Source organism: Humulus lupulus, chromosome X, assembly GCF_963169125.1.
Source record: "Humulus lupulus chromosome X, drHumLupu1.1, whole genome shotgun sequence".
Taxonomy (NCBI): domain Eukaryota; kingdom Viridiplantae; phylum Streptophyta; class Magnoliopsida; order Rosales; family Cannabaceae; genus Humulus; species Humulus lupulus.
The window spans coordinates 186,470,800-186,542,888 of NC_084802.1; the positions used below are offsets into that span (position 1 = coordinate 186,470,800).

The 72,089-nt window shown below is 40.0% G+C and overlaps 2 protein-coding genes across 2 annotated transcripts; both read right to left on the reverse strand.

Annotated features, from left to right (window-relative positions):
* Window positions 1–2,287: 2,287 nt before the first annotated feature.
* On the reverse strand, window positions 2,288–12,178 carry LOC133803221 (putative L-ascorbate peroxidase 6). The gene is made up of 10 exons (XM_062241194.1): window positions 11,907–12,178; window positions 11,544–11,649; window positions 11,312–11,442; window positions 10,972–11,042; window positions 10,762–10,804; window positions 10,595–10,691; window positions 9,722–9,805; window positions 8,570–8,688; window positions 2,811–2,877; window positions 2,288–2,636 (listed from the first exon to the last, which is right to left on the reverse strand). The coding sequence occupies exons 1-10, from the start codon at window positions 12,079–12,081 to the stop codon at window positions 2,534–2,536; spliced, it is 996 nt and encodes a 331-aa protein (XP_062097178.1). The 5' UTR covers window positions 12,082–12,178; the 3' UTR covers window positions 2,288–2,533.
* Window positions 12,179–19,617: 7,439 nt separating this feature from the next.
* On the reverse strand, window positions 19,618–21,317 carry LOC133806509 (uncharacterized). Its single transcript, XM_062244600.1, has 6 exons — window positions 21,276–21,317; window positions 20,932–21,069; window positions 20,475–20,576; window positions 20,122–20,388; window positions 19,992–20,039; window positions 19,618–19,896 (listed from the first exon to the last, which is right to left on the reverse strand). The coding sequence occupies exons 1-6, from the start codon at window positions 21,315–21,317 to the stop codon at window positions 19,618–19,620; spliced, it is 876 nt and encodes a 291-aa protein (XP_062100584.1).
* Window positions 21,318–72,089: the final 50,772 nt, after the last annotated feature.

Consider the following 72,089-nt stretch of genomic DNA (forward strand, 5'->3'; position numbering starts at 1 on the left):
GTTGCTAAGGATATGACGTAACTCAGAAGGCGGACGTGTCGAGGTTATTCAAGGACCTGAAATCATGTTTACGAGGTTTTACCAGCTCAGTTATACTGGTTACCTCAAGATGTGACATGGACAATAGAGGTGTTATGATCACAAAGAGTATGCTTATGTTGAATGAATATGATGTATAACTAGGTTTCATTTTGATTATGAGATATGAGTTTGATGATGCTATAAATTGTTTTGTTATGTTATACATGTCTTTCTTATCTTTTCTTTGATTTTGTTGTACTTCCTTACTGGACTTTTAGCTCACCCCTTACTTTCCCCCTTTAAGGTAATAAATAGGGTTTCCCTCTAACATGCGCGGTGAGGTGGGGAGTTCCGACATCTGAGTGTGTATAGTGTAGGAGTTTCCTATGAATGAATAAACAATCAAAATAAGCGCCGAGTTTTAAAAAACTATGTTATGAACTTTAATTTTTAAATTTACTTGGGGGACTTGATTTTTTATTTTTATTTTCTTTAAACATTGCATATGAACACTTATTTTTATTTTAAACTATTAGGCCTAACGTGCATGTTTTATCAAGACCCCACTGAATTTTATCTGTTAAGTGATATTTTCTAATTATCTATGAGATAAAAGACGTTTTAGAGAGTGGTGTCATGAGGCTCTTACACGAGTTTTTTGACCTAAAGTTGTTCCCAAGATCATGTCTATTAGTATCTTACGTGAACAAGAGCAGCAAGTGCTAGCATGGAAAGAGGCTAAGGATGGGCAGTTTTCCCTCAACTCTGCCTATTGGGTCCTCAACAAGGGCAGATTTGACGAGGTGAATAAACTTTGGCAGAATTTATGGACATACCATATACATGATAGACTGAAACTATTCTTGTGGAAGATGGCTAAAGATATCTACCCTTCAGAGCAAGACTTCAACAGGTGTTTGGCAATGAAAGCGGTACTTGTGCAATATGTGGAGAGGATGGGGACTCTTTGGTCCATAACTTCACTCGATGTTGGTTGGCGAAGGCTCTATAGTTCTCATCGAAATGGAACATTAGAATCGAGATGTTTCATTTGACAAGAAGCTTCCAATTTGTGGATTTGATGTTTAATCCTTTTTTTATTGATGAGATGGATATGGATGGAAGGCATGAGTTATGTGTTTATGCTGTTGTGATATGCTATAAGTTATGGTATTTCAGTGTTGAAGCTTTCCACGGTGTAGTGGTCAGTTGTCAGGAGGCTAAAAAGCATGTGAATGCAACTTTCTTAGACTTTAGTGGGCAGTTAATGGTGTAGGATCATAATAAGGACCATGTGGGGCACCTCCCTGGCTTCTTTCGCGACCTGGTAGAGTTAGACTGGTCATGGTAATTACATACAAAGAGGGAACTGCTACTGTGGCAGTGATGGTAAGGACAGCGAATAGAGCATCTACATTCTTGTATGCGACAATGCAGCGCTACTGACGATATGGGAGATGGCAGCCAACTTTAGATTATCAGAGTTCGACATCTACTCTAACTTTCAAGTCCTGGTTAGGGCAATTCAGAAGAGGATTTCACTAGACTGAAGGCTAACTTACCAGTTTGTTAGCTTACAAAATTTGTTATCTTCATCTACACAAGTTAGTTGGATTCCTAGGACTTGTAATGTTTCGGCTCATACCTTAGCAGGGTGGGCTTTTTCTAACTGTTGTAATGGCTTGCTTTCTTTTTGGGAGGTTGACCTCCATTTGATCAACAGGATTATCTTACATTCTTAAGAAATTCCTTTATCTCCTTTTTTTGCTAATTTAAAGTCTCAACAAACTCATACACGAAAGAAGCTGCTTATGACTAAGAGAGAGAGTGTCAAGCTCATTTTGGCTTTCAAATACTCCTACTTTTATACATTTCCATTTATCTTTCTAATATTCTATTATGTTTATTGTGTGATACATTTCACATAGTGCCAACCCAACTGTCGTTACCATTGTTTATTTTATTTTGGTTGAACTTCTTCTAGAAACGTTTCTTTTTATTTGTTCTTTTGAGATAGACCTCTCAATTATTTGATATATTTCTGTTTCTGCACTAGAGAGGAACCTGATGATATCATATCATGTAGTGCTTCACTTCCTAGTTCCTAAAGATTGAACTCTCCAAACCCAAACATTTATTACACTTGAACCCACCCATCCACCCCATCTCATCCTGTCAAATCACGGGCCGGCCCAAAGTGAAAAGGCCTACACTGAGCCTGGCCCATCATAAGATAAACTCCATTGAGTGAGCAAGAACAAAACAATTAACATAACATCCATTACAATTAGATTCACTACTATGTTATTTTTTTCATGAGAACTCGTTTTATACACTTCAAGACAACTCAGGCTGATGTTTTTGCTACAATACCTCCATATACTTCATCAAGCTCAATCAATATGACAATATGCGTCTTGTGCTGTTGTTTCATTCTTTGTGATATCCTTGTTTTGAGAAACATGCAAGCTTTCCCTTCAAAGACTAAGTAATTTTCTTCCACAAAATGATATCACAAGCTCCTCCACTTGGCACCTGAATTCACTAGTTTGATATAAGCCTTTTCAAAATCTTCAAAGAACAAGTTCTGATTCTCTGCATACTTCGCTATCCAGCTGCCAACAAAGCAATTTAAGGGGTTAAACAAAGAAGCAACTTCACCTAATTACATAAACGTGTGTTTCAAAAGAAAGTTCAACGTTTGATTTGAACATAATTTGGTTTTCTAGCTCAATTTCAAAGCAAAAAACACCTATGCTAGCTAAAGCAGGTTTTGATATAGAGACAACCTTAAGCATTCCTCATCCTCAGCAAGAGCTCGGTCTGATGGAAGCCCAATCATGCCTGACATACCACCTGCATGTGAATAATAGTAGTGTTAGAGCAGGTGAATCGAATGTGCTATTTGGTCTAACCTAAAAGTTTGTGGTGCAACATTTGTTGTGGAGTTTAATTATGAGGATTTTTGAAGGTCTGTTGTAGTACCAAATTTTTGACATAATGAATTACTTTCCTTTGCTTGTGGTTTTTCTTTTATTTTTTCTGTCAAGATTTTTCACGTAAGTCTGTATTTGTTATTGATAAACCCTCAGTCAAGTTTGTTTATACTAGGAAGCCACGTGACACCTAGCATAGCATGTATTATGTATTTTAACTCTTTATTGTTTTATTTCTCTAGCTTTGTTTCCTGTAAGGGCTGTTTAGTTTAATTCTATTTTTAGTCCTAGGTGGCATTAGCACTTAACCAATCGACTTGTATATACAGAGGGTGTCTTTCATTTTGTAAAGTAGGTAGAGAGAGAGATTGAAACTTGAGTTACTGAGAAGAGAACAGCCCTCTCGAATTGGTTGTAATAGGAGAGACTAGCCTCTTGAATGCTAGCTATTTCTGTGTACCATTTTCATCATTCAATAAAGAATTTCTGGAGGTTATTCATCACTGCTTGGCCTAACTATTGATAGATTGATTCTCTGCTAAGAAAAGTCTATCAAATTGGTGCGGTGAGCTGTGGACATGGGACCCAAGAAGATTGTGGAGAAGAGCGACTCCACTGCTATATCCGAGGAAGACTTGGAGACTTTGAAGACCGAGTTCTCTTAATTTAAGAACTCCATGGAGGAGATGGCAGGGAAAATTCAACAATCTCAATGTTATTTCCAAGAAAATCTGCAGCAACAATTCAAAGCTTTTTTGGACATCCAAGAAAGGTCAAGAACTCATCATCAAGCCACTGGGGGAGACGGCAATGGCGGCTCCGGAAGCCACAAAAAGGGGAAAACGAAGGAAGTGGTCAGCCCAATGGAACCCCAGCAAAGCGGCGAATACCCAGGATTCCAACGCGGGTCGACGGGCACTTCACCCACGGCTGGATTTCGAGGAACGCGACACTAGAGGGGACTTCCTATGATCGCGGGCAGCACGAGACCAGATTCAGGCATAAAAGTTGCCTAAAAAAATTGAAGATGCCGACTTTTGAAGGAGATGCACTACTGTTGTACCAATACGAAAGTAACAAGAGGGAAATTCTAACCTGGGAACAATTAAAACGAATGCTACTGCGTCATTTCCAAGACACCCAAGAAGGCTCCCTTCATGATCAATTTCTGACCATCAAGCAGAAGGTTACTAGCACCTTTGAAGAGTATTGATCCTGCAGTTCAGTTAAGCACTTTCTTGAACGGCTTAATCCCATCTTTGAGGGTTGAGTTGTGAATCATGCGACCACGGAACGTTGATGAAGCCATGGACATCGTTCAAAACAATGAAGACAAGAATAGGGTGGCACGACGACGATATAATCACTCAAATAAGACTAGCTTCATCGACACATCCGTGAGGAATGACAGATCATCCTCGAGTACAAACCCAACACAATTGACCACGACTATTAGGAGACTCACTGATTTAGAAGTCCAGCAAAAGAGGCAAAAGGGACTGTGTTTTAAGTGTGACGACAAGTGGTCCCCAGGCCATCGCTGTAAGAAAAAGGAGCTGCTAGTAATCATGGTTCCCAAAGAGATTGACGACGACCTTTCCAACTAAGAGTCCGACGATGACAACCCGGAAGATGCAGAATTAGACTCTACCGAAGTACATGACAAAGTGACTGTCTCATTCCAATCCGTGGCTGGACTCTCGACGAATTCGACCATGAAAATCAAAGGGAACCTTGGTTCTAAAGATGTGGTAATCCTCATTGATTCCGGGGCAACCCATTATTTTATTTCTAAGGTTCTAGTGTCTCATTTACAGTTACCCATGACCAAAACAAAGGCATATGGACTTACTTTGGGCAACGGAGACTCGCTGAAATGTGACAGAATTTGTAAAAATCTGAGTATCCACTTCCAAGGTGTGGAAGTACTTGATGATTTTTTACCCCTACCACTTGAGAGTGCTTACATAATTTTGGGGTTACAATGGCTTGCCATATTGGGCCCGATGAAGATAGATTGAAGGCTACAAACCATGGAATTTCAACTTGGCAAACGCACGATCACTATTAAGGGGATTCATCGATGGAATGATCGATGGTGTCTCTAAAAACCATGATTAAGACTCTCCAAATCGAGTACCAAGGCCTCATTTTAGAGTTCAATTACATCAGTCCAGAACCCAACCATGTGGAACCGCAAATACCAGGATTTTTGTCCAAAATAATTGCTAAATTTTCTAATGTGTTCAATATGCCTGTGGGTCTTCCCCCAAACCGTTCCCATGAGCACACTATTACATTACAGCCCGGAACGACCTCGATAAGTGTGAGACCCTATCGCTACGCACACTTCCAAAAGGAAGAAATTGAAAAGCTAATTTCGGAGATGCTGACTGTGGGAATAATCCAACCCAACACCAGCCCTTTCTCAAGTCCAGATCTACTTGTCGAAAAGAAAGATGGCTCATGGCGATTTTGTGTGGATTATCGAGCTCTTAATAGAGTTACTATTCCAGATAAGTTTCCAATACCCGTCATTGATGAATTGCTGGATGAATTAAATGGTGCTCTAATTTTTTCTAAATTGGATCTTAAATCAGGGTATCATCAAATAAGGGTGCGGCAAGAAGATGTGCACAAGACGGTGTTTCGCACTCATGATGGCCATTATGAATTTCGTGTCATGCCTTTCTGCTTGACCAATGCACTAGCCACTTTTCAATCCTTGATGAACGACATATTTAGGCCTTACCTCCGACAGTTTGTGCTAGTATTTTTTTGATATCCTAGTCTATAACAAGTTTCAGGAGCTCCACCAGCAACACTTGGCTCAAGTTTTCGAGCTCCTCCAAAAACATAAGCTCTATGCCAACCAGAAAAAGTGTGCATTCGAGCAGTTGCAAATTGAATACCTCGGCCACATCATTTCTCAAAAGGGAGTGGCGGCTGATCCTAAAAAAGTGTCAGCAATGCTTGAATGGCCCATTCCCAAAACAATCACGGGACTATGCAGATTTCTCAGCATCACCGGATACTATTGAAAGTTCGTAGCTAACTATGCTCGCATAGCACAACCCCTCACGGACCAGCTTAAGAAGGATCAATTCCATTGGAGAGCAGCCACTGAACAAGCATTTCGTAAACTACAGGAAGCAATGACCACAGTACTTGTTTTGGCTCTACCTAATTTTTCCCAGCCGTTTATCATCGACACGGATGCCTCAAGACACGGATTAGGGGCTGTTCTGTTACAAAACCAGCACCCAATTGCCAATTTCAGTCAAGTTTTGGGAGTTCAAGCAAGAAATAAATCAATATATGAAAAGGAGTTAATGGCGATTGTCTATGCAGTAGCCAAATGGCGACCCTATTTGTTGGGCAGAAAATTTGTGGTGCAGATTGACTAACAGAGTTTGAGACGCTTACTTAAACAGCCGTTAATTGGCTCGGAATATCAAAAGTGGGTTTCCAAGTTAATTGAGATGGATTTTGAAATAGAGTACAAGCCTGCAACCAACAACAAAGTGGCTGATGCTTTATCACGGCAAGTCGAAACACTCACTTTGGACTCTTTAGTCACCATTGAGTGGCAACTATGGCCGGAATTGGCACAAGAAATAGCTGCTGAACCCATGTTGAGACAAATTCAAGAAGACTTGACAAGTAGCAGCAAGGTGCATCACAACTTCCAGATCCACAACAACCTCCTCCACTACAAAAACCGACTGGTAATTCCAAAGAATTCACCCTTAATACCACGGATCTTGATAGAATTTCACACTACACCATTTAGTGGTCACTCGAGGGTACTCAAAACATGTAAAAAGGTGGCAGCCGAATTGTTTTAGGAAGGATTAAGAGCTGATGTCGACAAATTCGTACAACAGTGCAGTGTTTGCCAACAAAATAAACTCCTTGCAACCTCCCCAGCCGGTCTTCTATAGCCCCTAGCTCTTCCAGCACAAGTGTGGGACGAAGTGACAATAGATTTCATAGAAGGACTTCCAAAATTGGAGGGCTAGGACACTATCTTTGTGGTCATTGATCACCTATCCAAGTATGCTCATTTTATTAGGCTGAAGCATTCTTTTACTACCCCTACCATAGCTGAAGCTTTCACCAAAGAAGTAGTGAGACATCATGGCATTCCACAATCCATCATTTCTGGTTGAGATTGAATTTTCCTCAGCTTATTTTGGAGCCATCTTTTTAAACTCCAAGGAACTATCCTCAAGAAAAGTACAGCATACCACCCACAAACCGATGGACAGTCCGAGGTCTTTAATCGTTGCCTTGAGACCTACTTGAGGTATTTTTCCTACCAGCATTTGAAACAATTGTCAAAATGGCTTGCTTGGGCAGAGTACTCCTACAACACCTCCTATCATACTTCTCTAAAGAGTACCCCTTTCCGTGCTATTTATGAGAGGGACCCACCGCCACTTTTACCATACCACAAAGGCACGACCATAGTATCTGTTGTTGATGAACTCCTCGCCACATGAGATGACATCTTGGATGACTTACAAATGCACCTCCTCCAAGCCCAACACCGCATGAAGCTACAAGTTGACCTCAAGAGACGGTCCAACGAATTTGCTATTGGAGATCATGTATATCTCAAACTCAGACCATACCGGTAGAAATCCCTTGCAAAACGCTCCAATGAGAAGTTGTCCACCCGATACTACGGACCTTTTCCCATTATACAACTAATCGGTTCAGTAGCTTATAAGCTCCAGCTTCCAGACCATGCTCGCATACATCCGGTATTCCACATTTCACAGCTCCGACGAGCCATTGGCACCTCCCCAGCTGCACCAACCATTCCGCCACAACTCACACCAGATTTAGAGCTTCAAGTCGAACCCGAGGCAGTGTTGGACTTACGTTTTTCCACTGCTGCTGCAACCACTCCATTCGAGGTCCTCATCAAGTGGAAACATTTGCCAGATTTTGAAGCAACACGGGAACCCTTCCCCACTATCCAAAACCAATTCCCTCAATTTCACCTTGAGGCCAAGGTGAAGGTTTTTGGGGGCATTGATAAACCCCTAGTCAAGTTTGTTTATACTAGGAAGCCACGTGACACCTAGCATAGCATGTATTATGTATTTTAACTCTTTATTGTTTTATTTCTCTAGTTATGTTTCCTGTAAGGGCTATTTAGTTTAATTCTATTTTTAGTCCTAGGTGACATTAGCACTTAACCAATCGACTTGTATATATAGAGGGTGTCTTTCATTTTGTAAAGTAGGTAGAGAGAGAGATTGAAACTTGAGTTACTGAGGAGAGAACAACCCTTTCGAATTGGTTGTAATAGGAGAGACTAGCCTCTCGAATGCTAGCTATTTCTGTGTACCATTTTCATCATTCAATAAAGAATTTCTGGAGGTTATTCATCACTGCTTGGCCTAACTATAGATTGATTCTCTGCTAAGAAAAGTGTATCAGTTATTGCCCAATTATCATCTACTTTTCGAACAAGTGGCTTAAGATATAGAAAATGAGGACAGATATTGAGCCTAGCTGAAATCCTGTGGCATCATACGACATACAACAATGGTCTTGTTTTGAGCTAATATTATTGGACATTGGATAATTTCATTGACCTGACTTCCATGGCTTCTTGAGAAGAATTTTGAAATATGAATTGTCAAAGACGTCTGGATTTCCAAAACCCTTACTTCCAAGAGTATGGGCTCCAGTCAGAGCAACTAGTTCTTGCGTTCTGAAACCAAAAGCAAAAGCACAATGTATCAAAGATGTTGGGTAAGCTTAATGTTGGTTAAAGATTATAATAATGTTAATACCTTACTTTTCAATTACAGCAGTACCCAAATGAAGTTAATTAATAAAACAACGAACATAAAAAACTTCAGAGAAAGTACAAATGTTTATGGAGTTACATGAAAAGCACACACGTTACTCCAAGTTTTTAATGTAAAAAAAAAAAATGAAACTGGGCATCGAAGACTGCATGTGCAAGATCCTGACTCAGAGGACAAGCAATTAACGTTGCAGCATGTGGGCTATGAAGGAATACACTGTACAATTCACCTAACATAAACCAACCACATTTATGGCAGGTTTTGGTGCAGGTGTGCGTATACATGGCATTACCATTTTAGCTTTTACAAAATAAAATCAACTTTAACAAAATGAACAATATTATGTACTGTCTATGTTTCACTACCTTTTCCATTTTTCATCAACCACCCACCCAGAGCATGAAATAGCTTAAGATACCACTAAATGCAATAGCAATTAAAACGGTCATCAACAAATCCTAGGTGCATTGATGATATACAGGATAACAATGCAAAGTCTATTTAGAGAGTATATCAATGAATGATCTCTCAGAAGTTTCGCAAAGATGCAAAACCTCTTGAACAAGAATATTATTTATAGAGATAAAAGCTCAGATTACAAGCTGTTCAAACTAACTAACTGAAGCTTAACTAACATAACAGTAGTTAACATAATTAACTGTCTTGAACAGAAAACAAAAATCAACTACTTGAAGAAAACTGTCTGAACCACTTGTTTTATAAAACAATTTTAAAGGGTATCAAGGATTTAAAACCTTGAGTGTTTTGGGGTATGAATTTAAAATAAGAGAGAAGAAAAGTTGACACACTAGATTATTAATTGATCAAGAAAACTAATCCCAAGATCACAAAAATTGAGATAACAGTAAATTAACAACTTTACCCAATGAACATACAAATGGGGGAAATGGTATTTGCTATTTGTAAACTCACGATAATCCTTTTCTTAGAAAGCTTTCCTTCAGAGCAGAAGCGCCCAGAGTTTCAAGAGGAAGCTTCCCATCTGGATCTGCCCCCCTAAATAGCACGAGATTCTCATCATATCAGCTGTGTTCTTCTGTAATAGCAATTTTGATTTTGGTAGTCTTTGATTGATGATGCTCATCCAATTAGTGTCATAAAGAAAATAAAACTTATATTCCATAGTAACTTCTTTTTTATGTCAAATAGTTTACTGAGTTTTGGCTTTTTTTTGGGACAAATAAGTTCCCCCAAATTATTGTCCTGGTAGAGTCTTGCCCTGAACATTTTTGTGTGGCAAAATTTCTCCCGAACTATGGCAACCATTGGAATCATGCCCCTTCTGTTGCATTTCGTACATTTTTTAAACAGATTGCCAATGTGACTACATGCCATAAGCATAGTTGTAGTACGAGAGTCTATTTAATTAACTGAATCTAGCCAAAATTGAATTTATTGGCACTAAATATACAAACATTAGCTCTAAGAATGCAGATACATATTCTTAGAATGTCATAGACCACTGTCTATTCATGTATTTTCCACCTGGACTCTCAAATCATGTCACATTAGTGTCACACCAGTGCTACATTAGCAAACTGTCTAAAAAAAAGAACAAAATGCAACAGAAAGGACACATTTTCAATAGTTGCTATTGTTTGGAGATATTTGCCACGCAAAAAGTTCGAGGAACAAGACTCTACAAGGGCAATAGTTCAGGAAGGAAAAATCCCTATTTGTACTTGTTTTTTTTTTTTTCCATTGATACATTTAAAAAGTCAGATTGAACTAATAATAACTTTAAAGAAAAATCTGATTTACATGGTAGAAAAGCAAACTTCTTACTTCGAATCCAGCCGGCCTAACGCAACAGGGATTGTTGGGCCTCCACAAAGTGAAACAGCTTCAGCTCCAGCTACAGCAATCAAGTCTGCCCAAGATACTGGAAAATAATGTATCAGTGTAATACTCTTATCCATTCATTGCTTCTGAAACCTTTGAAAGATAAAAACCTGGTTGTGTAGCTTCCACTCCACTCTTTGCTTTCTCTAGAGTCTGAAAAGAAATGTACAGGTGCAGGAGTTAGTTAGTTTAAGGCAGGATTTTGGTTCGGACACTAAGACCATAACATTACAAATACACCTATATTATCTTGGTATACAACATTCATTGAAGATATGACTAAAAACCTGACCAGAGACAGATAAAGAGAAGGAACTTGCCTTCAAAGGGCCTTTAAGACCTGCATTTTCAGCTCTTTCGAGTTCATAAATAATAGAGCCATTCATACCACCTGCACAAACAAATAAAAAGCTTATGCAATTTAAGCAAAGAAAAACTAACTCTTTCTAATCAGGGTGCGCAGGTTTGGAACCCTATACCGAGGGGCGTTTCCATGCAAATGACAACAGCCCCTTCCTGCTGCAAGGGCTTTGCACGAAACCAAACCGCCCGATCAAGTACCAGTTTCTTCACCATCATAGATCAATATTTTAAACTAAATGTGATAAATTTTCATATTATCAAACAAATCTCTGACACCCATTACTTCAAAATAGATACCTGAATTATCATTGACCTCAAAGGTTCCAGCATCATGAAAAACCAGGCGAAGTACACCAGCCGCCCTGCTCTTGGGGACTACTTTCCTAATCTCATCCTTTAAAAGCTTATTATATTCAGTGTTGCCTGACCTTCATAAATAACATGCAGAGGAAAGAAATTCAGTTGATGCAATTCAAGTAGCTAGAAGCTTGAGACCTTTTAATTTTTTCTTTTGTCTTTAAAATCTTACTCTGCTGCTTGTACAGAGACACTATCCAAGGATTCATACAGACGAAGAAGAAATGGCAGTGTGGCAGTAAACACTAGTCCCCTTCTGTTCCAATTATGACCCCAAACTGCAGCAACAAGAAAACTTTCAATCCTAAAAATAAGTAACTAAAATTTATATTATCATTCTAAAGAAGCTCAAAGATAACACCACTAGACATTAGTTAGACTAGGCTGCCTAAAACAGAAGAACACTGAGAAAATGTCCAAAGACTTTTTTTTCATCTGAACTATTTTCTAAGCAACCAAACAGAAAAACAGGAGGCTCAAACATGAAGAACTAGTGGGAAACCATAAATAAAAAAATTAAGCTTAGAAGTTTTACCTGAACCGTGGTCTGTTGTGGGGCTGGAATAACAGGCTCTGGGAGAAGTGGGACCAAAATAGAAGGTGGAAGAGGGTGAGCGGAGGCATGTGGCGGGATATTTGAATCTGCGGCGGAGGGAGGCAGAGGAGGCCGGAGGAGCCACAACGACGCCGAGGGAAGTAATTGAAGCCATAGCCAGCGGTCTTTTGATACTTTTGAGATTGCGAATTACTTTGTAACTTTTTCCTTGTTCAGACGATGGAGGGACATTTTTCCACACGTGGACAGGACAAGGATAATTTTTAACCCTAGTATTAAATGGATGAGCGGGATAGCTCATTTAAATTTTTATATATTTATATATTTTTATAATATTTTATATGTATTTTATATTTTTTTTTTATGTGTTATTATAATATAATAGTAATTTTTTTTAATTTTATTTAGAATAATATTTAATATTTTAAATAATAAATATTGTGTAATATTACATATAATTTATGATTTTTATTTTAAAATTTTAATTTTAATTTATTTTTTAAATAAATGAGTTTTTCGTGGGGATTCCCCGCCCTAATAAGAGATTCCCTATCCCGCTCCCGATGGGGAATAAGCGGGGGTGGGGCAGGGATGGGAATTAAAAATATAAATTGACACAGGGATGGGGATGGGGGGAGCACTCTCCGCCAATTCCTCGTTCCGTGTGCATCACTAATTCAGACGTTTTTGCTATGACTATTTCTGATGGGCAAGCTAACGGTCCATATAAACGGCGTTATTCCGTATGCCCCAACCCAATCTCGATGAATATTTTGAGTAAAAACAACAATATAGGTAAAAAATTATCCACTAGTGATCTCATCGTTATCCATAATACTTCCTCGCTTTTAGTTTATAGAATTAAAAAAATTGAGAAGTTCTGAGTTAAAAAAATAAAGTCTTTTTTTTTTTTAAATTTGAAAGGTCTTTAGGATTCCAAGTTTTTTTCAAAAATATTTTTTCTAAGGGTAAATAAGAAATTTTCCCCTGAACAATGGCCTATATATAGTCTTGCCCCCTAAAATTTTTTTCATGGCGAAAATCCCCCTAAACTATAGCAACCATTGTAAATGTGCCTCTTATATTGCATTTCGTTCATTTTTTAAACAATTTGCTCATATAGCACTGATATTGCACTAATATGACAGGATTCGACAGTTCTAACAGATAAATATATACATACATAGTGATATAATGACAATTTTTGAAAATATGTATGTGCATTTTCAGAACTAATTTTTGTATGTTTAGCGTCAATAAACTCGATTTTCGACTAACTTCAGTTAGTTAAATCGACCATTATACTTTAACTATGCATGTGACATGTGGCTACATAGCAAATTGCTTCAAAAATGAATAGAATGTAACAAAAGGGGCATATTTGCAATAATTTTCATAATTCAGGGGGTATTTTTACCACAAAAAATAGTTTAGGGGGCAAAACTCTACAAAAATTATAGTTCATGGGAAAAAATTGCTATTTTTCCTTAAAACTAAATATTATATAATAGTTATCCAAACATTATTTGAGTCATAAATACTTAACCTCGATTTTATATACTTGTATATCAATTTTATACACTTCTATCACTACTAGCTCTGTTAATGATTGATTGGGATGACTACTAGGAGTGAGCATCGGTCGGTTTGGGCGGTTTTTTCACAACAAAAAATCCAGAATTCGGTTTTCGGTCCGGATTGGTGCAATCCAAAAACCGACCGAACCAAACCAGTTTAAAAAAAAAACCGACCGTTTTGGACCGCGGTTTGGTCGGTTAAACCGACCAAACCGAATTGATTATTGTTTTTTTTTTTTTTTGAAAGTTTTAGTTAAAAAATTAAAAATTTTGTATTGTTGGAATTCATTTTTGTACATTTTTAAAATATAAATATATAGAACATAATTACATTTACAAATTTTAAAGTTTGAAACATAATTAAAAGTACAAATTTTAAAAATTTTAATAATTAATAATTATATAATATTATATTATTATTTTATTATGTTCGGTCGGTTTCGGTTTTATTGGTCGGTTCACCCAAAATTTCAAAACCGACCGAACAGTGGCGGTTTGCACCGTCGGCGGTTTTTTCGGTTTTCGGTTTAAACGGTTTTGGTTTTTTCGGTGTTCGGTAGGTCGGTGTACACGGTTTTTTTGGTTTTTCGGATTTTATGCTCAACCCTAATGACTACACATGTCGACCTATATCTAGTCTGCGCCATAATTTTTAAAAATCATTAAATAATTTCAAAATAAAAAAAAATAATTAATATTTATTTTAATTAACAAAATATAATAAAAAATTGATTTAAAATTAGAAAAAAAAATATATTAAATGTTAATTTTAATTAATTAAAAACAAAAGAAAAACCAAAATTAAACCTAATTTTGTTTTTCAATCGTTCATCTTCTTCTTTCTTTGAGCTTTGGGGCCGAACACTAAAGAAGAGAGGGGATCACTGGGTATCGCTCAGTTCTTCGTCTTCTTCGTCCTCTTTGGGCTTTGGGGCTGAACACCAGAGAACATAATGACTTTGATCTTCACCGAAACTCATATCAGTCAAGGAAAGGGGCTTCGCGATGGAGGCTTCACGACGGAGGAGGTGTGGCGTCAAAGGGTTGGGCTGTGGTGATTCGCCATTGCTTGTGTTCGTCACTGCCTGTGGCTAGGTTGATCTTGCTACTCCTCACGACAGCCATCCACATTAAAGGTCCAAGTCATTAGTTGTGATACCATTTTTGTTTGGTTTTGTGTAAATCTTGGTTGTAATCATATTTTTTTTTTTTTTTATGTTTAGATGTAGTTTGTATTTGGGATTATGGATTATTGGATATGATTTGTTCTTAAATTTTAACTTGAATTTGGAGTTGATTCTTTTAGCTTGAATGCATGAATTTGGTTTTCAATACATTTATTATGATTGGGGTTTTTAGAAAAAGACAGAGAAGTATCGGTTCCTTTCATGCTTTTATTTTTTGTTTTAGTCTAATTTTTGTAATTAGTTAAGATATTTAGATAAAATTTATTTTAAAACTATAATCAAACCATTGTTTTTAAATTTATTTATTTAATTATTTACTTAATTTTTTCTATTTTAAAAAATATTTAAATTATTTTTAAAATAAAACAAATATCCTAAAAGATGTCATCATAATCACCTCAATCGGCCCTCAACGGTGATAGAAGTGTGTAAATGTAACGTTTGATATTTTTGCTATCGAAAAAAAATTAGTATATAAGTGTATAAAATAAAAAATATTAAGGATTTATGTCGCAAAGATCCAAAAAAAATAAATCAAAACTTTTATTTATTTTATACTTTTAGCTATAAGCAAAATCATAAATTTTGTAAAACGGGTCTTACCATAATTTCTATGGAAAAAATATATTTTATATTAGAACAATGATATACCAATAATATAATATTTAAGATATGTCCTACTAAGTTATCATATAGGTGTGTATAATCTCTTTATATAAATACTCCTTATATTGAATGTTTGGGTGTGTTGTTGTGAAGGTACACAGTACACAAACTTCTAGGAGAAGACTTGTGTCATAAAATAAGATCAAAATAAAATCTCTAAAAAATAAAAAAAATACATGTAAAATCTTTGATTGACTAACTTAAATTAGACAAAATATTTTAGAACTCATGAATAAATTATTTTTAATATCTTGATTAATGTTTGAATTAATTCTTGAATATTTTGAAAAATTCTAATTGCGATTGATATCTTAATTTGGTTGTCCATGATTTTAATACCTTGATTTGTGTTGGTATATTATTCTTTTCATAAAAATATATTTATCATGTTTTATATGGTAAATAATGATTTGTTGAAATAATATTATATTTGACTTATTTTGACTGTGTATTTTCAGGGAATATGTATTTCTTATTGAGAAAAATTCAGATTGAACCTTGTTGTACCCAAAAAATACGAGTTCGATTATATAGCTCGGGGTACAGCTAGCGCGAGATAGATTAAGGAAGCAAGGCTTCAGAGATGTTTCCTTAACTCCGGAGTTAACAGTTCGAGGCAATGTCACTGAGTTCGGAACAACCTAGGATCTTTCAGATCGTCAGAGATGTGAATGACGGAGATCGAGGTACCCAATATCCAGATCGCTTGCATCAAGTCTAGGCATTATCCAAGTCTAACTATCATGTTCCAGTCATATCCAGCTCGAGATTTGCATCTAGCTTGGATGGGAGAATCCCTATAGACTTGGATACCTGTTATGCACAATATCAGACAGGTGAGCCCTTTTTCTTATTTGTTTTTCCTTAAAGTTTTTGGTGTTCTTGAAATTTGGGGGTTTGGTGTTCAAATTCAAAATTTGATAAGTTTGGGTTGTGTGTTAAATAAGAACATGTTTGAATTGAATTTATGACTTGTTTACAGGTAGGAGTCTCATTAGAAATCATGATTTTGGGATTGAATTTTCAGATTTTATGGGCAAAGTTAGAGTTTAGAACTCTAAGGTGGCAAGTTTGAATTTTGGTGTGTATTTGATGTTTTGATGATGCATTAGTGTTGTATATGGATTGTTTTAACTATATGGAGGTTCAATTTTGTATAAACTAGTTAGGAATTCTGTTTTAGGTCAAATTGGTTGGGTCTTGAGGTCTAAAATCGCTGGGGAAAATCACAGATTTATGGGTTTATTGCGGTGGAGCTGCGACACCTCTGGGTGAGCGCCGCGACTTGGATGCGTTCCCTCGAGGGCAAGGTTAGCTCTTTGACTTATGTGGTGTCGCGGTGCTAATACCTTTTCAAGGTACAACTCTTAAGGGTTTCGGGAATTAGGCTCGGGGGCTCAAAAGACGATTCCATTACGCAGTGGGGTGGAATTGGAGATCCCAAGAACTAGGGCTTAGTCTTGGAGCCCTTTATCAGATATAGTTCCTAATAAGTGTACCATTTATTGTAACGACACACGTCACTATGGCTGTGCTTTCTGGAATGACGACTGGCCCTACAAACCAACAAGAGTCTTTCCAGCGTGCTTTGTCCTCACTCGCACGCTTCCTGGGAAAACTTCCCAGGAGGTCACCCATCTTGAGATTACTCCAGGTTAAGCATGCATAACTTTGGAGTTCTCAAGTGATGGGCTAGCGAAAAGAATATGCATCTTGTTGATATAGGTAGTACCCATCAATCCATTTAAGCCCTCTTCAACTGTGTAGTCTCATACCTACACAGTCTTAGAATCATCACAATTTGACCTTCCCCAGGCGATGTGGGATTGCACAGCTTTACCCGATCTTTCCCCCCACGGATCACGGGATATTGACTATCATAATCACCCACCCTTAGGGGTCCGACGTCCCCGTCGGCCACACTTTCGGCTGGGTCAAGGCTCTGATACCATTTGTAACGCCCCACATCACTATGGCTGCTTCCTGGAATGACGACTGGCCCTACAAACCAACACGAGTCTTTCCAGCGTGTTTTGTCCTCACTCGCATGCTTCCTGGGAAAACTTCCCAGGAGGTCACCCATCTTGAGATTACTCCAAGTCAAGCACGCTTAACTTTGGAGTTCTCAAGTGATGGGCTAGCGAAAAGAAGATGCATCTTTTTTATATATGTAATACCCATCAATCCATTTAAGCCTTCTTCAACTGTGTAGTCCCATACCTACACAGTCTTAGAATCATCACACTTTGACCTTCCCCAAGCAATGTAGGATTGCACAGCTTTACCCGGTCTTTCACCCCACGGATCACGGGATACTGACTGTCACATTTATGTTCTGGCTAGAGTTTCTGCAAGGCTCATAGAAAGGATCGCACTCGGGGTTGTTTTGTTTTCTACACAAGACTCGAGGTAAGAAAACTGGCATATGCACCACGAATAATGTAATGGCCTCGACTGTTGAATGCAGTTATAACCATGTGCTGATTCTGATTAGAATGATATATTCCTGTTACTGTGATTGCATTTGTGGTATCTGCGTTATATATTTGCTTGTGTGTGATCGACAAGAGGGCCGTAATCGGCGATAATTATGCAAAATGTAGGTCGTTATGGCAGGGCCATTACGGGGGTTCAATATGCACCTATTTGACATAGGTCGTATAACTTGTTTGAAAGTTAATTCGAATTTATTTATAATCTGTGAATCATATATTTGATTTTGATGCTTAATTGAATACTTGTTTTGCCTAGTTGAGTTTACTTGTTGGGTCTTGGCTCACAGGTGCTTTGTGGTGCAGGTAAAGGCAAAGAAAAATTGGACCAACCATGATTTGGAGGGCTCTAAGGCGGTGTGTACATACTCAGCCTGCTCGACTTCCACGATCAAGATATATTTCGAGGGACTTAGGGTTTTAGTCCAATTTTTCCGCTTAGGTTGGCCATTTTTGTACCTTGGTTATAATTGTATATTATTTTAAACTTTTTGGGATCCCTTGTATGTGTTTTAAACTTTTTAATCACTACAAGAAAAACTGCATTCCATAGCGTTTTTAAAACGCTGTCTTTAACAAATGATAGCGTTATTACAAACGCTATATTATCCCATGTTATTAAAAGTCTGGACCTTTTCATAGCGTTTTTAAATTGTGATGTAAAAATGCTATTGAAAGATATATAATAGCGTTTTAAAAATATAATTAGATGTCAGTCATAGCGTTTTATGTATGTAGTCATTGATTATGTTAAATTGAAAATACTTACTTTTAATAGTGTTTTTCAAACGTTATGCAGAAATGATATTGAAAGGTATACAATAGCGTTTTTAAAATGTAATTAGTTATCAACCATAGTGTTTTTTGTTTGTAGTATTATTTACTTTTAATAGCGTTTTGAAAACGCTATGTGAATATATGCAATAGCGTTTTTAAAATGCAATTAATTATAAGTCGTAGCGTTTTATGTTTGTAGTCGTACTTACTGTGAATAGCGTTTTTAAATTGTTATGTAAAGATATACAATAGCGTTTTAAGAATGTAATTAGTTATCAGTCGTAGCATTTTATGTTTGTAATTATCCTTACTTTTAATAGCATTTTTCAAACGTTATGTAAAGATATGTAATAGCATTTTGAAAATGTAATTAGTAATCAGACATAGCGTTTTTTGTTTGTAATCATCCTACTTTTAATAGCGTTTCTTTATTGTTATCATTAATCATTTTCCTAACATTTATTAATTGCCATATGAACAATTTCATGGCATAACAAAAACTTTTATATTTTTTTATCTTTCAACATATGAATAATTGCAACAAATGATAAACATATAACACGTTAAAAATTATACCTTAACATAAATTCAAATATTCTTAATATGTTCGCTACATAAAGCTAAAATATCAATATCCCAAAAGTACGAGTATATTGCAAGACAAAATACATAAGCAAAAGTTTTAAAACAAACTGATTCATAATTTGTTGATCATGGGCGTCCCTCCAAAATATTACACTTCATTCATTAGTTGTGCACCTGTAAGAGTGAAAAATATATAAAATTAAGAAAACAAATGTAGCCAAAATAGTTGAAAACACATGTTCATTCATTAGTTAATTTTATGCAAAGATACGTACCAAAGATATCTACCAAGAAACAATTGAATTTCATCCATTATGTTCATTTCCTATATATTTTGATGATATAATTAGTTACTACAGCTGATTTTTTGTACTATTTATAAATCATTTTTAAGTTGCATGAAATTTTACCTCATTGTAACTTTATTAGAAGGCCAAGCAACAGTGCAACCAACCGCTTCTTCAATTGTACTCATATGTGATGTTGGTCTCCATAAATATGCAGTAGGTTTCTTAGCAACATCAACCCAAACTCTCATTGCATTAGGCCCAAGACGAAGATGATGCACCTCACATAAAGGATCACTAGAAGACCATCGACCTTCTGCAACAATTTCTCCACTTCCATTCCAATCAAGTAAATTGCAAGCATTGTTTTCAGGAGTGAACTTCAGATTATTAACACTCTGTTACATGATAAAACATATATTTATTTATAGATAATATTGATACTTAAAAAATTAAAAGTGAAATGATAGGTAGTAATTAAAATTGTAGTTACCATAGGAGAAGGCATGTGTGACTCCGCTTCACTTGGTTGAGTAAACCCCTACAAGTTTGAGAATAATTTAGTCATTTATAATTTTCAATGAATAGAGTAAAATAAACAGAAGTCAATTAATTTAATTTACCTGAATGTTTACACTTTTTGCAATAGTATTAATAAGATTCATCATCTCAGACATTTTATTCTTCATCTCACATTGACTTGATTCCAATTGTGAAATATGGTCATCTCTTGCTCTTAGAATAGCTAACTTTGTATTAGTTACTCCCCTCCCATTAGCTAATGATCTACCATTCTTGTCAGGACCAAATATGATAGTGAGAGCATCTTGTACAGTATTCTGTGTTGTGCATGAATCTGGTTTTTCATTTGCAAGAACTTGTAGCTTCTCCTATAAATCATTTCAAGTTGACTGTTAAATAAGTCTATGTGCATACAAATACATATGTTTCTACAAACAAAGGGTAAATTACTTACAATAACTTCAGCAGCTTGTGCATTCACAGGTTCACCATTCTTCTTTGTGTGTGTCTTTAAGAAAGCTTGAACTCTTGTTACATGTTTTGAGCTTTCCCTACTCTGTATCCAAGTACATTTTTCAGAAAGAGAACATATATTTTCTTATGTTTAGCTACCAAAAATATTTATTAAATTTTTACCATGTCATCCATTGTTCGAGCATATCCTCTCCTGCTGCATGTATGTGGGAGTTGTTTCTTCCTCATCTCTTTAAACTTATTGCTAATCGCCTAAAATAAATAAGAAATGAACCAGCGATTGAACATACAGAATACCAAACACTCCAGCAGTAAAACAAAAAAACTAAACCAGTATTCTAGCAATAAAACAGTAAACACAGTACACATAATAGTTTTTCAACAATAAAACAGTAACTATGGCAGCAAAGAAAAGAGTATGTAATAAACACTCCAACAGTAAACACTCCAGCAGCAAAAGAAACATACAGAACCAGTATTCTAGCAATGAAATAGTAAACACAGTACAACTCCTCCTGAACAGGGATGGGATGGTTGGTGGACTGTGAATGGTGATAATAGTGTCTCTTGAATAGCTTTGTCAAATAAATTTAGAAACACATTTTCAAGAAGAGAATTGGAAAAAAATAAATCATTTAAAGTACAAAAGTTTCATGAAAACAGGGCAGCAACTGCTCACATAATTTGAATACAATTAAGCCAATTGTAAATTTGGAATCTGAAATTTGTTTGTGGTTGCAAGAGTTCAAATTTAGAGCATAAAGATATTCTAAAAACTAACCATAATTGTAGTCTCAATGCAGCTCTTGTGAATAGTGATCATTTGATCTGTTGGCCTCTTAACCAAACACTAATATTATCGAGTTTCATCAATTGAATGTGGTAGATACGTTACATTATATGTAAACAAGAAACCCTGTGTATATTCTATATTTTCTCTGTACATAAATGATTTATATGTTAAATGAAACTGTTAACAGGCCTCATATGGTATCTCTTTTTCTGTTTTTGTTAAATTAAGTTTAAATGTGTGAAATGAGTGATTCTGTAAGAGAAGATGTAAATGGATCGAATCTCTCAAGGAATTTAAGAAGTAATCCCAATCCAACGTCCCTATGACTTATATACAATAAGATGGAGTGGAGTAGCATAAAAAAAAAAAAAAAAAAAGACCAACAGTGGTAAGTCAATTTCTAACTGCAAAATTTATGCCCTCAAGTAATGCATAACCTGACTTGACTGACCTCATTATATTTATTATACCAACAAAATCCTTGAGGGTTGACAAACTAGAAAAAAAAAGAGAATATTTAAATGGTAACACTTCTATGGTAAGATTTTTTTTTGCCCCTTAATAAAATTGACTCTGTGTTAATTTATAGGCTAGTGATGCCTATAACCTCTGTGTCATTTCTTCTCTGTAGCCAGACATGTCTTCTTATTGTTTATTCTATTTATGCACTCAAAATTTTCTATATATATTAAATAGAATATATATATATTTAGTTCAAGTTTTAAATACAAGGGAAAGCATAACTTAATGTGTACTATAAACAACCTTAGCAGCAAGTGCAAAAGAATAATGAACTTCTTTTGCTAAATACAACTTTAATGAAAATTAAACCTGCTACTGTTTATAGTGAACACCATGATTATAGATACCAAAAGCATTAAAACTATAATTCATCAATATCAGAGATGTAACAGCTAAGTAAGCAATGAGTGTTTTTTTTTTCTCAATCTTTCTCCTGATAATAAACCAAACTGAAATAAGTATGGTACCCAATTTATTTGTAATAAGCAGAATCTATATAATACACATATCGAAATTTTGGTTACCTGAAATTGTTTACTGGTTTTTTCACGCACAAATACTCTCCATTCAGTTTCTGATTTGATATTATCAGGCTTTAATTTTAGTCGTTCTTGTTCATTTGGTAGCTCGTTCAGCTTAGTAACTAGCCTGGACTTGGAAGATCTCCACAGGTCTCCCATTACTTTCATACACCAGTCTCGTTCCCAATCTTTGTCCACCTTATACCTTGTCTGCATTCACATTAAATATTAATTTATGAGTATTCACCTAAAAATTTTATCTTTTAACACATGAATAAATATAAGTTTAGAACCTGGATTGTTGACCACAAAATATCTTTCATTGATTTTGGAACCTTTCGCCAATCAGCTATTGTGTATGGTACAAGTTCCCTTACAAGAGGACCTATAAATGATGAAAGACTAACCGAGCCTTCCCCTACAGGCCCTCTTGCATTAAACCTTACAGTAATACGACCATCAGGTTGGAGAGCAATACCTTTCAGCTTTGTTGGGCCTCTTTTTCTTTTGTTTTGAGTGACATGCTCTGTAGAGTTAACTAGAAATTCTTCCTGATTATTATTGAGAGGCACATCTTCTTCATGAGCAATAGATTGGCGATGGGAGGACCTTGTATTAGCAGCAGGAGAACCTTTGGTTGATGGCCTAATCAACCTAGACTTGGGTGACTCGTTCATCATAGTTTTTGAATTCTTTTGTGGAGTGTTAAAATCATCTTCAAAATCATTGTCAACAAAATGGCGCAGAGATCTTCTTGTTTTGTTCAGGTTGTGGAGTGGAGATGTTGCTTGGGTTCTACCTAACGCCGTTGCTCGTTGTGGGGACATGTTTTCATCTTCGTTGTCATCCTCATTTGTTGGATTTATACCAAACGCTGCTTCATAAGATCTTTTAGATGCAGGTGGTGAATCCATTACAACTTTAGTAGAGGATGCAAAACGAAGCTTCGATTTCTTCTTCTCTGCCAACTTTCCAAACTTAGCTGCTAATTGCCTCCTCTTTTCTGCCACAATTGCTTTCAAAGCACCAGGTTGCAAGTGAACTTGAGTTGAAGGTGATCCAACCTCCTTTTCATTGACTAAACCTCCATCCTTTTCATTGACTACACTTCCATCCTGCTTCTTTTTTCTAGTCTCCATATTGTACCTGTATAAGATTAAGAGATTAAGAGATTTAGTTAAAAGTAATTTGAAATATGCACTAAATTTGCATCATACAAAAACATGTATTTTAAATATGACAATCACAATGCTCAAGTTAAGGAAACAATTTTTAAAGCAGTTCAAGAAACTTAATAAGTACAATAATAAAAAAAAATCATAAAAAAGTAATGACTATACATTTTATGATTAATAAGAAAATGTTGTACTTTTTAACTTTGAGCAATCGAATTCTCATCATGTTGGTCATCATATATTTCTGATTCGTAGTGTCCTCTTGGTGGAGCCTTTAACACAATATACCAATTTGAATTTTCATTCTCCCTTGCGTAAAATATCTGTTTAGCTTGTGAAGCAAGTATGAATGGTTCTCTAATAAACTCATTTTGTCCTTGGTGTAGGTTTACAAGAGTATACCAATCAACCTTCTTTACACCCTTGCCAACATGTGCCCAATTGCACCTAAATAAAGGGATATGAAAACTGTAATAGTCCAAGAGTATAATCTGATTAATTAACCCATAATATCCTACAACATCAGCCAATTGTGCATCATCTTTAGCACTAGATCTACACATTGTTGTTGCTTCCATATAAACACCACTATTTTGTGTCGTTCTCTCTGCATCCTTAGTATGAAATCGCTGCCCATTAATAACATATCCCTTATAGGATATGACTGCTTTACGAGGACCATGTGCCAATCTTGATAACATAGCATCAAATTCTGCAGTAGAAAACTATAGAAGGAAACATTTTTATCACATAATTTAATCGTAATTTCAGATTAATACAAATTTGATGCTATGTTAAAAATTATTGGCCCATACCTTTTCTTCTAACCACAAGGGAAAAAGCTCAGTATGTTGTTTCCAAAGTAGAGTGTGATTGGTTCTTAAAGTATTGTTATTCTTTTTTAGTTCTTGTAGATGCATCCTATATTTAAAAAAAAAATTAATCACCATCAATAATTAAGCGACAGTGAAATTAGAAGATAATAAGTTTATCCACTCACTCTAAATATTGCTCTGTGACAGCTAAATTGAATAATACATAGCGATGTGCACTAGCTAGATCCTTATCATTTAGTGTAACAGTTACACCACGATGAAGTGGACGACCTTCAAGTATCACATCACTATCATTATATTCGTTACGTCCAATGAAGGAACCTTCGTCATTAGATTGTTTCAAAAATGATGCACAAAAGCGCATTGACTCATCTGCAATGTAACGTTCAGCAATAGATGCTTCGGGATGTGTAGGTTGCATCACATACCCTTTAAGTAACTTCATATATCTACAAATAAAGAATGAACCTTCCTCATTAGTTAAGGGAAATTCATGTTATACTATTGAAAGGTTACTAAAAATATTTACCTTTCAAAGTGATACATCCATCGAAATTGAACAGGACCACATAATAACACTTCTCGTCCAAGGTGAACAACTAAATGTACCATAGAGTCGAAGAATGAAGGAGGAAAATATCTTTCAAACATACAAATTGTTTCAACTACTTCTGCTTCCAATTCTATGATTTCTTTTACGTCAACCACATGTTGGCATATTCCATTAAAAAATTTGCTAAGTCTTATAATTGCCTCTCTTGGACCATCCTCCATCAATCCTCGAATGGCCACTACCAGCAATTGTTGCATTAAGACATGGAAATCATGAGACTTAAGCCCCATCAACTTACGTTCCTCAACTACTACACAGTTACTAATGTTTGAGCTATAACCATCAGGTAACTTTAAATCAAATAACCTTTGGCAAAACATTGTCTTCTCTGATCTAGAAAGTGTGTAAGATGCTGCTGGAAGTCGTATAATCCCATCTTTCTCCACCGGATGCAAGGCCTTCTTGATACCCAAATCCTTTAAATCCAATCGAGCATTAAGATGATCTTTGGATTTTCCATTCAAGCCCAACAATGTGCTAATAATACTATCACACACATTTTTTTCTATATGCATAACATCCAAATTATGATGAACTAACAAAACCTACAAAGATTAAAGACACATCATCAACAAATTGAAGTTACATTTTATAAGCTTAAACTTTCAATTTTAAATAACTTCAAAATATATTAAACTAACCTCCCAATATGGTAGATTGAAAAATATAGATTTCTTCTTCCACATTCCTTCCACCTTATTATCCCGACTCCTTTTTTTGGGATTCATATTTTTTCCAAAATCGTTGGTAATTTGATTTAGTTCTTCAACAATTTCACTACCACTCAAAACTGTAGGGGGGCCCCTTTCTTCTGTAGCTCCATTGAACCATGCTTTCTTAGACCGATATGGATGATCAAACGGGAGACATCTCCTAGTATTTTGGTATGAAAATTTTTTACTATGTTTCAGCCTAGTTGCACATGTATCATTACCACAAATCGGGCAAGCTGTCTTGCCTTTGGTTGTACACCCAGCAAGATTTCCATATGCAGGAAAATCGTTTATTGTCCACAACAACATTGCCTTCAAATTGAAGAAGCTTTTGTCGAATGCATCATAAGTATGCACTCCATTATTCCACAACTTGTTTAAGTCTTCAATAAAAGGCTCCAAATAAATATCAATATCGTTTCCAGGTTGTTTACGACCTGGAATCAATAATGACAAAAATGTATTTTCGTCCCTCATGCACAACCAAGGTGGTAAATTATAGATAACAAGCATCACTGGCCAACAACTATAAGTGGAGCTTAGACTTTTATAGGGGTTAATTCCATCAGCAGCTAGTCCGAGCCTAAGGTTGTGTGGTTCAAGATTAAACTCTGGCCATCTTTCATTAATGGAATCCTAAGCAGGTGTATCCACTGGATGTCGCATCTTCCCATCAATACTTTTATGAGTGAAATGCCACCTTAAGTTTTCAGCCATTTCTTTTGATCTAAACAATCTTTTCAATCGGGGTATTATCGGAAAATACCTCAAAACTTTGGCAGCCTCACCAACTTTAACATTCTTTGTGTGTTTATCAACTTTCCATCTAGAAACACTACACTTTGGACAAACATCCATTTTAGCCTTCTCCTTTCTAAATAAGCAACAATCATTAATACAAGCATCAATCTTTTCATATTTCAAATCGAAATTTCTCAAAAATTTCCTAACTGAGTACATGGAATCAGGAAGTACATTGTTTTTGGGAAACATATCACAAAGGAGTTCTAAAAGCTTTGTAAAACTTTTGTCTGTCCAACCATTCAGATTCTTCAACCTATATAAAGCTACAATTGATGAAAGTTTTGTGTATTTCTCACTCCCTTCATATAAAGGAGTTTCCGCATCCTCCAACTTCTTTTGAAGATCTTCGTTAACAAATTCATCGTCTTCACCACCTCCACATCATCCATGGCAGCAGTCGTGTATAAATCAAATGCATCCATATCATTCGAAACTTCGTCAACTTGAGTATCAATGGGTTGCTCTCCATGGTGAACCCAAATACGATAAGTTGGATCCATTCCGGTTATAACTAAGTGCTCAAAAACATCATCAACACAATGATGATTTAAGTTTCGACACTTCTTACAAGGACAGATAATTTTATTTGGAAAACCATAATTTCTTTCTACCATTTTCACAAAGTCCCATGCCGCATCCGTGTACTCTTTTGTAGCTCTACATATTTTTTAAAAAAAAAGAGATTAACCTTAATATATTTTCTTAGGCCTTCAATATTACTTGAAATTTAAAGTTATTTTTGAAATAATACCTGTTTAGTTTCACCCAATTTTTGTTCAACATTTTCTTCACTTAGCTGCTATCTAAGCTAGCTATATAAGTCCTAGTCTTCTTCATAATAAAAAAAAAAAAAAAAAATCAGATCAAGAGAAAAAAGGACAAAGATATTTAGTTGTTTATAAATTTATTTGCCTTATAGGATTCATACTTTATCAATTGTTCAATAAAGAATATGAGATCAAGTTCGAAACTGGAGTAGAGACAAAGATCACAGTGATCTTTGTTCTTCAACCAATATAATTCTTGTGTTGGTTTCATTATTTCTTTTCTTCTTCTCTATTTAGTTTTCTGGGCTATATTCATTTTGGTTCACTTCTGTTTTTACTAAATTACATTCTGCACTCTACACATTTATTTAAATGTGCCATTGAATATGTTGTTCTAGTTTTGAGAAAGAGTTTCCTTTTAACTACTGACTTCGTTATTTGATCATGAGTATAACATTTAGAACAAGAGATAATACCAATACAAACAATAAATTTAGTTCAAGTTTGATTTAAACAGAATAACAAACAAATAAGATCATTCAATCTCTATAAGCATATAAGCCCATTAAGGATTAAACCTGATGCTCTACAGAAATGTCTTCTCTCTCTCTCTTTAACCTAAGGTAGAAATGTCTTCTCTCTTTATCCGAAGGAAAAGTACCTACAACAATGCACAATATGTTTCAATAGGATTAAAAAAAATATGAGGAACAAGTTTGAGAGAATACAATAATGAGCAAAGGAGAGAGTTATTGTGCAAACATTAAAACAATTAATAGACAAACGAAACCAAATATCTTTAATGGAAATGAAAATTAGTTTCACTTTCTTATATTTAATATAACTTGTAAATACTATAGATAAGAAAATGAAATTCAACACAAATCAACCAAAGACAACAAGTAGCTAACATTCTTTCAATACATATAAATACACAGATATAATAAACCCAACAACTATTTTTTTTAGGAAGACTAGTAGATGTTAGAATTGTAGAACACTCAACAAAAATGCATAAACATTAATATCCTAATATTTAAGCTACAATTAGAACAAGTTTTATCTTTCTTTCTTTCTCTACAAAAAGAAGAAATTAATTAAAATATCTAAAGAATATTCTATTGATTGTTTTTGCATATACAACAGTGACCAAAAAAAATTGTAATAGTATTGGGAGGGAGGGAATGAGCTTGTGAATATTCTTGTTCTTGATGTTGATGTAGTTTGAGTGACATGAAAACATGCATGCACAGACACATTTTGTACATTGATATCAAGGGAAACTATCCATAAACATAACACTTACTTTTTGGCAAGTCCACCCGTTGTTTATGTTCGTGGAGTGAATCCTGAATAACTGAAATTGACGAAACAAATAAGCATCGAGCCTGTGCATCAATATTCAGGATTAGTCCAGCAGAATAAATGATCATTTAAGCTTGTTAAGGCATAAAGGACAGTTACGAACTAGTATGAACAAAAAACGCCAAGTACAGAAACACTATACCAACTTCAACACCAGCAAAAACACTCTCCAAAAATTCAGAACCCGTGTAAATTGCTTTTATTGTACTCTTGTGGTCCTGAAATGATTGAAACAGAACTCATATAAACTGCGTTTATCATTAGGCAAAACTGATAAGATCTTCCTGCTTCAAACAATTGCTAACCCAGTAATTCAGAGAAAAAAACAGCAATAAAATCCAGACCAATCAACCCAGAATTCAATTCCAGCCAGAAAACAGTAAAGAGAGAGAGAGAGACAATTTAGTGCCCATCAAGTGTTCTTGTATCAAAGTTGGTAGATAACTTTAAGATGGAAGTACAACTTTAAGTTTTCTGAATCCAATCATAGTTTTGATTTGTTTTCTTTAATTAGTACCATATAATTCACTCCAAGTAGAATGAAATAGCTCACTTTACCTTTATATTTGGATATTAAATAGAACTCATCATAGAGTATATGACAAAAATAGAGCAAACTCATATAAGAAAGTAGATAATATGCCAATATTGTTTTAGTTAGTTTACATACAAAGTATTGGCTTATAAATGTATAAATCAAAATCAAAAGAACAAAAAACAAGTAAAATATTTTTCAACAGCCCAGAAATTGTCTATTTGATAAAAAATAATTGAGAACAAATAAATAATCCCATCATTTCATCACGAGAGAAACCTCTAAGAAACCAACTCCACCAAAAATTGACTTAATTTCATTTCACCTACGAGAATCTCAGCTCAGTACATTATTAAAATTTCTTGAAAACCCAAATGCTGATATACATAAATTAGATTAATCAAAACATAGATATGGAAATTAAAGAGTAACATTAGATACCTGATAGAGATGAAATGCGGAGAACCAATGAAGATAATTTAGGGGGTGAAGTTTTCTTTCTTTCTTTCCTTTCCTTTTTTCCTGAGAATTCAGGGGAAAAAAAAAAGAGTATGAAGAGCAAGCACTGTATTTGGGTTGAAGATCAACAAGTAAAAGAGGCCAATTTTTCTTCTTTTTTTGAGCAAAGCCAACTCAAAAGATGCTTGGGGGACAAATCATTAGGGCACAATTGGAAAAAACTTGAAAAGGAAGTTGAAATTTTCAGGGAGAGAATTGAAGACATGGAAATGAAGAGAGAGCAAAGTAATGAGATTTTGTCTAAATGCTTGGAGTCTCTTTCATCAGCAAATGTGAGCTTGGAAAGGATCATAAAAAATGTGGCTGTAGAAAAAACTGATGATGATGATGATGTCAAGTTCATTAAAGGCATAGAAAAGAGTGATTCAATGCGTTTGGAATTGGAATTGACTGAAGAGCTATTGGTAGTTACAAGACTTGCTTCTGAGGCTGAAGAGAAGGTGAATGAGTACAAATAATTGAGGAAGAAGGAGAAGAGGGAGTTGGAGAATAGTGTGGTGAGTTTGACAGAGGAGAATAGAGATACCAACAATTTGCTGAGAGCAGCCTTGTTGGAGAAGGAAGCTGTGGAGAAGAGGTTGAAGGTGAATAGCGAGCAGAAGAGAGTTGCCCTTTTGCAGATTGCGGAGCGAGGTTTGCAGAGAGTTGGTTTTGGGTTTATGATGGGAAGTGGGAACACTGAGCAATCACTAGAGAGTTTTTCAGGAACCAAGTCAGATAGCAGTGAGTGTGAAGAGGATGCAATATTTCGTAACTGTTTTTATTCGTATCTATTATATTTTGCTGATTTTTGGTTTGTATTCTACAATTGACTTAATTGGGTAGTTAATAAAATTTATATAGATCTGGCTCCCCATTCCCCATGGTCTGTCTCACCAAATCATACCCGAGAGAATTTTGGTTCAGAATTTATTTTATTGGGTCTAAAATCTGGACTTGATTTCGAAATTCTGACAGGATGATTTACTTATTTGTATGTAAACTCATACTCTGACGTAGAAAATAGGTGAATTTTTACTTTTTAAATTTTAGGTGGATTGGAGATCTAGACATATATGTAATTAAGATAGTGGGGTTGTTGAAAATATATAGAAGTTTCCAGGATTTTGATGAGGTATAAGGGTGTGGCTCTTCTAGTAATTGGGAATTTTAGCTGTGGGTTCATTTCAAATTTTATAGAAATTACTTGACCTGTGCGTTGTGGTGCCTAGTTGAGCTTGTTAGTGATATAAGGTTGTAAATTTTCTATCCTCTCCACGAATAAAAGCCTGGTATGTCTGTACTAAGATTACCTTACTTTAGTTGATTAAGAATGGCCAACACCAATTTCATTATTAGCCTGAAACTGGAACTAGATGATTGACCTTTGAGAATCGGACAAATGTTAAAACTATCTAATTACTGTCATTTTGAAATTTTCTTATTAGGCATCAACTGTGGAGAGGATAATGAAGAATTTACGGCTTGAGATAACTAAGTCGAGGCGATCTTTGGAAGAATCCAGGTATACCCTTTACCATTCAATTACTAAAGAGAAAACTACAACATTTTTAAAAACAATTCTATCTGTTCACATCTTTCTATGCCCTTTGGAGTTTCTTTTTGGTGTTTTCTATTACTTAACATCAGCACTATGCCCAGGTCAGACACCGATTGCAGAGTCTTACAGAGAAACAAGCTCAAATTATTGAAGAAAACAAGTTATACATCAAGGAGTTAGAGGAAAGACAGAGAATTGTTTTTAAAAATGAGTTTAATGTATACAATTAGAAGAAACAAAAATGCATGCACTTACTTGCTGGGTAGAGGTGTATTTCGGAGCTGCTTGATTAACTGAGAGAGAGTGATCGGACGGGAGAGGCACCGACTGAGAGAACTGAGAGAGACCCTTGGCTGTGCTGACTGAGAGAACCGAGATGCGGGTGGGAGAGGCGCTGGGTTCGTCTGGGTTCCTCTGAGAGAGATTCACAGTGAGCGGGTGGGAGAGGCACTGGGTTCGTCGGCGCTGGGTTCGTCTGGGTTCCTCTGAGAGTGATTTACAGTGAGCGAGTGGGAGAGGCACTGGGTTCGTCTGGGTTCCTCTGAGAGAGAGATTCACAGTGAGTGGGTGGGAGAGGCGAGTTCATCTGGGTTCCTCTGAGAGTGATATGGATTATGCTATGGAGTGAAAATGGAGAAAATGGGAGAGACGGGTAACGTGGGAAGAGAGAGAGAGACGGGAATGAGGGAGGGGAAATGGGTTTTTCTTTGTCTTTTCCTTTTTCAATTAAGCTGCTTTGACAAAAAAAAGAAAAACAATAAGCGCCAATGCAATATTACTCCCGCCAATTAAATGAACAGTGTGCTGTATAGATTATGTAACATTTTAATAGCGTTTTTTTAATAATGTCCAAATGCAATGCTATTAATGAAGCTTTTTCTTGTAGTGAATGAAATGTCTAATTCTTTTGACCAAAATTATCTGTACATAAACCATTGTTTAATCTTAATTACACTTTTGAATCAAAATGACTCACTTAACGAGTTAAGCACCATTTTAAACACACAATGTAACCGTCCTAGATTAGTAAGGCATTACAACTTGGTATCAGAGCTGCCAAGGCTTTATGGTTTCTGAAGATGGGCTGAATATGTACGTTCGTTGCTAGAGATAAGCTTGAATCACAATTCAGTAACTAATGTGTTGAATACGTGTTTAACTGTTTACGTAAGTTATATGCTTTATCTACATGCTAAAATAGGGAGAATGAAATATACTAATAGGGCCTGATCCTTGAATGCTAGGTGAATACGGAAGAAATGCTTATTAGAATTATTGTTAAATATGAGTGTGATAGAAATGCTTATTAGCATTGTTGTTGCATGTGTATGCTCTATTTTGTTCAATTTGGATCGTGGGACAGTTTCTGGACATGTTATCATTGCCTGATAAGCCGAGTAATTGATTGTAGACATACTTCAAAGCTATGCGTCCAAGGCAATCAAACAGACTCTGTGGCGAGTATATCGAGGCTAGAGATGATAATCAAGGCCATAACCCTCCACATCCCCCTCAAGGTTAGAAACATGTGCTTCCTCATATGCAAGCAAGACTTCATAGGCAGGAAGAAGAGATCAAGTAGCTGAGACAGTAGGTTTTGCCAGGAAACGCTACCCTGCCTGCACCACCTGTAGAGGTACCGATTCTGGGACAGCCAGAGGTTGAAAACAGGTGGGAACCATTATATGAGAGGTTCAGGAAGCAACACCCTCCAACTTTTGAGGGAGGCCTAGATCCGTTTAGGGCAGAGCATTGGATGAGCATGATAACCATCATCCTTGACTTCATGAGGGTGGCAGGTAATGATAGGGTGGCCTGTGCCACATATATTCTGCGACATGATGCCCGAATTCGGTGGGAGGTAGTCTCCCAAACCCGGAATGTAGCAGTGATGAACTGGGAATAGTTCAAGGAGTTGTTTAATGAGAAGTACTAGAATGATGCAGTTAGAACTGTAAAGGTGGATGAGTTTACTACTCTGGTTTAGGGCAACATGAAAGTAGCAGAATATGCTCTGAAGTTCGATAGGTTGGCCAAGTTTACATTTGACTTGGTGCCAACCGATGTGGCTAGGAGAGAGCGGTTTGTTAGGAGATTAAACCCTATGATAGCATGGGATGTTAAAATTACTTTAGTGCCTGGAGTTACTACAAATGCCCAGGTAGTTGAGAATGCCCTTACTCATGAGAGCGCAGAGGACAATATATGGCAGGAGAGCACCGCTAGGCGCAATGCCCGAAGGGTGGTACCTCGATTTACTGGGTCGGGTAGGGGTGGAGGACCCAGTGATCATAAGAGAAATGCTGCAAATACATCTGATACCCCTGGTTTAGACAAGAGATTTCGAGGTACACAGAGTGGTCATCAGGGTGGAAGTGAGATCTAGAGGAGTTATCTAGAGTATGTCAGGTGCAAGAGACACAATTTGGGAGAATGTCGTGCTAAGGCATGCTTCTTGTGCGACATGGTGGGCCATCTTAAGAAATATTGCCCCCAGTTGAAGAAAGAGGAACCAATGAGGGGTGACAACTTGGTTCCAGCTCGAGTGTTCACATTGACTCAATTAGAGGCCGAGGCTAGTCCCTCTGTAGTGACAGGTCAGATTTTTAGCATTGGCTCCTTTTATACCTTATTGATTGACTCTGGTGCTACGCATTCATTTGTATCTAGTAGGGTGATAGATAGACTTTATAGACCTTGTGATTTGTATGCCTTGGGGTTTGGAACTTTACTGCCTACTGGGGAATTGGTAGTCTCTAGGAGATGGGTCAGATCACTACTGTTAGAGGTAGATAGTGTTGGGCATAGTGCCCTTAAAGCAATGAAAGTAGTTCATTATTCATGAAATTTATAAAATAAATATATTTTTTTAGATAATTAATGGTTATTATTGAATAATATTTAGATAAATATCAGAAAATTCCTAATTCATTAATGTAGCTATAATCTTGTATTGGCACGAGAGGATTAAGATTATAGATAATGAATTAAATAGTCCACAGTTTATATTAAAGTTATGGAATCTTTAATTAAACACTTCTAGTACGGTCCACTAGCATTATGAATACATGTGATCTAGATCCGGATCACTGGTGTAGTATGGCATCTTAGTGGATGTGCTTTATATAATAAGATTGTATAGGACTGAACCAAATATGTATTCAACTCTTTATTAAAATACCGTTTACCATAAAGAGTTATAATCATATCACTCGATGATCGTATGAAAATCGATCTAAATCATGAAGTTATCATGAACTCCTGTTTATGTTATTTGGGTCATTTGATTCACTCGTTAGGGTTTGTCAGAATGATCAGTGTAACGCCCTGGTTACCCCAGAACAGTTACGGTGAATGGTGGACCAGAAATTTGACTCGCTACCCGAGTCCTTTGGTCAAAAACATGCTCTAAGTGTAATTAACAGGTTAAGGTATAAAACTAATAAAAAGGAAATGGAGATTTTCATTACAAGTTGCTCTGCAAAGCTAAACAAAACGTTTACAAGTTGTTCTCAGTACAAAATGGCCACTACTGTTTCAAATTTACAATCCCTCCGACCTAAGCGGCAAAAATAGGGTAAACCCCCTAGTTCCTTTGAGAACTCCTTGGCCGTGGTGGTCAAGCGGCCGCATATGTACACATCACCACGTCAGCTCTCCACTCAAAGCTAGGTGAGCTTTTCTTTCCCTTTACCTGCACCACATAGCACCCATGAGTCAAAGCCCAGCAAGAAAACATAACACTTGAAATTCCGTTTTTTATGATTACCAACTTAATTATTCAAATTAAATAATTAATTGTTGAACTGTTACAGAAATGTTTAAACAGATACAAAGACTGTTTGAACAGAAACCAGATATGTTTAAACAGTTTGTGACCAGAAGATAAAAACGAACATAAAGTAAAGAACACACGAATTTTTACGTGGTACAAGCAATCTTTGCAGATTGCTACTAGTCCACGAGGCCACGCCCAGAGAATGAAATTTATTAGAAGAATATCTAAACGATTACAAAACCAAATTGACTTATACAAATAAAGACTCCCTCTTGAATTTGTCGCAACTGTTGTAATCTAAACTCCTAATCAAATTTCTGAAGTGCTAAGATCTTGAACTCCCTTCAAATCATAACACTTGCACTTTTCCTCCCGAAAAGTGACTCACGAACAAGACTTCTCCCGAAGCTTGATGACCAATGTCCAAGTGTGTTCAACCTGCACAATTAACACAAAGAAAACAATACAGAAGTACACTGTAATAAACCACTAAGAACTTGCTGGACTCAAGTTCTTCACATAATAAAAAGTCTCTCTAAAACTTGAAAAATATTTGGAAAAAAATACACCAAGAGAGATGATCAAAAACCAAAGACCTAAGGATGATTATATACATTTTAGAATCCCTTTAGGTCGTGGAAAACAATTCAGAAATCAAACAGCCAATAAATGGAAAATCTTCCAAAACAAGAAAGTCAGAATCTGTTCAAACAGACTGGCAATCCGTTCAAACAGATTCATTGAACCTGGACAGTTTTTCAACCCAGTTTCCTTAAATAAATAAGGAAACAATATATCCTTTATTATTGCAAGCTGTATACGATTTCTGGGCAACCAAATCAGATAAATGAAAATAAATACTAATAATTTCCATATAAACCAATTTCAAGAAAATATATTCTTTTATAGGAAATTATATATTTATTTTATAATCATATATAGAATAATCTGATTTATATCACAAAACAGGAAACTAACTATTTTCGAAATGTACCAAAATATTACAAAACAGGAAACTACTAATTTCGAAAATACCCTTTTAATTAATTTTGTCATTATTGTCAAATATGTCAATAAAGGATTTTACAACACTTTTCGATAACGTTATCAAATGATTATCATTATAATCACACTGAGCATAAAGCTTTCAATCAAGTGAGTAAACATGACATGAGGTCTTGATAAACCATACTGAGTGACTGACAAGCAAGTCACTGAGGCAAATGGCAGAGTGGCTGCTAGATAAGCCACTAGCCTTCAACAGGTTCTGGTAAACCATACTGAGTGACTGACAAGCATGTCACTGTTTCAAGTGGGAGAGTGGCTGCTAAGTAAGCCACTAGCCTCCAAGCGCTTATTTCATTCATCGACCCTCGGGGTCGGCCTGGCATTAATGCTCTTTGAGTCATTCAAAGCTGATAGTCGATTAGATCTAATCTCTGCTGGCTTGCGTGGTACACGCTAAGGCCGTCCTGACTAATGAGTCAGCGCAATGTGACCAGTGCCCAATACCACTGCCGAACCTGACTAATAAGTCACAGCTTCACAGTTGATACTAGCACCTTTGCCAATTCTGACTAATGAGTCAGTACTATGCACAAGTGAGCAACATATGCTAAACATTCTATATTCAATCCATGTCCATATTTATACAACCAACATGCCTCATGAACATCCATGCATGTCACACTTGGGGTGCAGTTTTCTCACCTCTGGTTCGAGCTAGAATGAATAAAAGAACAACCCTGAGAACGATCAACCTTTTGATCCTTTAGCGGTTACCTGGTCATAACCAATTATGGAATTCCATCAATAAAATGAATAATAAAAGGTTCCCAAACCAAAACCTAACCTCCGGGACATCAAACACTACTCAACCGGGTAGTAGGTTCAACCCCGAGGCCTTAGGCTTGTATCCCCGAGCCAAAAAGCCATTTCTAGCCAAAAAGCCACTAAGGGTCGCGGCCCTCCTTGGCCATGCCGCGGCCTGCCCCCCAAACAGAGGCGCCTAAACTCAGCATCTCCCAAGGGCCGCGGCTCTCCCTGGCCATGCCGCGGTGCAACCTCCAGTTCAGCCAAAACCCCTATTTTTCTTCTCTTGCATTTTCTCTTGGAACCAACCCTTCAAACCCAGTTTAAACACCACCCAAACCTCCAATAAAATCCCTAAACTTGTTCTATATCACACCCTTAGCAAAACCCAAGACAAACCCCAATTAAAACTCCCATCAATTCCAACAATCCACCATAAAAACACAAGCTGAAATCTAACACTAAAACAGAGTACAACCAGAAACTCAATGGATAAAACTCACCTCAAACCTCCTTTGAACCTTCCTCAATAGCTAAACCAGGTCCACCAACTCAGCCCTTTGATCTCCTAGCTTAATTCCACACTTTGAGCTCAAGAACACCAAAGAAGAAAGTGGAGGAAGTGAACGTACGGGAAGGAAGAAGAATGCCCTGTTTTTGTTCTGTTTCTGTACGGTTTCTACAGCCCTCCTAAGTCATATATATCCAAACCCCAAATGACCACAATACCCTTAAGTCACCTTAAGCCTCTAAAACCACTTCAAGGGTAAAATTGGTACTTTCCACTTATCCCGTTAATCATAATTAACGCTTCCCGATTCCCGCTAATCTCAATATTCTCAAACACCAATATTTCACATCACGTTACCCTTTAATGCCCGGTAACACTCTAATCATTAAAACACCCCGAGCCCCGAGCTTAAACCTGTTATGACCAAACCGATAATTAACACACCATGATCATCTCATGCCAAATGGCTCGAACAAACCCACATCATAATGTGGTCTCAAAATATATATCACCAACATGCATCCAAACAAACAATTTACCCTCAACGGGCCAAATTACCATCACACCCCTGTAATTAAAAATATGGACTCACATGCATGCATTTCACATCATATCATAATATAATCAACATATACATGCATTTTATCAATTAATAACACAATTAAGCAAGTATGGCCCTCCCGACCTACTATTCACACCGTTAAACACATCGAAGAATTCGGGGCATTACAATCAGGCTAAAAACTTTTGTTTTGGGGGCTCATTAACGTAGATGGCTGGGGACATGATTTATAGATATGGAATCTGTTAACCGAGATTTTCGGCAACTCTATCAATGAATAATATTTGCTGATAATAATAATGAAAGTATAAAATCGACACAGGGTTTTTACGTGGTTGGGGCGTTAACTCGCCTTAGTCCACGAGTCTATGTATTAGAGCTAGAAGAAGCTTTTTTAATGGAGTTTTCTAGTAATCTCTGAACAGAGTTTTTCGTCCCTTTTTCATTGTTCTACAGCTTATATTTATAAGCCGAGGGGAATCCCGGGTCTGGGCCGGATCCGACCCGGGCCCATCAGAGAAATGGGTACAAGGGGCCCATCTAGTGGAGGCCCAATACAAAAATATATACAATACACGAAATTCAAACCAGCTAAGGCCCAATTGGTTGACCTGAGACACAAGCCTCGCCCGAAAAAATGGCGCTTTGGCTCTGACCACTTCGAGTCACGAGGCTGATTCAGGAGACAAGACCGGTCAGGGTACTTGGCTGCGCAGTCCTGACACATCAGTGAGCAATCCCGAGGCGACCCTTTCTGCAGGCGAAAAGTGGGGGACAATGCCCACGCGAAATGAGGCGGTATCAGGATCCTGGACGCCTGGCCCTTCAACCGGGGGAGGAGGTGATCCAGGTCCGTTTACCATTGCCCCGCTCCATTTACCATAGCCCCGGACCACACCAGGGTCCGGGACAGGAACGCGTAGGCCGCGAAGGCCCGGGCGCTCTGGACATCGCCAGGACCGTTCTTCCTGAGGACGGACCTGGAGGGACGTCCCGGAGCCATCCAATGGGCCTAGTCTGGAGTCCTTGGTCCGTACCAGTCCCCTTGGGCAATATTCAAACCAAGGGACCTTGGGCCAGGCCCATACGCCGAGCTGGTCAACTGATCGTGGGCCAGGGCGAAGGCCCAAAGCCCCTGCAGGAAACGGGGATAACATTTACCCCCCAAGCCTTCACCCGGGCTTGCCGGGAGGAGGGTTGCATTACCCTCGCGACGCTCGCCAAGTTGGCCTCCCCAGTTTCTGCCCCAGATAGGAGACTCGGCCGAAAGGCCGTGGCATTGGCAGGTTGCTTAGTCCGGATCGTTTACCTTGATCCGGGGACGTTTACCTTTGGCCTACTTTAAGAAAATGATACACGTGTCGCCATGTGATTGCTGTAAGGGCCTCGAAGAGTCGCCTAGGCCTCCCAAGGGCCGTTAGGCCTAGACTAGGGTGTCAGTGCACGTCACGAGGTGTCACATCCGCACGGGGGGGGGGGGGCATCATTAATGTCCCTGGAATGAGGTGGACCGTAGGATGGGGCGTCTTTTCGCATCTGCCACTCCTGGGCCGTCGGATTTGAGACGTGAAGGATCCAGATCACAAGGACTCATAAATGCCCCCTGCGCGATTCTTGACCGTCAGATGAAGATGCACCTGAACGTTGGATTGTGGGCCAGAATTTGGGGGCTGGTATAAATACCCCCAGAGAACAACATTCGGCACTTTTCCATTTTCGAACCAGCTTAAGAAAAACCCGAACGCTTGCTAGAGCTTTGCATGTCCGACCTCGCCGACGAAATACTCCACCGCCTGCAAGTTCTGCGCCGCCGCCTGTTTCCTAGAGTCCCAACCTTCGCTCTTCAACCTGAAGGCGCTTCTCGGATTTGTCCCGTCGACGAACTACTGCACCGGCTGTGCTACTTCAAGAATGAGGTTCTGCCATCCTTACGATCAGACAACCACCAGCCCCAACGGTCGACATCACCCAGTAAGTCTTTTTTTTTTTTAACTCCGTTATCAACTTTGTGAACTTATGCTCTTTAGATGCATGCATCTAGGCTCTGTGCGTTAGAATTCGCTAGGAAGGCTGCCTGGTTTGGGTTGCACCGTGCTCGGATGCTTCCCGGACAAGGGACGAACCTTAGTAGTCTTCTCCCCCGATTAGGATCCCGGGGCTTGTCGGGGTCCCGGGCCTGATCCGACGGGACTCCAAGCAGTCCTTAGGATACTCCCTGTACCTTGACCGACTCTTTTGGGTTTAGGTACTGACTGCTTGGTTTTTCTTTCTTTGGTCCCAGATCGTCAGTTATGGCCACGGGCGTTACACTCCATTCCGAAGAAGAGGTCAATAGGGCCCCTGTAGTTGTTCCCGGATCCAAGACGCCCACAGGCAACAGGTGGGAAATGGACGTAACGGTCAACTCGTTCCGGAACTACCGGATGATGCTGCTCCTAGAGACGCGGCTGGGCATCGAATCAACTCCGGGCCTCTTCCACAATCGCATGGCCAGGCTAGAGGAACAGGCGCATACGTCCGTGGATGGATTCAGGGCCTGGAGCGCCGGTCATATTAGCGCGGGAGCTACGCTCCCGCTTCATGACTATTTCGTGCGGTTCCTGACATATGTAGGGATCGCACCGTTCCAACTGTTGCCGCAAGCGTACCGCCTGCTTGCTGGGTGGAAGGTGTTCTGTGTCGCGAAGGAGATCGCGGAGCCTACCCCGGCGAAAGTCTTGTATTTCTACAAGTTGGTGCCGCAAGTCAATGCTAAAAACAAGAGCCTGGATGACTTTTACAGGCTGCAGCTGCAGAGTGGCTACCCTGCTCCTTCCAGCACCTGGAAGCACCCCCCGGATGTCCGGCATTACTGGTTCATGACATCCGGGTTCCTTATTGACAAGAACCCCACACTGCTGCTGGACTTCCAGCGAGTGGGTCAGTATTCCTCCAGACTCTCTCTTTTATTCATCTTTTGCTTCCACCTCTTATTGTATATTCCGGGTGACAGATCCCTTTATTCAAACCCCCCTTACCGAGTTCCTCCTGGAAAGGAGGAGGTTCTATGCCAAGCTGACCGCGGAGGAGCTGGACGTTGGGGGCTATGTCAATGATGACAACCTCCGGCTAATAGGGTTGCTGGCGGCCACCCATACCATTGTCGTCCCGAGCCTCCGGGGCATCCCGTGTGAGAAGAACGCCGAGGTCCGGGAGCAGCTGGCCCTCGACCACATCGCCGAGGTGGTGAGAGCGGCGCGGGCCACCGCAGCCCAACGTAAGAAGAAACAGCTTCCGGCGGAAGAGGCCACCTCGAAAGAGCTGGAGGAGCTTTTCGAAGATGCCCTACCAAACGCCGGGACTCCCGGGGCTAGCGTATCGGGGCGAGGTAACTCCCCTTTAATCTTAACTTATGCTCCCCAAGTTGGGGACTTAGCTAGGGATAGGCTAGAGCCGCCGGGTCCCGCGTTTGGGGCTGATGGGGAGATGAGGCCTTCATCTCCCGTCCCTGTGGGATCAGAGGCACTAATGTTCCTGTCCGGGTTCCTCCAATATGGGGGGTTCCTGACCCCGGACGACGCAGGAGACCGGATCCACTCGTTCGCTTTACGGGAACTGAGTCTCGTCCGGGGCTTATATGAGGGTTCGTCCCGGGGAGTTTTTTATTGTGTATTTTCATCTGTTTTGCTTATCATCCTAACTCCTTTCTCCTGTACTTTTGTAGAGGATTCTGACATGTCTAACCCGGCCAGCGAGATGAGGAGGCTCATCAAGGAACGGTCGGCCAAGAAGGCGGCCAGGAGGCCAAACGTTGTGGCGGGCACGGATCCCCTCCCCGCCAGTGAAACACCCGGGATAGTGCCCTGTCCAGGCGAGGTTCTGGCCGTGGTTCCTTTCCAGGCCGTGGAGCCGGCCGCCGACTTCTCTTCGGACCAGCCCCCGGTGATTGATTTGGAAGCGGGCGAGGCCGTCAGCCGGAGCTTAGGAAAGAGGGGCCCGGAAGTCGATGCCGGGGAAGGCAACCCCGGGAAGAGGCCCCGAACGACGCGGTCGAAAACAGCTGAGGGTCGCATGGGGAAAGTCGGCTAACCGCGAAGGAGATCCCTGCTCCGCCTATCCTTCCCCTCCGCCCAACTCTTCTCGAGGAGGGGGAGTTCGCCCTGCGGGACGAACAGTCCCGGCTGATCAACCGGACCTGGGAAAACGGCCGGTGCTGGAGGGACGATGCTTACAAGGCCCTGAAAATCCATCGTCAGGTCGAGTTCTCAGACCGTCCTGCTGAGTTCAGCGCTCCCCAGTTGATCGTGGACCGGCTAGCTGCCGAGGCGGGCTTCCGCCCCAAGCTGGGCCAAGATATCGCCCCCATGGCTGCTGATTTGCTAGATCAGGTTGGGAGAACTATGTCCAACCTTCAGCTGAAGAGGTATGCCATGATAGCCAACCCGGACGTGCTGTTCATCTCTCAGGCTCTCCGCCACCAGGCCACCGCGGTAATGTTCCCCTCACTTATATTCCTTCTGTCATTTGTTGGTAGTTTTATTTTCTAACTTTTCTTTGTTCCAGGTTGATTTACTGTCCCAGAGGAGTGCCGGTCTAGTAGCCGAGCTTGCCATAAAGATGGAGACGGCCAAGCTGGAGCTGGAGGCGGCTGTGAACCAGAGGGAGGCCGTCAAGGAGACCCTCAGCCGGGAAACGGCCCATCTCCAGGAAGAAGTGGCCCGCCTGAAGGCGGAGCGCGAGGAGATTGGCCGCGCCAAGGTTGGGCTGGAAAAGGAGATGTCCCGGAAGACAAAAGTCGTCGATGAAAGGGCGACGCTCTTGGATATGGCCACGGCACAGTCTGCCTTGGACAAGGAGGAGATCCTGGCCCTGAAAGCCCGAGTCTGCGAACTGGGTGACTCCCTGCTACAGGAGAAGGCGGCGCATGAGACGACCCGTCAGGAGAAGGAGGAGGCTGATAACTTAGTGGATGTTACCTTCGACGAGGCCATCTATATGGCCTGGTGCAAGGATAAGAACATGAACCTCCTCGTCTTCCCTGATCCACAATCAAAGCGTGCCGAATACGAGGCCAAGGAGAGGGAGGATGCGGACCTCCGGGTGGATGCGTTATAGGCCCGTGTCCTGGCCTAGTACTTTTGTTACTGTTTTTGGCTTGTAATTAAACTTAAAACCTTGCTACTTTCTTCGGTTTTTTAAGAAAGCTTCCTTCCATTGTTCAGTAGAGATTTCGATTTGTTGCTGCGACTAACTGATTGCAGGGGTTTAGTCCTGGTTCCAACGGCCGGGACTAGACCCAAATTTTCCAAGTCTCTAGCCTTGGTGCTCGGTCTAGGGCTCCCGGGGCTTGGCTCAACTGGGCATTTCGTCCTTTTCAGTTTTAGGCCCTGGCCTTACCCCGGGTAAACCAGATATCTTTATCTCCCCGGACAACATCCGGGTGGGACCGGCCTTGGGCTCGATCCTCTTTTTATTTAATATCCCCGGACGTCAATTCGTCCAGGGCGGGACCTGCCTTGGCTTAGTCCCTTTTATTATATACCCCCGGACATCGTTCGTCCGGGCGGGACCGGCCTTGGGCTCGGTCCTCTTTTTATTTAATATCCCCGGACGTCGTTTCGTCCGGGGCGGGACCTGCCTTGGCTTGGTCCCTTTTATTATATACCCCCGGACATCGTTCGTCCGGGCGGGACCGGCCTTGGGCTCGGTCCTCTTTTTATTTAATATCCCCGGACATCGTTCGTCCGGGCGGGACCAGCCTTGGGCTCAGTCCTCTTTTTATTTAATATCCCCGGACATCGTTCGTCCGGGCGGGACTGGCCTTGGGCTCGGTCCTCTTTTTATTTAATATCCCTGGACGTCGTTTCGTCCGGGGCGGGACCTGCCTTGGCTTGGTCCCTTTTATTATATACCCCCGGACATCGTTCGTCCGGGCGGGACCGGCCTTGGGCTCGGTCCTCTTTTTATTTAATATCCCCGGACGTCGTTTCGTCCGGGGCGGGACCTGCCTTGGCTTGGTCCCTTTTATTATATACCCCCGGACATCGTTCGTCTGGGCGGGACCGGCCTTGGGCTTGGTCCTCTTTTTATTTAATATCCCCGGACGACGTTTCGTCCGGGGCGGGACTTGCCTTGGCTTGGTCACTTTTATTATATACCCTCGGACATCGTTCGTCCGGGCGGGACCGACCTTGGCTTCGGTCCTTTTTATTATGTACCCCCGGACATCGTTCGTCCGGGCGGGACCGGCCTTGGGCTCAGTCCTCATATTTCACTTATGCCTGGGATGATACCCCCCACAAGTGAGCAGAGACAGGTCTGGGGTCACTTGAGAAAGAAACTCGAAAGGTATTCGCCCTGAGGCATACACTTTTATGGTGACAATAACCCTTTATGACGTTTTGCACACGTCATTTTCATTGTTCAAAAGAGAATTAGCCCTGAGGCGTACATTGCTTACAATGTAAATACTAAACTGGGACGAGTTCTAGGGCTACTGGTAGTATTTACGGAGATGCTCCGCGTTCCAGGCTCGCGGAACCTCGGAACCATCGAGCCGCTTCAAGCGGTACGTTCTGGGGCAGACCTCGTGCTGGATCTCATACGGCCCTTCCCAATTAGGGCCCAGAACCCCTACCCCCGGATCCTGAGTGGCAGGGAAGACCCTCCACAGGACTAGATCATCGGTTTCGAACTTGCGGTTCTTGACTCTGGAGTTGAAATGCCGCGTGATCTTGCCCTGGTACATCTTCAACTGCACTTGCGACTCTTCCCGGATCTCCTCGATAAGATCCAGCGATTCCTGGAGCAAGGCGTGGTTCTGGGTAGGATCATATGTGTCGCGTCGATGGGACGGGACGGTCATTTCAATTGGGATGACGGCTTCACATCCATAGACCATTGAGTAGGGGGTGTGCCCGGTTGATGTCCTTTCGGTCGTCCGGTAGGCCCACAATACGCGTGGGAGTTCCTCGGGCCATTTGGTCTTACAGGCCTGGAGCTTTTTCTTTAGCGTCCCTTTTAGGATTTTGTTCACGGCTTCGGCCTGCCCGTTCATCTGTGGTCTGGCGACTGCCGAGAAACTCTTCACTATACCGTGTCTTTCGCAAAAATCCGTGAAGTGGAAGCTGTCAAACTGCTTCTCGTTGTCAGACACGATTTTGTGGGGGAGGCCATATCGACACACTATGCTGTTGATGACGAAATCTAAGGCCTTCTTGGACGTGATCGTGTTCATGGGCTCCGCCTCGACCCATTTCGTGAAATAGTCCACAGCAACAATGGCATACTTTACCCCTCCCTTCCCAGTCGGGAGAGATCCCACAAGATCGATCCCCCACACTGCGAAGGGCCAGGGACTGTTCATCAAGGTTATCTCTGTCGGGGGGGCCCGAGGGATCTTCGCGTACCTCTGGCACTGCTCGCACTTGCGGACGTAGTCTATGCAGTCTTTCTTCATGGTGGGCTAGAAGTATCCCTGGCGCAGAATCTTCTTGGACAAACTGGGCCCGGTCGTGTGATCTCCGCAAAAGCCTTCGTGGACCTCATGCATGATGGCGCCCAGCTCAGTCCTGGACATGCACCTAAGGTAAGGCATAGATATTCCCCGGCGATAGAGTTTCCCGTCCATCATGACGTACCGGTGGGCCTGGTATAGGAGCTTCCTGGCCGCGGCTCGATCGTTCGGAACTTCCCCGGTGGACAGGTATCGAATTAGCGGCCCCATCCAGGAAGTGGAGTGGTCGACGGTATGGATGGTGGGAGCCCTGATGCTCGGGACGGGGAGATGGTTGACTGGAACCAGTTCGGTCAGTTCGGTTTCTGTGTCGGTTGCCAGCTTCGCTAATGTATCCGTGAAAACGTTCTTCTCCCGGGGAATCTGGCGGATGGAATGCGCCGCGAACGTCTGGAGCATCTCCCTCGTTTGAGTTACGTATGCCGCCATTCTTTCTCCCTTGGTCTGATACTCCCCTGAGATTTGCCTGACTACCAGCTGAGAATCGCTGTAAATTTCGAGGTTTGCTGCCCCTACCTCCCGGGCCAGACGCAGGCCGGCTAGGACAGCTTCGTGCTCCGCCTCGTTGTTCGATGCTTTGAACTGGAAACGGAGGGCGTTTTGTAGCTGGTGCCCCTGTGGTGACACCAAGATGATCCCGGCGCCGGCCCCATTCTCGTTCGAGGCTCCATCCACGAAGATTTTCCAAACGGGCGCCGTTGGGGTTGCGGGGATACACTCTTCTGGGGGGATCCCGGAGCATTCGACGATGAAGTCGGCCAGGGCCTGTCCCTTGATGGACACCCGGGGAACGTAAGATATATCAAATTGGCTCAGCTCCATTGCCCACTTCAGGAGTCTCCCCGACGACTCAGGTTTCTACAACACCTGCAGTAGGGGATGGTTGGTTAAGACATTTATGGCATGAGCCTGGAAGTAAGGTCGAAGTTTCCGGGAAGCCATCAATAGGCAGAAGGTCAGCTTTTCGATCAACGGGTACCAGGATTCGGCATCTAGTAACCGCTTGCTCACGTAGTATACCGGGAGTTGTGTCCTTTCCTCTTCGCGCACCAACGCGGCGCTGATAGCGTGCTCAGTCACGGCCAGGTATAGATACAACGACTCTCCTTCGACTGGCTTCGCCAGAATGGGGGCTTTGGCCAGGTGTTCTTTTAGCTTCTGGAAGGCCTCTTCGGATTCGGGTGACCACTCGAACCGTTGGCTTCCCCGAAGGACGTTGAAAAAAGGGACGCACTTGTCCGTGGCCTTAGAAACGAAACAGCTCAAGGCGCCCACTCGCCCCATCAGGCTTTGGACATCCTTGTGCTTTCGGGGAGAGGCCATGTCGATCAGCGCCTTAATCTTCTCTGGGTTGGCTTCGATTCCCCGGAAAGCTCACTATGAAGCCCAGGAACTTCCCGGAGGCTACGCCAAAGGTGCATTTCTTAGGGTTCAGCTTCATCCCGTACTTTCGGACAACTGCGAAAGCCTCCGCGAAATCGTCCGAATGGTCCCACGACGTCTTGGACTTGACCAACATATCGTCGATGTATACTTACATGTTTCGCCCTAGCTGGGCCCGAAACATTCGATTGACGAGCCTCTGGTAAGTTGCTCCAGCATTTTTGAGTCCGAAAGGCATGACTTTATAGCAATAGATGCCCTTGTCGGTTTGGAAACTAGTGTGCTCCTGATCCGCCACGTGCATGGAGATCTGGTTATAGCCTGAGTAGGCATCCATGAAACTCAAGATTTCGTAACCGGACGTAGCATCCATCATTTGGTCTATTCGGGGGAGCGGGAAACAGTCCTTTGGGCACGCTTTATTGAGGTCCGTGAAGTCGATGCAAGTTCTCCAGGTCCCGTTAGGTTTCGGCACCAAGACCGGGTTGGCCAGCCATACGGGGTATACGGCTTTGCAGATGAAGTTAATGGAGGACAGCTTCTATATCTCCAGCTTGAGGGCCTCGCCCCTTTCCGTCCCCAAAGGTCTGCGCTTCTGGCAGACCGGGGTCGCGTTTGGGTCAATACTTAACGCGTGGCAGATGATATTACGGTCGATCCCGGTCATATCGGAGTGGGACCATGCCAGAAGATCCTGGTTTTCCTAGACTCGGGCGATAATGGCGGCCCGAATGTCCGCCGGCAGGCTCTTTCCCACTTGAATGACCCTGGCCGGGTCGGTTTCGCTGATGCATACCTCTTCTATTTCATCCATTGGCTCCAGGACGCGCTCGTCTCCTATTCCCGGGTCCAGATCGTCCTCTTCCTGGACTACTTGCTCAACTGGGCGGAGGGCCGGCTCAACCGGCTCCTCCCGGACCATATATACGGGACGGGCAGAGACATGGTAACACTTTCTAGCGCTTTTTTGATCTCCCCGGACAGTCCCTATTCCTCTGTTGCTGCACGGGAACTTCATGCATAGGTGGCGGATGGAGGTGATGGCCCCGAACTCGACCAGTGCGGGCTGGCCAAAGATGACGTTGTACGCGGTTGGGCAATCTACCACAACAAAGGTGCAGAACTTGAACGAGTGCTGCAACTCATCCCCCAGCGTCACTGGCAGCTGGACTTTTCCCATGGGGAGAAGCGTATCTCCGTTGAAGCCGTAGATTTGGGTCGGGCAGGACGCCAGATCAGCCTCCGTCAGGCCAATGGCGGCAAAGGCGGGTTTGAACAACAAGTTGACGGAGCTTCCATCATCCACCAACACGCGGGATACCAACTTGTTGGCAATTTGAGCATCTACGACCAGCGGGTCGTGGTGCGGAAAGTGGATGTTGCGGGCGTCGTCCTCCGTGAACGTGATGGGGAGGTTCATCAGTTTAGGGCGCTGAGCCGGAGTTGGACTAGGGCGCAAACTTCTTGGTCATGGTCCAGCTCGCTCAGATAGCGCTTTTGGTCATTCTTCGAAGGTCCTCCTAGGTGGGGTCCGCCCGATATGGTCGCCACATGCCCGTCCACTCGAGGGGGTGCTGCCCCGGAAGGGTAGGACATTCCAGGGCCGGGAGCCTGCGCGGCTATGGTCCCCTGAGGGGCCTGCACTGGAGGTCCCTGTGCATACCCTCCCTGGGGCGGGTATGCACGAGTTGTCACCGGCGCCGTGGATTGTCCGGGGCTTGCTGACATGCCCGGGACACTCACGGGCATTCTCACCCACTGATGGAGGTGCCCCAGCTTGATGAGGTTTTCAATCTCATCTTTGAGCTGCCGACACTCGTCGATGGTGTGGCCCACATCTTTGTGATAGGCGCACTGTTTGCTGGCATCCCTGGGATTCCTTCCCCCCTTAAACATGGGGCTAGGCTTTCGGTAGTGGACCGCTCTTTCTGTCGCCAGGTAGATGTTTTCCGGGTGTCCACCAAGCTGGTGTATTCCAAATATTGGGGCTCGTAGCCCCTCTTCCCTTTTTTGGCCAGCTCCGGCCGGTTCTGGCCCTTGCCGGATCGCTTTCCCCGGGAGGGATTCACGCTTGCCTCGGTTACTCCCGTCTGCGATTGCTGGGCTACGACGGGGGCCATACTGTGCCCTGCCGGCGCGACACCATAACCAGAGAAGTGCGTTGATTGGGCCGGGGCGTACCCCGAAGCGGCAGGGCCGTATACCGTAGGTGTGTAACTGATGCCGGGCGTGACGGCCGTCCCCGGGACTATGGGGGGCGTGGCGTAGGACTGCGCAGGGAACTGTCCCGCACCTCCCGGAATCGTCTGAGGGATGGGGTGAGGAGCCGGGGGCCACTCGAAGGCCTGGATCTGAGCCTCCTCCCAGTTGATGAATCCTTGGGCCCTCCTGATGAATTCTTCCAAAGGGGCGGCTTTACTACGCTGCATGTCATCCCAGAGTGGGGACCCGGCCCGGATCCCCGACTGCAGTGCCACCAGGCGCTGCCCGTCATTGACCTTTGTCTTGGAGGCTTCTTCAGTGAAGCGCTAGATGTAGGCTCTCAATGTCTCCGCGGGTAGTTGCTTAATATTGGCGAGGGCGCTGATTTGCATGTCCATCCTCATGGCGGCCACGAATTTCTTCCGGAATGCCGACTGTAGCCCGGACCAAGTTTGGATGGACCCCGGTTTATGCCTCTTCCACCACTCTTCGGCGGGACCGCCCAACGTGATGGAGAAGCAGAGGCATTTGCCGTCATCGCTGACGTGAGCCACGGTCATGAGTCAGTTGTACCGGGACAGATAATCCCTGGGATTTGTATTTCTGGTATAGGCGGTGAGGCTTGGCATCTTGAACCCCTTGGGCAGTACGGCATCCAGGATGTGCCTCGCGCACGGCTCTTTATCCTCTTCGTCAGAGTCGGTGTCCGCGCCTTCCTACTTGCAGACCAAGCAATCAGTGACCTTTTTTAATGCGGCCATTTTCTCCATGAGCTACTTGGCCATGCTATCCTCCAGGGGGATTCTCTCGTTCCTCCTGTCGTTGATGTCATTCCTGAGGTCGCCGTCTCGAGGGAGGATTTTTTCCTTGAGGGCCCGCTCCTTCCGGGCATTCAGTCCGTCACGTAAATCTACCCGGGAAGTATCGTCCCCTAAACTGAGAACGTTACGATCCTCACGGCGAGATCGTTCCCGACGGTTCTTGTTGACCGAGGCACTTGGGTGCAAAGACCTTTCCCGCCCGTTTGGCCCTGGGGCGTGCCGGGGCTGCTCGTTCCGTGGCCGTTCTCCCTGCGGATCGATTGAGCGGCCTCGTCCTGGGACGGGGCGCACCTTCTCTTTCCTAGGCAATGGCCGTGAATGTGCCCCGACTTTCTCTACGGGGGTGGTGTTCTTCCGGGTCTTCCTTCGCTCCTTGTCCGGGACTTTCGGAGCCGTGTCGGGAAAAGGCTCTGGGGGACGGATCGAGCTGGCACCCCTGGGGCCCCCGGCTTGCTCTTAGGGAGCGGGTTGTTGCGTTTCTGGAAGTGGGCCAGCTGTGGGGTTGGCTGCTGGGCCCTGTGCGGCCATAAGCGCCTGTAGGGATCGCAGAGACTCCTGCACCCGGCGGTGCGCCTCCGCCTGCTCAGCCATTCTGGCTTCCTGATCCAGGATTTGCCGCCTTAGTCTAGTCACCTCCGCAGCCTGCTGATCGTCACGGGGGATTCCAGGATCCACGGCTTCATTGTGATACTCCTCGTTCTCCTCCTCGTAGTAACCTTCTTCGTTTTCTACTTCATACTCTGCCTCACCCTCGTAATCTTGTGACTCATCTTGGTGAGACGTCTGAGGAGGCACGTCCTCTGGCAGGTCCTAAGGGATGTGCTGAGAAGGCAGCGGGTCTCCGTTACCTTGCTCTGGGTTGGTAGGGTCGAAGGTGGTGTGTTGTGTGTTCACCATCGTAGTAAAGGCCTGACGTTGGCGCTAACTTCCTTCAGCTCTCAACGAAAGCACCAAACTGTTAACCGAGATTTTCAGCAACTCTATCAATGAATAATATTTGCTGATAATAATAATGAAAGTATAAAATCGACACAGGGTTTTTACGTGGTTGGGGCGTTAACTAGCCTTAGTCCACGAGTCTATGTATTAGAGCTAGAAGAAGCTTTTTCAATGGAGTTTTCTAGTAATCTCTAAACAGAGTTTTTCCTCCCTTTTACATTGTTCTACAGCTTATATTTATAAGCCGAGGGGAATCCCGGGTCTGGGCCGGATCTGACCCGGGCCCATCAGAGAAATGGGTACAAGGGGCCCATCTAGTGGAGGAGGCCCAATACAAAAATATATACAATACACGAAATTCAAACCAGCTAAGGCCCAATTGGTTGACCTGAGACATAAGCCTCGCCCGACAAAACGGCGCTTTGGCTCTGACCACTTCGAGTCACGAGGCTGATTCAGGAGACAAGACCGGTCAGGGTACTTGGCTGCGCAGTCCTGACACATCAGTGAGCAATCCCGAGGCGACCCTTTCTGCAGGCGAAAAGTGGGGGACAATGCCCACGCGAAATGAGGCGGTTTCAGGATCCTGGACGCCTGGCCCTTCAACCGGGGGAGGAGGTGATCCAGGTCCGTTTACCATTGGCCCGCTCCATTTACCATAGGCCCAGACCACACCAGGGTCCGGGACAGGAATGCGTAGGCCGCGAAGGCCCGGGCGCTCTGGACATCGTCGGGGCCGTTCTTCCTGAGGACGGACCCGGAGGGACATCCCGGAGCCATCCAATGGGTCCAGTCTGGAGTCCCTGGTCCGTACCAGTCCCCTTGGGCAATATTCGAACCAAGGGACCTTGGGCCGGGCCCATACGCCGAGCTGGTCAACTGATCGTGGGCTAGGGCGAAGGCCCAAAGCCCCTGCAGGAAACGGGGATAACAGAATCCAAGCCTTCTTCATATGAAGATTGAATAATGGTGTAACATCCAGCAAATTCTACCATGAGAATTTTAAAGGAAAAATAATACTTAATTAAAAAATGATTTAATTGGAAAATTATGAAAATTTTATTCAGTGTTGATTTAATTATATAATGGGATAATAGATGGATTTATGTCCCAAATTATGTATTATTCTTTGAAATAATTAATAAGTGACATTAAAATTTAGAAATTGAGAATAAATTGAATTTGAAGAGTTTTACTTTTGTGAAATTGTATTATTATTTATTGGGAAATAAATAATAAGAAATCTTTAAATTGATAAATGAGATGTATCAAGATTTGAATATTTATGTTTTAAATTATGAGATTCAAAATAAAAGAAATTTTGATCACCCCATTGGTATATTATTATTGGAAATAAATATCAAGATGTTTTTAATTTAAATAAAAAGAAATTGTGATAATTAAAAATGAATTAATATATTAAAAATCAGATTTTTTTAATTAAACAAATAAGAAAATTTTAAAATAAAATAAAAATTTGAAACCCTAAAGCCTTTTCTCTTTCTCTCGGATTCCCTCTCTTTCTCTCTCTTCACAAAGCTTTCTCTCTCTCTCTCTCTCTCTCTCGTGTCTCGTCTCTACCAGGCCCGATGGCCACCTCTCTGAGCTCCGACGACGATAGGCGCCAACCCAGGAGCTCCGCCGCACACCGAAACTTCGACCCTCGCGAGCCCAGTCCTCACGCGCAGCTTAAGATCCTCAACTGAGCCTTCAAAGTTGCAGCGATTTCATGAACTCCGAGAGCTTCTGTGTGTTTTCTAGCGATCTCTGGCATTGTCCGCGATAATGAGTGGTATGGTTGAGTTGAGGGTGTCAAGATGAGCACTACCCCAAAAAGGATCGACCTTGAAAGTCACCGGAGTTGAGGGAAAGGTTTGCCAGAATCAATGGTGATTCCGAACCTTTAAGTGTATATCCAAGCTTGTTTGAGCTATTCCAAGAGAAACCACAACCACCATGATGATTCCCGAGCTTTGGGCTTCGAAGCCCAATAACTGTTTTCCCAAACCACCATCGTGGGGTGGTGGTTGATAACTCTACAAAATAAAGTTATTTTACCACTTTTTATGTGCTAACTGTTGCTTAATTCTTGAGTTTTTAATTGATTTATTAAGTTTTTAAGTAATTTTAAATTTATTAGTCTTATTTTGATTTTATATAATTTTATGTGTTCTTATAGTTATTTTATTGTAAAATGTTGTAGTTAATTATTTGAATTATTGTTGTTTAATTTGAGGTAAAAATGTGTTGTATTATTGAAATTAAATGTTAAAAATAAATTAAGTTATAATTAATATTTTCAAAGAATTAACTTGATTTATTTTATTATTGAAAATATTAAATTTTAATTTAGTTTAGATTATTTTGTAGGAAACAATGTTGTTTTTGGGCTCTTGAAAAGCAAGGAAAATGATGAAAAAAAGGTGGTATTTTTGTGAAAAATAACAACGGAGTGTGGCATTTCTGAAGCACCAAGCCCAGCCCAGCTCTTGCTCCAGCCCGCCTGCCTCCAGGAGCCCAACCCAAGGCCCACCCGCCAGCATCAACCCAGCCCAGGCGCCAGGAGCTCTCCCAGCTGAAGCACCCACTGTCTCACCCCTGCCAGCATCTGCCTCCACCAAGCCAGGCCTACGCCTGCCAGCAAACCACCCAAGGCTTTTCTCCTCAGCCAATGCCACGCCCAGCTGCTCCATCACACTGTTCAACTGCTGCTTCCCTTCCTCAACGCCTGGTTCAGCCTCCCAAAGCCCATCTGCCAGCCACCAAAAGCCACAAAGCAGCCCCCATGCATGCCATTTTGTGTCTTGAGCCCAACAATGTCCCATTGTCCATTTTGTTCAAAAATACCACTTTTTACCCCACTTTCTACATATTTTACCCCAAAACATCATTATTACACCTTATATTTTACGCCTATTTACCATATTATAATTAATTTAATCAATTCAATTAATTTGAATTGATTATTTTAATACCTCATTTTTTGCTATAAATATGGAGTTTTGAAGACCATTTAGGGTGTCCATTTGGAGGGGGAGGTTACCATACCAAAAACTCTACACATTTCAAAACCTCTCCATTCTCTTCATCTTCTTCTTCTTTTTGGTTATTTTCTATGTATTTTTAGAGGATAAATTTGGGGGTTCATCCTCCAAATTTTCCTATTTATGTTTGTAATTTTTAGTTTGTATTTGCTATTCTAGTTATGTGTTTCTAATCTTTTTAAGATTATTAAGGTGATGATGAAACAATATGTAACTAGATAGTATTTATTTTGTATGTTGATTTCCCATTTTGTGCAACAAAGTTTATGGAATTTTCTTCTTCAAATATCTTCTTTCATCTTAAATATCATGTATTTTGGATTGTTAGCACATATTTAAACTTTGTTATTCATTAGTGCAAATACATAATATTCTTTGTGTAAGATGTGTCATTAAATTGTACACATCCATGCTTAGAACAAAAATATTATGTTTTGCCTTATAAATAATGTTCATTGATTTATTTGTTATTTCATTAGATTGATTTACACTAAATGCTTTGAAATTATAATTTAGAAAAGTGAAGAAATATCCTATCTTTTTATAATTAATTTGTGCTTAAAATTATAAATCTATTTTGAAAATGATAGTTTGATTTATTTTAACTATCACTAAAACTTGGAAATCAATATACTAATAAATATTATTAAACTTACATTTTGTGGATTCTAATCCTTAATAATCTTATTTTACTATCTTGATTCCTACTTTTGATTTATGTTATATATATTGTCTTTAATTTCTTTATTATTATCTTTTATTTTATTTTTATTATACAAAAATCTCATCAATCTTTGGAACTAGGTTAGAATTTATTAATTTTGATTTAAAATAGTTTTCTTTTTTTTATTTTAGACAACTCCTTTGGGTTCGATCTCGTGCTTACACGAACACTATATTCCATATACGATTCGTGCGCTTACGAGTATAAATATTTAAAACATACCCGTTTTGGGTCGATCAGTGGTGCCGCTGCCGTCGTCGGAGCTCCAATGGGAGTCTTGGCCAGCTGCCACTTTTGGTAGTTTTGAGGTTCGTCTCGAGCTCCCAACATCACCCTCAAGCCCGTTGCACTATCCCGAGCACTATGGTATAAATTCCTAACTCAATTTTTAATTATTTTGAGTTTTGAAATAATATGTGAGTTAGGAAACTAAAATGCAATTGTGTATGTTCATAGTATATTAAGAGTTAATTAGTATAATGAGTTGAACTGTGATTTTATTGGACTGCTCTGGGACTGTTATATGCCTTGTGTGCAGATTTTCAAAATTTAGGGATGTCCGATTTGCAGCTGTTATGTTGTTGTTTTTCTAGAAATTTACGGACTCGTGCCAAGTTAATTTTTACAAAATTCACTCTTTGTTTTAGAATCAATTAGAATAGCGATTTATAAATATTAGCAAAATATGAATATGAACTTTAAGTTGTATTCTAGTATTGCTTAAGTCTAGAATACTACTCTATTAAGAAGTATTATAAGCAACATAATAATATGAGTCATTGGTGCGAGTTTCATGATAATTTCAAATTGATATCCAAGGAAATTTATGATTTTGAAATCCTTGACATAATTTTAAAGATAAGTCATAATCTTTATAAAAATGAAATTTGCAAATTGTGAGTTATAAATCAATTAATGAATAATTCCCAATAAATTGTTGGTTAAGAACTTGAGCACTCTAATGGGAAGTCATCTGGCATTTAAGAGGCAAATTATGAAGAACAATTTTATATTTGAAAATAAAATAGCGTCTAGATGGATTTTGTGTACTGGAATTTAAAGGAAGTTTTCTATTTTGAGTATAATTACTGCTATTAATTATATTATGAGTATAATTATTGTTATTAATGCTTAAATAATATGTTATTATGATATTATTGGTATGATTTTTATAATATTATTGGAATTATTATAAAAAGGAAAAATGGTTGCCTTATGATTTTGAGTGGATTAAAAAGAAAGAAGCAAGTAGTTTTAAAATTGTTTAATTCCAGTCTTTTTAAACTTAAGGTCTTGGATCATTTTCATGACAATAATTACTATAAATGAAACCAATGAACAATATTATTATCACGATTTGATTATTCTGACTTTTGTATTAAAAGCAACAGTTTCTAGATGAAAGAATAAGTTAATGGATTCCAAATAAAGCAATTCAAGATTTAAAAGCTTGAAAGTGAAGCTATTTGTTCTAACCACTTGAATCTAAGCTAATGAGTTATGGACATAGATAATTTATTCCTGAGTGTAGCCTTTGGCTCCTAGCCTTCCTTTGAAAGTCTCCACTTTCCCATCTACACCATTTTTCGTCTTGTATATCCATTTGCACCCAATGTGCCTGACATCTTCAGGTGGATGTATAAGTTCCCAGACAGAATTGGAATACATAGATTCCATTTCTTGGTTCATGGATTCTTACCATTTCTCTTTTTCAAGATCATCCATTGCCTCTTTGAAGGTTAATGGATCATCCTTGTCTGTATCAGAAACATGGACATGTGCCTCATGTTCGTAGCAAACATTTTGTCTCACAGTCCTCCCACTACGACGTTGCACCAGGGTTTCTTTTCCCGGAATAGGTTTCCTCGGTTTGTCGTTTATCATTTAATGATGAAGATGAAAGTGATGGAATCTTATTAGCTGTGAGTTCCTAAAAAACTACATTGTTCAATACACATGCTTTAAAGGGCACTAATCCCAATCAGAGAAGAAAATAAAATCCAGAGCGCAGTGTATTATATAAGTAAACGGCTGGTAGAAGCAGAATCAAGGTATCCTGCCATTGAGAAACTAGCCTATTGCTTAGTTATGTCATCATGAAAACTGCAACCCTATTTTTAGGATCACCCAATAACAGTACTCACCGACTAGCCTTTGCTACAAGTATTGCAAAAATTAGAAGTTGCTGGTCGACTACTTAAGTGGGTCGTGGAATTAAGGCAATTCAAGATTACCTACCAGCCCTGAGCAGCAATAATAGAGCAAGCATTGGCTGATTTTGTAGCCAAGTTTACTGAACTTTTAGTTACCCAGCAAGCATTCATAGCATAAGAACAAAAAGAAGAAATCCCAATCTGGAAGCGGTTTGTTGATGGTTCATCTAACGAGCACAACTCCAGAGCATATTTAATTCTTATCACATCAAAGGGACACCGCTTTCATTGTGCACTTAGGGTTGGCTTCAGTACTTTAAACAATGAAGCTAAATGCAAAGCACTGCTTGCGGGATTAAGGCTAGCAGAAGACGTCAACGCACGATCACTGGAAGTCTATAGTGATTCACAAATGGTGGTGAATCAAATACTAGGAAAGTATCATGCTCAAGGGTTGAAAATGGTTGCCTATTTGAACAAAGCTAAGGACTTGTTGGAACAGTTTGAAAAATATACTTTGCAACAAGTACCTCTTGACCAGAACTCCAACGCCGATGCACTAGCAAAGTTAGCTAGAGCAAAAGATGTTGATACACTAAACATTGTTCTGGTTGAGCACCTAGCAACTCCTAGTATACAAGAAGAAAAAGACTCTACCCTAGTTATTAACGCAGTCGATACTTGGATGACACCCATCATACAATATCTCGAACAGAGGTTATTGCCCGCTTGACAAAATGAGTCAAAAAGACTTCAGAAGCAATCTGGTCAATTTATATTATTCAATGGAATCTTATATCGATGAGGATACTCACTACCATTATTATGATGTATCACCAAAGAAAAAGCTAAAGAACTCTTGAAAGAAGTACATGAAGGGTTTTGTGGTGATCATGCTGGGGGGCAGAGTCTTTCGAAAAAGATATTACGACAAGGGTATTTCAAGCCAACTATGAATGAGGATGCTATGGAGCTTGTACGAAAATGTGATAAGTGTACGAAAATGAGCTTGGCCAGAAGAACTGCCTGAAGTGCTCTGGTCGCATAGTTTTGGTAACTGGTTTACCATGTGTGCAGCGAAAAGCACGGGGTGTTAGGCCCAGAGATTTCAAAAAATATATATTTAAACAAACTTTAAATAATCGGATCCAATAACTTTCAATACATTAATAATAGAGAAATAAAAGATGAGAATTTACCAGTTGAAGAACTATCAAGAAACATCACTATCTTTTTGTATCTCCAACGAACATCCAATCCAAAGCAGTTCTTCAAAATACTCAGACCAAGATCCTCCGAGATGTATCTCTACACCTCAAGACATGTGTGGGCACGTAGAGTAATGGTAGGGAAAAATTTCTAATTCACAAGATATTCTCCACACATGAAATCTTGGAATATTAGGTCTGAGACAGTTTTTAGGGATAGAGAAAATAATACGATCTATTTTCTTTATGTTAAAAACTATTTCCATCAGATAATTTTTTAAGAGAATTAATTAAAATTTTGAAATTCAAAATTTTGAAATTCAAAATTCAAAAATTCAAAATTCAAATTATAAATCAATTATAAAATAATTAAATAAATATAAGAAATATCCAAGACCCACTCTTGGACTTTGTTACATGCCAACTACAGTGCATGCACTATAGTTGGCGTGTAACACATCCCTGATTTCAGGAATGTGTTCCGACCATTTTCTTTTAATTATTATTTAATAATTATTTATTAAAAAATATCTAAACCGGATAACTTATTTATCAAATTATTTAAAGAATAAACATCATTTCAAATTCAAATCCAATTTGAATTATGAGAAATATCTTTTCACTTTATTTAAATAAATAAAGCTAATTAATTATCTTAATTATTTAAATTCTATTTTCGAAAATTATATTTTAATTAAAAAATAAAATTTGAAAATATAATTAATTAATTTATTAATTTCAAAAATTAATATATTAATTAATTAATTTGTCTCAATTATATATTTGACCTTAAAGAACAATTTTCTTCCAAATATGTTATTTTCTTGATTTTTCCCAATTTCAACTCTTATCTTGAATAGTGTTGATAGAGCCATCTTGGGGACCTATAGACCTATAATTTCAAGATCCAATCATTTTAGATTATTAATTAAAACTCTTTAATATAATAACCTTAATTTATTAATCTCAATATTATTTCACTTAAAAAATAAGATTGTACTATTGTAATTATAGACATTTATTTATTGAATACTTTTAAATAAAAAAAATGTACATCGATTTAATCACTACATACAATTTAATCCTTTATTAATGGTTCATAATTAAAGTATGAATGAATCACCATTTAACTTATTTAATTATATCTTGTTTCCTCAAGTACCATTAACTTTACTAGTGAATGTAAATTCATAAACTGATTTATGAATTTGAGCTCAATAATCTTTCAATTCCAAAAGGTAACCCTTAAGAGAACCATTATTCAATTCCTCTCGGAAATGTATAGATTCCATATCTGTATATTATGTCCCCAGCCATTTATACCAATGACTTCCCAAAATAAATTTTTTTAGCCTGATCATTCTGACAAACCATAACGAGTGAATCAAATAACTCATATGCCATAAACATGAGTTCATAATAACTTCAGGATTAAGATCAATTTGTATATGATCATCTTATTGATATATTTAATTAATACTTATAAAGTAAATGATATGATTAAGTATTAATAACATATTGGGTCTTGTTCATGTATAACCACTTTATACAAAGTATCTCCACTAAGATGTCTTACTACATCAGTAATATGGATCTATATTACATGTATTTATAATACAAGTGAACCGTACTTACAGTATTTAATCCAAAGATTCCACATAACTTTGTTTTACTTCGAATTTTTTAAATTCCTTCCCTACAATCTTAATCCTCTCGTACTGATACAAGATTGTAGTCACAATAACGAATTTGAAAATTTTCTGATATTCATATAATATTATAATAATAATAATAATAATAATAATAATAATAATAATAATAATAATAATAATAATAATAATAATAAACAAACAATATATGCAAAAATTAATTTCAATTATTTATTTCATAAAACATTGTTCAAAACATATGCTGTAAAGGGCACTAATCCCAACATATAGAATAACACACCGAACAGCAACTGGCCACACACCATTTTCTTTGGCATATGGGTATGAGGCTATGCTACTAGGTTAATTAGACCCACCACCACAGGAGGTTAACATACAACCAGAATGCAAATCACCAATTGTTAATGGAATTATTGGACTTTATTGAAGAACATCGAGAGAAAGCCCAACTATGAGTGGCAGCTCATCAACAAAAAGTCGCTCAATATTTTAACTCAAAATTACGCGAAAGAAAGTTTGTTGTGGGCGACTTAGTACTTAGAAGAGTTTTTCTCAACACTCGCGACTAGGCTGCTAGGGTTCTCAGAACAAATTGGGAAGGCCCTTGTCAAGTCGAAGAAATCCTCCAACCAGGAACATCAAAACTTGCTCGACTAAAAGGAGATCTCATTCCTCGCTATTGGAATGGAGAACATCTACAAAAGTACTATAAATAAAACATCGCTTTTTCAAGGGGTGGCTTGTATTTACACGTTTATTTTTACAAGTTTTGAACAAGGGCTAGTCATATTTTGTCTGGCTGCTTATAAATGTAAGATCATTATGATCGCTTGTATAGACACGAATTTTGTCCATTTTTTACGAGAAATAAAAGGAATTGTGCGCAACTAGTTATTCTTGCCAATTATTGTATTTTTTACAAGCATTTGCTCTTCAAATGTATTTTTTTGCTGGATTCATAACTATTTATAAGTTACATGAGCAATTATGTTCGAACAGGTACGGTCTATGGCAAGTGACCGAGCACCTTAAGCCCCTCGATCACTTGGGGGGCATATAAGATAATAAGACTAAGCAGAGCATCTGAAAATATGTAAACACATAAGCAAAATAAGGGAAAACATGCAAAAACACTTAGAATACTTTTTCAAAATTTTACATTTTGCACTAAAATATAAAGTGTTGTGCTAGGTTCGGTCATACGAGCAAGTGTTATAATTGTAAAAATGTATAATGCTATAAGAGATTATCGTTACACCGCGAGCAGTACTGCTCGGATGTAATTAGAAAAATAAAAGACGAACTGTCTTAGGAAGTATATTGTCTAAACACCACAAATAGGTATGCCGGATGTTACAAAAGAAAAATTAAAAACTAAGTTATTACAATAGAAATTACTGAGCATGAGGGGTCTGTTGGGGCTGCTGGTCGATGGCAGTGCCAATCTCGTCCTCTCCATCGATGTCAGTAGCAAAAGAGATCTCTGGAGAGGCATACATATTATTCTCTTCAAACAATCGAGCATAATACATCTTAAGCTCTTCATGATTTTTCTGCTTGGGAATATAATCAAAGTTGGCATTTTGATTATTCTTCCAAAACATATAAAATCAATTGAACACCGCACCCTGGAACTGCTCCAAGTTGCTTTAGTTTGTCTCCTTAAGTTGTTTCAACATTTTTATATTTCTCCATCAACTTAGCCTCCTTTTACAAGTTATCCTTCGCCTATTTTAGCTCCTCAGTCAGAGCTTTAATAGTGTCGGTCATAGTTTGCTTTTCAGTGGCCCATCACTTCTGCTCCTCGACAAATTGGTTGTTCTCTTCTTCAACCTGCCTCCAACCATTGTTAAAGGTCAAAACGGCCTGGAATCAGCAAAAAATCAAAGCAAGCAATAAAATAAAATCATATGTACAAAAATTTGAAAGCAACAAAAACAAATGGTATCAAAAACTTACAATGAGGAATTCATTAAAGATCCGACCAAGGACCTGGTTGGACTTCAAAGATGGAAGAAAAGCAAATGCCTGTTTGCTCAGTCGATGTTTGGCCACCTTGTTGGGCTTGTTGATGGTCGAGCTAGTGGCATTACTCAACATCTCAACAATGGAAGAAACATCAGTCGGCTCGGGTGTAGACTCTGGCTGAAGAGATGGCAGAGTGTTAGTTCAAAACAGCAGAGGGGTGGCTTCCTTGGTCGGGGGTGACCTCTGCAGGTCGAGGTTTCTTGGCTGGAGGAGCCCCACTCATACCACCAACTTCTCTTGTGCTCGATCTTTTGGTGTCGGCAGCAACACCACCTAAAGTGTATCTGTCAAAGGCCTTTTAGGGCTGCATGAATACAATCAGACAAAAGGTTAGTCAAACATATATGAGCATAATGAGAAATAAAGATAAGCAAAATTCTAGTGTGAATACCCAAACTATGAATATTGGTCGTTACATTATCTAAATTACTGCTACCATGAAAACATGCATTATCTGTCTAAAAAAAGTATGAACCAAAGCTACTGGTCGAAGAAATAAAGTCGCCATCCCTATCGAACAAGTTATTTGGGATGGGCAATATTATAAGAAGTAAAGAAAAATTCCTACCATTTTCACCTCAGGTGACGAGTAGTCTACCCGACTAGGGTGCTCAGGCAATTTTTGTTTCCCCTTGCCATGAATGGGGGGGATTGGTGCTGGTCAGGGGATTGCACTGGGCTCCCTGATATTGACCCCAGTTGCCCAACGCCTGGTGTAATGCCCCAAATTTCCTAATAAGGTTTAGAACCTTGATTAGGAGGCCGGGAGGGCCATAATTGATTTATTATAGTATTTAATGATTATATGCATATTTACGTAAATTATATTATTATATGATGGTGAATGCATGCATATGGGCGTATTTATTATTATAAGGGTATTTTGGTAATTTGGCCACTGTGGGCATAATTGTATATTTTGGGTGCATGGCTGTGATTAATTATTATAGCCACATTATAAGGTGGATTGGTTCGAGCTAGTCGGAATGAGACGATCATGGAATGCGAGTGTTCGGTCTAGTCATAATGGGTTTAAGTCCGGGGCTCGGGGTGAGTCTCGGGGTGAATTTAATGATTAGAGCATTACCGGGAATTAAAGGGTAATGGGATATGGATTATTAGTGTTTGAGGTTATTGAGAATAGCGGGAATTGGAGGGTGTTAATTGTGATTAATGAAATAGGTGCGAAAGGACGGTTTTGCCCTTGGTGGCTATTAAGGTTTTATTTTAGACCTAAGGGTATTTAGGTCCTTTCCCCTCAAAGGATATATATTAGCCATTAAGGCTGTAGAAGAGTAATAAAAACAGAGTTTCTTTTCCTTATCTCCCGATAGATTTTCTTCCTCATTTCTCTTTGGATTTTTGAGCTTGGTTTGAGGAATTAAGCCAAGGAACCAAGCTTAGCCAAGCTAGGGTTATGCTCCACCATTGAAGAGGGTGAGTTGCCGAGATTAAGGTGAGTTTCTAGCCACTAGAACTCTTGAATTTGCTCTGTTTTCTAAGTTAAGTTTCAGCTGGTTTTTGGGTTGGGAACTTGGGAATTGGTTGGAGTTTTGGCTAGGGTTCTTGGGGTTGTGGTCCCTAGGACATGTGGGGATGGTCTTTGGGTTCATTTGATACCAAAAATGGGATTTGGAAGCATTGGATTCGAGTTAGAATTGAGGAAGTCGAAGAAGGAAGTTCAGGGGTGGTTCTGTCTGGGGGTAGCGCTACAGCGCCCATCAGAGGGCGCTATAGCGCTACACAGGGCTTCTGTAAGGCGGTTGTGGTTCTGTCTTGAGCGCTGGGGCGCTAGAAGGGCAGCGCTGTAGCGCTACCCTGTTCCTTCATAACCCTATTTTGGGTGTTTTTAAGGGCTTTTGGCTTGGGGTTTCAATCCTTAAGGCTCGGGATCGAATCTACTCACTATGTGGGCATGTTTCGAGGTCCCGAGAGTGGGGTTTAGGTTAAGACCCTATCTTTGGTAATTTTCATTAATTGGAGTTTGTATTTGGTTATGACTAGGTGACCGCTAAAGGATTAAGGATCGATCGTTCTCAAGGGTCGTTCTTGTTTCCATTTTCACTCGAACCGGAGGTAAGAAAACTGCACCCTGTGTATATGTGACATGCATGGCTATTATTGATGCATGTTGGTTGATTATTGAGTATGACATGCATGGCGATTATTGATGCATGTTGGTTGATTATTGAGTATGACATGCATGGCTGTTATTGATGCATGTTGGTTGATCATTGAACGTGACATGCATGGCTATTACTGGTGCATGTTGGATTGTTAAGTATGATGCATGTGATGCACGAGAAACATATGATTAGGACATGCTTTGCATACTGGGTATGATGTTGTTCAGAGCTTGAGCCTCTGTGTTTATGCATGGTCCCAAATTGTACTGAAACCTGTTAAGTAAGCGTGCTGAATGCCTTGTTTATGGATATTGGACATGTGATATATGTTTGGTGGCATGGTTTACATGTGTATGGCGCTGACTTATTAGTCAGAATCGACAATGGTATCAGATCCATCTGTGAAGCTGTGACTTATTAGTTAAGTTCACCATGGGCTGAGCACTGGTCGTGTTTTACCGACCCAAGGGTCAGGGGTGGCAGTGCGTTGTGAACGCCGGGCCAACTAAAGATTAGATCTAATCGAGGTCGGCATTGAATGACTCATATGGGGTATTAATGCTGGACCGACTGGAAGGTCAATGAGAACTATAAGGGCTTGCCTGGTCTACGACCAGATGACTATAGCCAAGGTATATGACCCCGGTGACCATTTGTCACATGGCTAAGGGACGTTGTCCATAGTTTCGACTCTAGAGTCGTGAGGAAGGTTATGTTGGTGACTAATCACCTTGCACCTGTCCTAATCAAACTTAAGAAAGAATCACTTATCGGTTATGCCCTGGTGACCCTATCGTCACATGGCTAGAGGGAGCGATGCTCATTATTGTGACTTTTGGCTATTATCACCTATTTGCTTGGACTGATAGTCCTGAATGGTTACTATGGTTATTGTTGATATTATATCATGATTATTCTGTGTTTTCTTGCTGGGCTTCGGCTCACGGGTGCTACGTGGTGCAGGTAAAGGCAAGAGGAAGCTGGACCATCCTTGAGTTGGAGAGCTTAGGTGATGACGTGTACATATGCAACTGCTCGTCCGCCACGGCCGAGGTTTAAAGTAGAACTAGGGTTTAACCCTGTTTTGCTGCTTAGAACGGCCTGTTGTAAATATTTTTCTGTAATAGACTCTGAAACTTTATTTTCGGGATCCCAGTGTATATATTAAACGTTCTAGTGAAACGTTACATCCTAGCCAAGGTTTTTAATCCCTAAACCGCTAATCGTACTTAGTTCACGATTTTGGCCAAATGATTCGACTAGCGAGTTGAGCACTGTTTATAAGGCACACCGTAACGGTCCCTGGAGTTTGTGGCGTTACACCTGGGGGGTTGTGAGACATCTTGTGACTGATCAAAGGGTATTTTCTCTTCAGTGTCATCGCCAGTGGCACTCCCCGCAATCGGCTCCTTTGCATCCTGAATCGGTTGCAAAAGTTCGACCAACCTAAAGTTATTTACCGTGACCAGTTCTTTAACACGTATCTCTTCGTGTGTCAAACTGGTTAGGAGGTCGCCCTTCTCCATCATGGCCTGAGTAGGCTCTGTTCAATATCTTGGGCCTAAATTAAGAAGGATAAAATGAGACATTGACATAAGAGAACGACCAACAAAAAGAAAAGATTGGGAAAAGAATAAATTACCTCCCCAGGTAAAGGACATGATGTCCGCGACCAGGTCCGTTGTAAGGAAATACTCTTGATAGTATTTCCCTATATTGGATTTGTAGGTGGTGTCAATGAGAAAGGTGTGGGATGTTTCTTAGTGGTAAAAGAGAAGAACCTTGTGTTATTCTGGTTAGGGTTCGACTTGAGATCAAATAAATAGTTGATCTCATGAGGAGTAGGTTCGCGCGCATCTCATATGGTGGTATAGGATATAGAGTGTTGATATTACTTTATATCTGTTTGGGGTTATTTGGAAGGGGCGATGTCGAAATAGTTGGCAACCCCCCTAAAATAATCGTGAAGAGGTAAGGTTGCCCCAGCCTCGATGTTGTACCTCGACCAAGCACTATAAGCACCTCCAGGCATATTAGCCCTCTGATCATCAAAGGGCCTGTATAAGGTTATCCCAAGAAGCCCATACTTCTTGGGATATTTTGCCACCATCCTACTCGATACCAGACTTGGTAGGGCAATGTACCATGGTACACTTTCTTTATGAACGCCGACTTTGGAAATGGCGTGGGTAAGAAGCAGCTCAAAAGCTTGTTTGGTGGTTTTTGGCTGAGGATTAGATGTGGAGGCCTCAGCGTTGGCTGCATGGTGACCAATGTGAGGATCTTGATTCTTCTTTCTCTGGGCCACTTGTTTTACTTGGGTCATTAGTGTCTTGCGCTTTTTTGACTTGCGCTTTGGAGGGATGGTCGATGGATTTGGTGAAGGAGAAGAAATATGGGTAATAGGAAGAGTAGGCTACTCGAAGTCTTCGAACAGTAGAGCGAGGAGGTCTTCGTTTATTGGCCTCTCGCCTCCCTAGTAGTCTTGCATGAATATCTAAGAAGAAGAAGGGGAAGTGAGAATTTACGACCAATAGAATGAATTAAATTAGGAAGGAAATAAAAACTGCTCGTGGAAAAAATTAAGCATTTATCCGACCAGCAACATTTAACGGCAAACATATTTCAATATGCAAGCAACGAAGAGTTTAGATCAAAAAGTGGAAATGAAAAGTTTTCTTTTCATCTTCATTACAGGCGGGAAAAACCCAGATTTCCTATAATGCCCCAAAATCAAAGTAAAAATTCAATTTTAGACCTAAAACAATTTATACTACCATATTTAAGCAGACCTAATTGCTCTACACACTTACACCATACATAGTATGTCTTTAAACCCCATAATTATACATTAGAATCATCAAAAACTTCAAGAATATCAAGAACACCTTTCAAGTTCTCCACAGAAATTGCAAGTTAAAAAAATCATGGAAATCAGGCAAGATAATACAAAGAAAATTCTAAAAAAAAACAGAGGAAAGTAGTACGAGAACGTACTTGGAACGACAATTTACGGAGAAATTCTTTGAAGTTTGCTTGAAAAAGCCTTGGGTTGATCACAAACTAGTTACGTTTTTGCATTGAAAGCTAAGTGTTCTTGAAGAGAGAGAAAGCAAAGGTGAAAAACAAAAAGGTAGAGTGCAAGGCTTTATATACTCTGTTATATTATTTTATAATATAATGTAAAATTATATTATATTATAATATAATGTTTTAGATTAAATAAATGTGACATAGAGTGTCACATATTGTAACATATAATAGAGAGTTACATTATTTGGATATATGTGAAATATACAAACATGTAACATATTTGGTGTTACAAATTCATCACAAATTTGTAACTCCTAAATATCACCCATTATTGTGTAGATTTGTTGTTACACAATATTGAGATGAATTTCTTAAAGCCATATGAGAAATGGCTGATAGAGATGTGATTTTAACTCCCATAATGTGTATGGAAGTTACAAAATCAAGTGGGAATGAATTTGGAACGTTTTGGAAAAGTTGGAAAATTGGTTGCTGAAAAAACGTCTTAGGCCGCGGCTCAAGAGGCAAAATAGGCAAAAAATAAACCGTGGGCCGCGACTCGTGTTTTTCAAGCCGCGGCCTGAGCGGCTGACACCATTTTCCATACTTCGGTTTTTTCCAATTTTGAACGTTTCCAACAGCCAAGTAACTCCCAAATCTCTATTTTAATTCCATAAAACACCCAATTAATCATTGGTAACAGCCATGGGGATTGGTGGAATTTGAAATTCAAAGGGTGTCTCTAAACTCTATAAATAGGAGCCTAATGCTCACTTGTAAGACACACCATTTCTATCCACTAGAGCACTTGGCTAGAAACACCTTGAGGCTTGATTATTCCAGAAAGCATTTCCAAAATCTGTGAGAAATCCCTTAGTGCTTGAGTTAGGGGGAAATAAGCTTTTGGACAAAGGTTTCAAACCTTGTTCAAGTTGGTGATCCCCAATACTCTTCACTTTGGTTGTGTGAGTGAGAGTTCTTTGTTCTTTGTTCTTATTCTTGTTCTTTTATTCTATTGCTTTTCTTTTCTTCTATTATTCACTCTTTTACATGTATCTTTTGTTTTAGAGTTGTAATCTCATCTATATCTTTTCATTATACTACTTCTAATTTATTTGTATATTTTGTCTTAGAGTTGTATTTTCTATTTCTATCATCTTCTACCTCTTTCTTTATATTTACATGTATCTTTTGTCATAGAGTTGTAACACTTTTTAATCAATCAATATTTATTTGTAATATATTGTCTAGAGTTGTAATAGTATCTTACCAATTCCATTGAGGCAGTATTATTTTTCCTAACATACTCGAGTAGAGCAGGTGAAAAACCATGATCAGAAAGGTGGTTTTCGAAGCACTGGGAAGTGTGAAGTCCTAAGTTTTTCTCTTAAAAACCGTAAAATCGTGATTATTTACCTTTTCAAGAAAAGTACAATTAAGAGGACAGGTTAGACTTTGCTGATCGATTAAGTTTATTTGATGCTGGTCACATCATAATAAACTTGGAGGGAAAATGTTTTCCCTAAAAATTAGTATGATGACGTGGCGCAAGGTTATGGCACGTGGTAGTCAAACGGTAGCTTAATTAATGAATACCTGGTCGACCCTCGATCAGACATGAGTAATTGTTTTCTCTTATTGATTGGATCTAAGGGCATATTGGGGTAATTACTAATCAGGCTGGTCAGTGAACACGACCAGAACTGCTCAGAAGGAACACGAAAAATGCTCAGAATTAGTTAAGACAAGATATTTTATGTAATATTCAGTTAACTTTTATTATTTTACTATCATTTATCACGTAAATTATGTAAGGCCACGACCCATTTATATACATTCCTAAGCCTATAAATAGAGGTCTTAGTGATGCATTATTTCGGACGTTGTAATTCTTAAACTTCTAAGAGAATTTACTTTTCTAAGTGCATTTATACACGGTTTTTGTACTCTCTTAAACTCACGAAACTCAGTTGATCCAATTCATCTGATCAGGTTTTGAGAATTCTACATAAATAAAGGTACTAAAGTGGATGTAGGTTATTACCTTTTGGGGCTGAATCACTATAATTTTTTGTGTCATTTATTATTAAAGTTTAGTTCTCATTTTACGTTATTTAATTGACTCCGTGTCGTTGGCCAGATTTGTGGTCAACACAGTCAATTTGAATTCTCCAATAAAAAAACCTATGTCTCATTACTCATTCTACTATTCTTTTATTGATTATTATTATTTTTTAAAAGGGATATTTGCAGTTGCAGCGAAAGTGCTAAATTTAAGAGATATTTGCGGCGAAATTACAAAAGTTATAAGTAAATTTCACGCCATGGTACCGGACTTAATGGCGAAACAAAAAGATGTACAAAACTGCACCAAACACATGGACAAAATGTACTTTTGCTGCCAAAAAAATAACGCAGGTACTTAAGTGCTACAAATACAATAATTTAGGTAATTTCACCGCAAATATTAATTTTTAAATGAATTAATATGTTAATGTTATGTTTGGTATGGCGGAAAAGTAAGAGAAGAAAATCTATGTGAGAAAAGCGGACATAAAGTAAAAATAATTTTGGCAAAACTTATGGAATAATAATAGGGAAATTTTAAGTTCTATGCATCATAACATAAGAAATATTTTTAATATGCCAACTTAAACACTCCTCCCAGTAATGTGCCCCCAACCATATTTTGGACAAAAATACCCATTTCATAAATACTCCTCTCATTAATGTGCACCTGTTGACCCTGATTTTGGCCAACTGACACGGAGTCAAATATGTTTGATGTGGACAAATGCGTTGAAATGAATGTGATGACAAAAACAATAAAGAACACGAGAGTTTATAGTGGTTCGGCCCCAGAATCTGGTAGCAACCTACGTCCACTTGAACTGTTATTGATATAGGATTCAAAGGAGTGATCAAAGAACTAGTGTTCAATGAGTTTCACAAACCTCTGAAGAGCAAAACGATATATCAAATAGAACAACTCTAATCTTAGATAATCAGAAAGCCAAAAGTCCCTTCCTTGAGCTATCTTTCTCTATTTATAGGCTCACGGGGGATTACATTAATTTGTTACAGATATTCTTTCTTAAATAATCGGATACTCAGGAAATCATGGGAGTCAATCTCGGGATTGACTAAAATCTTTATAAAATTATCGTGAGACACGCGGAATGTGTGACCATACTAGTCGCAGGTAAACCTCAACCGCCTTTTTCTTCAATATCTTTACTGGTCGATACCCTAGCAAAATTTCGCCAGGTGTCAGCTAGGTGTCCAGAAATCACTTGCCACGTCATCCGTGCCTTTTTTGGATAACACTTGCTCCCCAAGTTTATTTATTACGAGCAATAAATAAACTTTTGAGGAAACGACCCTTCGGTTACCCCACCAGACCTGTCAGAACAATTCGTGCAATCTTGGAAAAAGCAACCTACCCTTGTCTAATCACGACTTTTCGCTTCCCAAGTAACCTTTCGACGGCCATCACCCTTCCCTATGCTTCGAAAAAGGGGAAACTGATGATTACTTCCTTTTAATGCTTACGGACAAATATATATATATATATAGTCTCTTCAAAGTCTCCTTTTTCTTTTTACGCAAGCCATCACTCTTTCAAGAAACCCTAATACCAGAGCCCCTGTCTTCATCTAGAGATCGTCCTTCGGCGTTCCAAGATTCAGTCTGTGAGTTCTTCGACGCCCGAAAATTTTCTCAAATCTCCACGACCTTTATCCTGGCAAGTTTCTGGACTCTTATGCCTTATATTTTTGTCGTGCATGCTTCTGTAGACTGTCTATTGGGTTCATTCGCTTCTGGGTCGAGATGCATGTTAGCAAGGGGTTTTAATGGGTGATACTGTATTGAATGATTTTTCTCTGCCATTAAGGAGTTACGAGTTAGTTTGAGAGTTGAGATCACGACTTTTAGGACGTAAAACCGAAGTAAAAATTCGATTTTTATGCTGGCTGAAAAACCAAGTTTTTCCCGCCGTAAAAGGAGTTGAAAAAGCTTTTTCAAAAGTCTTTTTGCTTTCACTTTTGATCTGTTTCTCAAACTGCTCATGCGAAAACTTTTAGTTTTTTGTTAGAATGATGCTGTATAAAAGCTGAACTTTTATACTCGACCAGCGTTATTCTAAAAAACTTTCAAAATTCTTCATCCTCACCTCCCCATTCTTCTGTTCGCAGATTTTAATGCCGGATTTGTGGGGAGGTGAGCGGCCCATCGACGACAATCTTCTTGCATAGCTGCTTGAAGGCGAAGAACAACCTGCCGACCGAGTTCACGAGATTCTGTTTTCCAGAGTTTCTTCTAGACTTCATCCATCACTACCTCAAATGGCCCGCTCTAAGTCCTTAGGAAAGAAAAGACCTGACCCTGAAAATAGTCCAAATTCTCCTGCCCAGCCTGATTCACAGGCTAGGGTTCCCTCGACCAGTGGTCGAGAAAATGTTGCCCCAGACCCTCGTATCCAAGTCAGGGCCCGTCCTCGACATCAAAACCTTCCTGATGTCGAGTGGTACCTCTCTCCTACCAGCCAAGTGACTCCCCGGATGCTTGCCAATTATCGCAGGAAGTATCCTCTTATAGGGGTTAACCTTACAATCCCTGCTGCTGACCAAAGAGCTAACCTGCTAGGGGGTGTCTATAGCGCTTGGTCCAGGTATCATATAGAGGCGGGGGCTATCCTCCCTCTACATCCTTTCTATCAGGGGGTGGCCAACTACTTTGGTGTTTCCCCTTTTCATATTACCCCAAACAGATATAGAATGCTGGCCGCACTCTATATCCTCTATAAACTCAAAAAATGGCCAGAACCTACCCCTCATGAGGTCAACTTCCTCTTTGACCTTAAGTCCAACCCTCAACAATACGGGACAGGCTTTTTTCATCTCTGTCACCAGGAAACAAACCGAACGTTTCTGAGTGAGACTACTTTCATTTCTAACGTGGGGAAATACAGTAGAGAGTATTTCCTCACGCCAAACATGACGACGAACAACCTGGCCTTCGCTCGAGGAGGTAAATGTTACTTTCACTGGTCGATACTTTTCCTTAGCACATTCTCCTGCACGTCTCTAAAGTATATTGTGGCTTTCAGGACCATGGTTACGTCCGAACCCAACACCAGACACGGTGTTGAGGTCCAATGCACTGGCCAGGATGGCAGACGCTGAAAAAAGCGTTAAGTCCTTAGTCACTGATGAAAATCTGAGGTCATCTGGCCTCCTGGCTCCTCGCCATGAAACAAGAGGACCCGTGGTGGCAGAAGCCACGACCAAGGGGGATCCCGAGTAGCAACCTCCGGCGTCTCCTCCCAGAAGGAGACCAACGGGGGTTACGATCAGGGAACCCACTGGCGTTCCTTCAGCAGAAAGGCCTTCTGCGCCCCAA

What these genes read in the sequence shown, in the direction of transcription:
- LOC133803221 (XM_062241194.1), bottom strand. Translation starts at nt 12,081, where the DNA reads ATGGCTTCAATTACTTCCCTCGGCGTCGTTGTGGCTCCTCCGGCCTCC. An exon ending in GTCTCTGTACAAGCAGCAGA is followed by an intron (nt 11,443 to 11,543) that starts GTAAGATTTTAA and finishes TTATTTATGAAG; the next exon opens with GTCAGGCAACACTGAATATA. An exon ending in CAAGAAGCCATGGAAGTCAG is followed by an intron (nt 2,878 to 8,569) that starts GTCAATGAAATT and finishes ATTCACATGCAG; the next exon opens with GTGGTATGTCAGGCATGATT.
- LOC133806509 (XM_062244600.1), bottom strand. Translation starts at nt 21,317, where the DNA reads ATGATCACTATTCACAAGAGCTGCATTGAGACTACAATTATG. An exon ending in CACAAGCTGCTGAAGTTATT is followed by an intron (nt 20,389 to 20,474) that starts GTAAGTAATTTA and finishes AATGATTTATAG; the next exon opens with GAGAAGCTACAAGTTCTTGC. An exon ending in CAAAAAGTGTAAACATTCAG is followed by an intron (nt 20,040 to 20,121) that starts GTAAATTAAATT and finishes TCAAACTTGTAG; the next exon opens with GGGTTTACTCAACCAAGTGA.